Here is a 72,089-nt window from a genome sequence, read left to right on the forward strand (position 1 = left end):
TAAAGAAATTATTTTTATTATAATTGAATTTACTATAATAAATATAACTTAATTATTTTTTTAGCTTTTTTTCTTATTTTAGGTAATTTTTTTCTTGAGATTCTTTATATGTTGAATATATATATATATATATATATATATATATATATAAAGAAAAAGAGAGAGAGAGATATATATATATATATATATATATATATAGAAAGAAAAAGAGAGAGAAAGAGAGAGAGAGAGAGAGAGAGAGAGAGAGAGATTTTAGCACAATTAAAATTATTTTTGATATAGCCAAATTTATCACATAATCAACAATGCACAATCCTTTAAGATTGAATTTTTGCAAAATTACTTGTAGCAATTGCAACCTTCTACTACCTAAATACATGTCAAGGACAAGAACTCGATAAAAAAACAATTCAGCCAAGTGAGCCTTCACTCAAAGAAAGGTAACAAAATATAAATAAACAAGTATGTATATTGAAAGAGAAACTGGAATGGCTATTGCCAAAAGACAAAGAAACTAGAGACCCTTGAAACTAGACTGGAAGCAAGAAAGGAATTGACAAGAGTGAAGAAGCCTTCACTCTTATCTCTATATATACTATCTAACTAGGAGCTACGTGGCGACGTTCTATAGGTCTTCCAATATGTGTTGACTTTGTAGAATACATGCCTTGACTTACAAGGCAAGTTTTTCTATGTATGGGCCATATAGTTAGCTTGATCTTCAAGCTAACAATATGTGTGGCACATGGCCAACTTGTTGACCACGTTTCTAATCCAAAAAGTCAATTAAAGATACCTATGAAGTCAAAGCAGCGTCTATGAAGCTTATAGGAAGCTTCCATATTAAATACTATAGAATTAACTTACTTTTATCTACTTTTACTTACTTCTACCTATTTGTATATGTAATTACTAGCTTACATGATTATATCCGTGACATTACCCTCCCTTCTAGGGACGAGTTCCACGAGGAGCAGTCATCATATGTTGAGGAAATCTATAATGCGACAAATTATATTTGCCACATATTCTGATCTTTGTTCTCTTCGAAGATGATTGATAGGGCCTCTCAACCATCGGTAGTGTCCTATACTAGGGTGGGAAGACCACCCAGTTATTTGATCATTGTTGAGGCCTTCGTAACTTCCTTCAAATAGAATATTTGGAACACCATCAGGAGTTGTTCCTACCTCTAGCACAATCACCAAACATCGAGAGTCCCTTTCTAAATCGTGATACCAAACATGTTGTATCTCGCCATCTATTTGAGGAAGAACATGTCATTCTTGAAGATCTTCATGTCGATTGCATCGTCTTGAAGGTTGTGACAATCGTAATGTCTCATCCGGTAGGTCAGCAAATGAAGGCTCTTGAGTCAAATCCGCTGGTTGTTGGTTCTCCATCTCCTGAGCATCACTACTACAAAGAAGCTACGAACGAGAATTGAAAGTAGAATGTTATCTTGCCTAGATATTGTTTCTTTTATAAAGAAGGTTTTCATCTTGATTTTGATGGATGTCGTCGATGAAAAGCCTCCACCGCCTTTGCTGCATTTGCAAGATTCTTTATTGGCTCCCATGTACTTTGACTAATACCATATCCGCGTCAATGGACAAGATATTCTAATTTATTTCGACGCTGCCTTGAATCTAAAACTTCTTCTACTTCAAACTCTTCATTATTGTCTACTTCTATAGGAGGAGGTGGAGCTTATCGTCTTCTTGATATGTCCACTGTCTTGTATGGTTCAAGAAGAGACACATGGAATACTGGATGGATTTTCATTGACTCTGGTAGATGTAAACGATATGCAATTGGATTGATTTGTGCAGAAATAGAAAATGGTCCTAGTCTTCGATAGTCCAACTTGTCACAAGGACGACTAGTCTTGATATTGCGACGAAGTAGCCATATCTTATCACCCAAGACGAATGATGGTTGTTCCTTTTGATAGACATCCGCATTGACCTCTTGTTGTTCTTGAGCCTCTTTTAACTGCGCCTTCATCGTTGCATGTAGCTCTGATAAATGAATTGCTAAATCTTTCATAGCATGATTATCAACTTTTGAAAAGTCAAAAGTATCAAGTGGTGGATGATAACCATAATTAGCAAAGAAAGGTGTTTATTTTGTAGAAGAATGTACCGTGTTATTGTAAGTAAACTCTGCCAATGGCAAAAGAGTTGTCCAATCATCTTGTTGATAATTAATGGTACATCTTAAATATTGCTCCAAAACTTGATTAACACGCTCCATTTTTCCATCAGTTTGAGGATGGAATGTTGAAGATAGTTTTATATCCACTTTAAGAATCTTGAAAAGAGTCCGCCAAAATCTTGATACAAATTGAGTTCCCCTATCTAATTTAATATCCTTGGATAATCCATGATAGCGATAGATATTGTCAAGAAAGAGTTTAGTTGTTTCTTCACTTGTGATAGATTTTGTACATGGTACAAAATGTGCCATCTTAGTAAAACGATCTATTATCACGAATATAGAGTCATAAGAACCTGAGATTGGAAGATCCGTGATGAAGTCCATAGAAACAGAAGACCATGGTTGTTCTGGAATGGGTAATGGCTGAAGAAGTCCAAAAGGTCGATGACGAGGAGTTTTCGATCTTGAGCAAACATCACATGATTGTACAAAGTCTTTAACTGCCTTCTATATTTGAGGCCACCAAAAATCCCTAGATATCAGCTCCAAAGTCTTATTATATCCAAAATGTCCTATTGCTGGGAAGTCATGACGAGCTTGAAGAACACGTAAACGTGCTTCTTCTTCTGGAACATATAGGCGTCCTTCAAAATAGACTAGGTTGTTCTTGAATTCAAATTTAGAGGGATCATGAGATTTAGGAGAATTATTCTTGATATCATGAACAAGAGGGTCTGAAGACATACTTAACTGGACTTGTTTAAGAAAAGTTAAATCAACAGTCAATGTTGATTTTATTGCTCGAAGATGAAATTGCTCCGGCTTCAAGAGAACCGTTCTTTGTTGCTCAAAAGCTGCATCTCCTTCTTTTGGTATAAGATAAGAACGTCTAGACAAGGCATCATACAAACCTTGTTGTTTTCTTAGCCGATAAGTAATAATGAACTCGAATCTTCATAAAGACATGCTCCAATGAGCTTTGCGACGATTTAATATGCGTGCTGACATAAAATATTCAAGGTTCTTGTGATCTGTATACACGGTGACTGGATTAGAAGCGCCTTCTAGATAATGACGCCATTCTTGAAAAGAATCCACAATTGTAAGAAGTTCTTTGTCGTGGATCTCATAATTGATTTCTGCTATTGAAAATTTTCCTGAATGAAAGGCTACTGGATGAAGTTTGTCATCTGTTACCATTTGTAATAAAACTGCACTTAGAGCAAAGTCCGATGCATCTGTTTCCATAAAGAATGCTTTGGAAAAATCAACACGATACAAGATTGGTGTAGAAACAAACGTTGTCTTCAAAGATTCAAAAGCAACTTCCGCTTCTTGATTCCATTGGAGTTTGTCTTTACAAGTCAAACGTGTAAGTGGAGCTGCAACTCGAGAGAAGTCTTTAATGAAGATCCGATAGTAGTTGACAAATCCCAAAAAACATTGAACATCTCTTACCGTTTTCGGGATCTTCCAGTCTATAATAGTTTGAACTTTCTTAGGATCCATCATAAGTCCATCATTTGAAATGATATAACCTAAGAAATCGACTTGAATAGTGTGGAATATACACTTTTCTATCTTGGCATAGAGTCTTGCATCTCTTAATTTTTGTAACACACGACGAACATGAAGTTCATGTTCTTTTGGATTGTTAGAATAGATCAAGATGTCGTCTAGATAACAGACCACAAAATCGTCCAAAAACTCTCAAAAAATATCATTCATTAGATGTTGAAAAGCTGCTGGTGCATTTATAAGTCCAAAAGGCATGACGTTGTATTCAAAATGTCCATACCTAGTTCGAAATACAGTCTTCCATTCATCTCCTTCTTTGATGCGTACTAAATTGTATGCTCCCCAAAGATCTATTTTTGTATAGATCTTAGCTTGATTCAGCTGATCAAGAAGTCCAGATATTAAAGGTAGTGGATACCTGTTTTTGATGGTAATCTTCTTGAGTCCTCGATAATCAATACACATCCGCAATGATCCATCTTTTTTCTTCACAAATAGAATTGGAGCTCTTGTCGGAGATTTAGAATGGCGTATGAAATTCTTGGCTAGATTTTCTTCAATATACTTCTTGAGTTCAGCCAATTCATTTTGTGATAAACTGTAGATTGGTCCGAATGGCGGTTGTGTTCCTTCTTGAAGGTCAATTGAGCAATCATAGGGATGATGTTTTAGGAGTGTATCCGCATTCTTTTTCTCAAATACATCTTGAAATTCTTGATATTGGCTTAGAATGCCACTTGAAGTCTTTTCACCAGTAGAAATGGGTGTCGCATAAATAATATATGGTGATTCTTTGATAGTAGCATGCAAGAAAGCTTTTGCACCTATAAATACGAATTTAATTGAACTAGACTTATGACTCTCTACTTGATTAACTACATTGTTAGTTATACTTTTAGAGAAAGTAAGAGTTTGAGAAATCCAATCTATTTGAGGGTTGTATTTTTCTTACCACGATAAACCTAAAATGACTGGATTAGAGGGAGACCTAATGTTATTAAATACTACAAAACTATTATGATCATTGATTATTACTTCTATAGGAAGGGTTTCGTGAATAATATCTCCAGAAGACAATGGACGACCATCTATGACTTCTACATGAACAGGTTTAGTTTTCTTTACTAAAGATATGATGTCTTTTAGTAAATTCTTCATCTAAAAAACATGCTGAGGCTCTTGAATCTAACAAGGCAGAGACTTTGTAATATTTAGGTCTTGAAATAATATTTAATGTAAAACAAGGAGAGGGCTCTGAGGAGAGAATAGGACCTTTACTAGATGTTGTGCAAGGTTCCAGCCGCACGATTCCTATTGTAGCTGGATAAACTCGTTTTCTGACATATTGTCTTTTTTTACAGCCATACTCCTCATTTTGTGATTGCGTCATTTCTTTGGACAATGTTGAGCAGTGTGCTTTGGTTCTCCACAATATAAACATAATCCTTCTTCACGACGACGAGTCTTTTCTTGCTCAGTAAGAGGTTTGAAACGTACTGCATCAATTTACATATCCTCTACTTCCGAATGTATGTGTTGAAAAGGTGTTAGTATTGCCATTGAATTATAGTAACGTTGAGGTCCACTTGTATGGTTCCCAGATCGGAATTCCAAAAGGCGATTGTCACACTTCACAGCAAAGTCAATTGCTTGACTCAATGTTTGAGGATCAAGTAAGTTGAGCATTAATTTTTTTACCTCATATTATAATCCATAGAGAAATTGATTAATAAGTGCAGCATCATCCCACTTGATATCAGTTGCAAGTTGTTGAAATTATGAAGCGTATAACGTTACTGATCGATTGCCTTGTCATAAAATATGGATCTTATTGGTTGCAACACGAATTGTATCATGTTTACCATACATGGATCGAAACTCTGCCAAAAAAGTCTCTAGATTATCCAATATTGGATCTCGTCGTTCAAGAAAAGATGAAAACCACGATAGTACTGAACTTGAAAGAAGCGTACCAATGAATCTAACTTGCGATCCTGGAGTTGGATAGCTTTGGGATTGAAGTTCAATCACAAGTTACACTTGATTGATAAATCCTCGAAACTTGGATCTGGTGCCATCAAACTTCTTGGGTAGGACAATTCTTGGTTCTCTAATATTTGAAGGACGTTTCACCATAGGAAAAAGAACATGATTTGATGCAGATGTTGAAGCAGCTCCAACCATTTCTGTATCTTCACTTTCTGTCAATCTTGTTGCTCCTTATCGTGGTAAATTTTTGTTGATGCATCGCAAGCATTAACTTTCTCAATTGCTCTTGCATTTGTGCCATTGCACTCTTCATTTTAACAAGTTTTGCCATGATAACACTTAGAAGAGAGAAGATGTTTAATATCGCTCAAGACAAATAGAAGAGAGGACTTGAGAACAAAGAAAATACTAAGGACAATATCAGTTTAGAAGAGGGTAATCCACAACTTCTAATATGCTTATATCTTATCAAGAAAAAGGGGTAATCCACTCTTAATCAAGATTAGACAAAGCTCTGATATTGTAGGTGTACTCTTGTCAATCTATCAAAGACAAGAACTCGATGAAAAAATAATTCAGACAAGTGAGCCTTCACTCAAAGAAAGGTAACAAAATATAAATAAACAAGTATGTATATTGAAAGAGAAACTGGAATGGCTATTGCCAAAAGACAAAGAAACTAGAAACCCTTGAAAATAGACTGGAAGCAAGAAAGGAGTTGACAAGAGTGAAGAAGCCTTCACTCTTGTCCCTATATATACTATCTAACTAGGGGCTATGTGGCGACGTTCTATAGGACCTCCAATATGTGTTGACTTTGTAGAACACATGCCTTGACTTACAAGGCAAGTTTTTCTACGTATGGGCCACATAATTAGCTTGATCTTCAAGCTAACAACATGTGTGGCACATGGCCAACTTGTTGACCACGTTTCTAATCCAAAAAGTCAATTAAAGACACCTATGAAGTCAAAGCAGCATCTATGTAGCTTCTAAGAAGCTTCCATATTAAATACTATAGAATTAACTTACTTTTACCTACTTTTACTTACTTCTACCTATTTATATATGTAATTACTAGCTTACATGATTATGTCCATGACAATACATCTATCATTTAAATATTATATTAACTATGAGTCTTATTACAATTCTCAAATTTAACACATGCTTGAATGAAATTTTCTTTATTATTACAATTAATAATTCTAAGTGTAGCTAATTTCAACAATTGCTTATCAATATAGATAAAAAAAAATCTTAATAAGTTGACTGTCACCAAATATACCTCTTTATTCTATTGTAAATTGAGCCAAATGAGTATACATAGTATATGGAGTTTCTTTTTTTTCATATTGGTAGACTTGAATGCATTATATTTGATCATGCCTAAAACTTCCATACTAGTTCTTTAAATATTTAATAAATATTTGAAATAGCTCAAATGATGGTGGCTTTTTTATTGCAAATAAATCCATCTTTATAGCTTGAATCATTTGTAATAAGGTAGATGGAGTATTATTTGAGGCTATTACTATTACCTTTTTTTGGTGCCTACTAAAGATGTCTCAAATTTTTCTTTTAGTAGATCTTCTTTTTTCACCATAGAAACTAAATTAGTAATAATATCTTCTTAAATAGTTGAAGTAATCTCTATTTTTGCTTATAAATGATAGTCTACTTTTTGCAATTGAAGTGAGTATTTTTTATTCTATCTCCCATAGATTTAGAGTACGTCATTCTTCAAATATTGTAGTGATAGTTCAAAGGTATACTAATTATTAAAAGTAAGAAATCTTTGGCATTTTTCTTTCATCCATGCTTACAATTTGAGCCTCTAATTTGACAAGGAAATGGCCTTAGCTCATCTAAAGAGCTGATCTTTTATTATATCATTTTCCATCTTATAGAATGTATGCACAACTGAAATCCAAAGCCTCTTAGTAGTATCTAATGCTAAAACAAATTAAAAAGCCTCACAAATATCTATCACTGGTCTAAAGTCTTGGATGTGGTTATTATCTAAGTAGTTTGGTGAAAGAAATTGATAATATTGACTCTTGATATGCACCATAAAACTAACTACTTAGATACCTACATCTATCTCAAGGCTTAAGTACAACATATGCCTACAATCACTACCAGTCTTTATAATTTATAGATAATAATTTTTAAATCACTATGAGGCCAACAAGCCAACAAACAAAAAGATCTTGTAAGCCATCAATCTAACATCATCTCTATCATATGCCTATGAACATAGATTAGTACAACACAAAATAAGGCAATACCAAAAAACCTCTTTCAACTAAAAAAAGATATCAAAGATAAAAATTAAAAATCCACACTAAATTTCATCATAAATAATACAAAAGCAAAAATTACATGTAAACCAAGTAACTAATATCTTCTTGTGGTTGGAGGTTACAAATTATAAGTGAAGCAAAGAAATCAATATCTACTTGCAATTAATGGTCATAAATCACAAAATTTGTGATAATAAAAAAAAAATATAAAAAAAAATTAAAATTTTAATTAAAAATCAAATAGAATTAAATAAATACCACTTCAATACTTTAAGTAATCTCTACTTTTAAAATCAATAGTATCATTTGCTTTTTTAGGCATCTTTTTTTAAAAAATGACTCAAAAAAGAATCAAGTTTGGACTATGTATGCTCTCAAAGTGAACTTCCAAAATTGACACTTAAGAATTTTGGATAGATATTTTTTTATTTTTCTTTTTTTAAAAAAAAAAAATTAAAGTCTTATGACCTCAACTTATCACATATAACCACAAGTCATCCATAACCATATGAATACAATAACTGCATTCTATGTCACTACATGGACACTATAATTATTTTTTTGTGTATAACTATATAACCTTTGTTATTATGTGATGTAGGATACTATCACAACTACTTGTAATTATTGCTAACTTCTTTTCGTTATCTTTATAGATTCTAGTTTGTTTCTTCATATAAATTTTATAATTTATAGACAATCAAATTTTTGCATGTTGCCAAATATTTGTACATAATTAAATTTCTTCTTTTTGATTTGGCTGTTGTTACTAAAGAAATTCTAGTTACTTTTTATACTCTTTTGATTAATAATATGCTTAAATTCAAGATATACTCTTTTTTAATCATAAATCTACTATGAGACATTTACTTTCTTTTCTTGACTTACAACAAAGAAAAAAGATTGACTTTTAGAGCCAAATTTAAAAAGCACAATTCTATCTTAATACCAAATTAAACAATATTGCATCAATCTATTATACAAAATTAACTGTTATGCCAAAATGTAATACAAAAAATTAAAAAAAAAAATGGTAACAAAAAATTAGGTCTTACATAAATGTCTAGTGTAAAAATTCAACATCTTTGTTCTAATTTGCATTACACCTTAATTGAGTCCTTGTATTGCAAAATCCTATTGCTAAAATAATATTTACTAAAGACCTAACTTTATGTGTTGTATCTAAACCTTAAGCCGCAACTTACATTACTGTACACTAATACGTCATGCTCTACACCAAAATCTTGTGGTAACTTTTGTACTCTTGTACCACTCAGTTTTAGTTCATTTGCTCTTTATACTGTATTATCATAAACTTACATATTTATTCCAATAATTACTTAGATAATATGAATAAGTAGAAATAGATAAAATTAAAAAAAAATTATAATATCTAATAGAGAAGCTTTTTAAAAGATTTATAGACAAAACTTTATATTTTTATGTATCTATAAGTGATTGGTAGGTTAAAATCTTGGCCAACAAGTTAGCCATTTATCACACATATTGGTGACTTATGGTATAAGTTGTACATATAGCATACATACAAAAAGCTTATATTGCAAATTAGATGCATATCTTGCAAGTTGAATATGTATTAGAGATCCTACAAAATATTATTACATAGATTTTAGCTAGATAGTATAGAGGCCTCGCTCTTGCCAATTCCTTTCTTCCTTTGAGTCTAGTTTTAAGAGTCTCTAATTTTTTGACTTTTGATAATAGCTATTCTAATTTTTTCTTGAATATATATATATATATATATATATATATATGTATTTTATTATCTTTCTTTGAAAAACATATTACTTATTTATTTATATTCTTAGAATTCTTATCCTTCACATATGCCATTGATTTTCTAATACCATTGTAATAAACCTTTGTGTTGCATAACTTTTAACTTTAATTGCTTCTTAATTTAACCTCAATATATGTAGCAATTTAATATAGTAGTATCTTATATTTAAGAGCATAGTAGAATAATACTACACCTTAGCTTTCAATAAAATATCAAAATAAAATACAACAATATTACAACAAATTCCATAAAAATTAAAGATGATTTTTTTTATTATTTTTTTTTTCAATATTCTATGTTAATTTTTATATCTTAAATTAAAAAAGATGATAATTTTTTTTTGAGTTAAAGATGATTCATCTACATAAAACTACCTCTCAAGCTACTTCTCACACCACAAAGAAAAAAAAATGAAGAGTGTAAGCATGAGTAGAAAAAATCCAAAAACTTTACTAAATAGCTAAATTACTATTATCAAGAAAATCCTTATAACATATGTCTTTTCTCTCAAAAACCACTCACAAGATTTGATTTGACAAGAATATCAAGGTAAAGGAATTTTTCCATCTAAGTCTTCAAACCTTAGTAGATACTAATAAAGTCAACTAACAAAAAAAACTAAGTAAATGAAAACTTCTAAATTAAACTAAATTACATATATTTGATGCAATTTGGTACTTGATACCATATCATGTGATAATTTATATTTATTGTTAAAAATCTTTGACATCTTATCAAGTAATCTCTACACAATCTTTTTGAATTTTACAACAAATTCACAAGGATCCATGATTTAATCATTAGTAGGTATAATTGTTTTTTTTTTTTTTAATTAAAAAAAAATCTTAAAGTTTAAGTAAAATATAATAAAAATAGATATGATATGGATTAATTTCTAACTATTATAAAGTTATTAAGAATTATAGCTCTTTTAAACCATCTATCAATTTAAAGCCTCTATAATATAGAAATTTTATTTTAATGGTGTAGAAGGTAGAATTTTTCAACTCTATTATATACTATGTAAAAACAAGTAGTCTTCTTATTTTCTTATTTACCAATTTTTTTCTAAATATATTTTTATCTATTACAAGTTAACTTCTTTAATTATTTTTTTATTTAATTAATATGCCTTAATAGTTGTTATATGAAAAATAAATTTTATTTAAATTTGAAGTCAATTAATTAAATATATTTCATCTACTTAGAAGGAAATAAATTTTTTAATAATTTTAAATATATTAATGTTATTAAATTTACCAAGATTTCTATGAAAGGCTATATTAAAGCCAAATTAAAATTTTATAAAAATTATCTAAAATATGAAATTTTCTACTATATAGACTTTGTTTTTTGGTTGACATATGTTCTTTTCATTGCTATAAATTATTATATTGATTTAATGTAATTTTTTTATAAAAATAAAATTTAACAAAAACAACTTCATTACATTACTTATAAAAAAATAAACTTTCTTTTATTCCGTAATCATACACTAATTATAAAATGATTATTTCTTTAAATGATTTGTATTTTTTAATGAATCGGTTTTTTAAAATTAAATTTCTATTATAATAATTTGGTTAGTATTTTTAAGGGCTTAAAATATTATATGGAATAAAATTAGTAAATAAATTTATACAAAAAAATTTACTCTTAATATTAGAACTTACATTAATTACAAATATTTGACATTATTTTGGATTGTTGAGTACCGTTTACCAAAAGAATTCTAGTCCAATTCAATTATGAATCTTTTTACAACAATTTTCTTAAAATACTATTCAACATATTCATCCACTGGAGGCTTTTAAATTTTTAAAAACATTACAGACAAAAAAATAAAAAGATATTTACTTTCATAAATGCTTTTAAGATACATTGGAAAATTTCAATACTTAAGATTTGAAGAGATAGTATTATTTTAGTAATTTAATTTATTGAGATAATTTATTTAATTTTTTATGAAAATGATTTCGTATAATTTTTTTTTATATAAAATGACTTATCAACTTAAAATTCATCAACGTTGAGATTCATCAAAATAAATTTTATGTGAATTTTTATTTATTTTTATATTATTCTAAAATTAATCTAAAATTTTTAAAATTTGTTTAATATATTAAATTATCATATTTTTGGTGTATAAAAACATATAATATTTATATTTGAACTATCATCATATATTAAAAAGGAAAACATTGTTTTGTTGATTTATGATACCTAAATCAAATTAAAAGTAAATAAAAAAAGGTCATTTTCATAAAATTTTACAGTCACTTGTGTGAAGAAAAAAACAAAGTATACATAATAAAATATTATTTTAACAGTTACTTATCAATATATCATTTTATTGATTAACATTTGTTGTAGTAGAATAACAGATTGAAGAAAATAATCTTATTCTTATGTGAAAAAAATTGTTACTATAAAAATTAGATAAATTATATCATTCATGTAATGCAACATATATATATATATATATATATATATATATATAAACATAATGTGTTTTTACAATACTTATCTTTTTTATAAACTAATGGGCTACAATTTTCATATATATGTATATATCTACATATACAAACATGAAAGAGCAATATGAAGATGTGCTACAAAGAAAAATCATCGTATAAAAAATGAAATACTTTTAGCCACCTGATATTAGTAAAATAGAAAAAAGCAAACACATTCAATTGTCTCAAATGTAGAATTTCATTTTTTACAGTGCGCCAACAAATGATCACCAAATATTAATTCTTTTCAGCCATTCTTGTGTGCAAATTTCATGAAACTTTTATTAAAAAGAATGAGCATGTTATATACTTAGCCCACTTCGCAAAACAAATTGAATCTTCACAACATAAACATCATAAAGAATAAACACTCAAAACTGCCACAATTCTTTGAACAATACAAACAACAGAAACAAATTCCTTCTTTCTACACATTTACACACAATTAATTAATCAATTCGGCCAAAGGAATTAGGGGTCTTAACAATGATAATAAATGGACAAAACCAGGCAAGGCAGTCCAAAAAGTGTGATGTGCAATTGGGGATGAGCCCCTGGAAGAAAAAAAAAAAAAAAAAAAAAAAAAAAATCTAACACTGCATGTGAAGAGGATTTTTAATAGAAAAGCAATGTCTACAACAAATGAAATAAGATCTGCAGATAATGAAGCCCTAGAAACCCTAACAACCCACAAACCCTAGAATGAATGCATGGCTGGGAGTGGGTGCTCCACATCAACCGCAAATAAAAAGAGATCTTATTGGGAAGTGTAGCGAATGGTTGAAAACCAAACAAGCATGGAATTCCTCCACATGACAATGGCTTGTCAAGCATTCCCCTCCATGTCTTCTCTAAGGCCCCTTTTCCCCTTCAACCCCCACACACACCCACAAAAATTATAATGAAAGAAAAACAAAACTATAATAGTATTAATAAGATAAATAAATGGGGTCACACACTTTATAGCGTGTACAACTCCTCTTCTCCCCCCTTTACAAACTTGTGTGCGAGTGACTGAGTCTAAGTTCACATTTTCTTCTTTTTGTAGAAAATTATTTTGTATGGCGCTTTGATGTTGCCTTTTTTAAGTTTTGGGATTAGGAATTTTCTTGGAATGTGATATAATATCCAAAAGTGACAAAACTCTTTCTTGCATGTTTATTTTTTTATTTTATTTTATATTTTTTTGGTTTTGGATTTGGTGGATAGTGTTTTCTATTCTTTTTTCCATCATGCATGTTCAAAAGATGGGATGGGACACAAGGTCGGTGCCACATAGTGAATGGATGCAATCTAACTTCATAATCTTCAAAAGAGAGAGAGAGAGAGATGTTACAACTTGGCTTTTTATTTGCATGGGAGTGGATAGAGACAAGTCTTTGTTGGTTTCCTTCAACTCATTTAATGCACATTTTCAATGTCTTGTTTGTTTTTTTGTGTAGACTTTGCCTTTCCAACATTTGTGATGGATGCATGTGCTCTCATGGATGATGTATAATTCCCATCATTTTCTACCTTTTTGTTATTATTAATGATAAAGGAGGGAAAAAAAATATATATCCTTTTTTTAATACATTTTTTTTTTATCTATGGTCCTACTAAGATCAATTAAATAAGTAATGCTTAAAAACAACATGTAATCATACGTTAAATGCAATGTTATATTAAAAAAATATAAACCATAAAGAGTAATATATATATATATATATAACCCAAGTTACAGATTGTTGTTTTGTGGGTCTATAAGAATAGATGGAATGCAAATTAATAACAATACTTCTACAATGATATGTTATACAATTGTTACCACCACACCTTGATGTTATATTATAGCATAAACCCACCTTCTATTGAAAAATACTATGGTTTACATTAAATTTAGTTCATTAAATTTAAAATGGGAATTATGCTTTATTAAACTTGTGATCAAAGGATACAGAAGTCACACCACCTTCAAAGGAAACAAAGGAAACAACAATAAACAACTAAAGAAAAATGTTAGTTTTATTTAAATGTGAATATTTTTTTTCTTTTTAAGTTTTAACTAATTTTCTGCTTGATTTATAAAAATATACTATGTTAAATAATAAAATTTATTTGACACAACATAAATTATTTCTAGTTTAAAATATATTTTGCTATATGAATATTATATCGTATTCATTAAAGAGTTTAGTAATCATTGGTTAAATAAATTTTATAATTTTATAATGTGCAATATGTATAATATAGTTGTGTATGTATGTATGTATGTATGTATATATATATATATATATATATATATATATACATAATCTTTAGCATAAAAATTCTCTATAAACAATGTTACATTTTATTAGTCAAATTCAAAATTTGAAAGTTCAATGGTTGATATTTAATTTTAATTTTAATTTTAATTTCTAAGTTCAAAAAAAATTGGTACATACGTAACATATATGGCATTAAAAATTTTAAGAAGATAAAGTGAAATAAAAAAACATAACTATTTAAATAATATTTAATTTATTAGTTTTAAAATGAAATAGTGCAAGATAAAAAAATGTAAAATTAAAAAGAAAAAAGAACCTCTGTTTCAAAATTTCAAAATTTCAAAATTTAAATATAAATAACCTCCGTTTTTTGAGTTTATAATAGATTACTTTATACATATTTTAAATTTATATTGCATTGTTAATTTTTTGATTTATTAAGTTGTATTTAGATGCTACCAAGATAAATTAAAATATTTGTTATCATAGAAATTTTTCACAATCCATGATTTACACTAAAAAGATTAAATTCAAAACACCTTACTTCATTCATATATTTTCTAAAATCTTGTTATTTCCACCCACATTTTTTACTATTATTACCCAACACCTTGTGGTCTCCGCCTAAAAATACAATTTCCTACCAACCTCTATTATAACTTACAAACACTCTATGGTTTTCTTACCACAGCATTGGCATCATTTGTAGGCTTCTTACAACATGCTTTCTTGTAATGCCCAATGTCTCCACAATTACCATGCTTGCCAAGTTACGAATTTAGCTAATCCTTTGTATCTTTGGAATTTAAAAACTATACATTCAAACAACAAAAAACAAAACATAAAATATCATATTAAAATAGATGGTGCATAAAATATAAGTCTGTTTTTTGTACTAGGAATGTATAATTTTTATTGTGATATAAAAATCCAATTCTAAAATTTTGATGGTAAATATTATAACAATATTTTTAATAATTACAAAAGAAATCAAGACATCAAGCATTATAGTTTAAACATATTAATATATTTTATCTTTAATGTTGAATAACTTTAAAATGATTATATGATCTTATTTTTCACTAATTAAATTACTACCTAAAGTGATATTCTAATACCATCTTCTATTGTGTAAAATTTATCACAAACAAGTAGCAATGATCTTGAATTCACGTTCATAGTACATATCATTAAATCAAATTAAAAAACTGAAAGAAATTCAACACAACAAAATAAAGTAATAAATTACATTTACATGTGGTAAAAAAAATTAATAATGTATTTTTATGCATTAAAAAATGATCATAGATAATCATATTGAAAAATCCGCTTTTGCAAACAAAACTATCTTTTTGAAAGATTTGTACTCTTGTCCACAAAAAATATCAATATAATTATTTGATGTTCATTATTTTTGCAAAAAAAGAAAGATATCTTAACCTCACCAATATGTATAAAATCATTTATTATTTCTCTAGAACACAAAAGAAAGGATTTTTTGCAATAATAAAAGAAAAAAGAAAATGAAAAAATAACAGCGAAGTAACCTGGAGCCTCTCCTTTCTGTAAACGTGAATTCCAACGCACGTGTAACTTATGTGCTGGAAATAAAGGATATGCAAGAAAACTACGGGTCTTACTGTCTCTCTTTGTATGGACAGAACTATCCACGCAAAAGACAAGCAATTTAACAAGCAGAATATTAAATCAACCCACCTAAATTTTAAATCAAACCACTTTCAGTAAAATACAATTGTTGTCTCCAGGCATTATTCATTTTCATCATTTGACATTCTTAGAATTCTAGCCATATCTTTCCTATCCATCCTTCTTCATAATTCACCAACTTCTCTGCAATGTCACAAACTTCTCTCTAATCTAATCTAATCTCACCCACTTTTAAAATTATCAATCTTGCGTTATTTCCATTCTCGACCTCTCTTGCAAAGGAGTTCCCAACACATCACTTAGTGCAAAATTGAGAAAGTGCAAAGCCCTATATAATGCATGCAGGAGGAGTAGAATGGAAACAGTTGGGTTGATTTAAGTATAAAGTGGGTGGATTTAATATTTCCTTTTGTTAAAGTGGTTTCCAAACAAATAATTGTGCAGAACTCCAATCCAGTCCCTACACACTAAATCTCTGCAACAAATTTGCCATGGGAATTCATCAGCCTTGACAGGATGGTACCTGGACTGTGCCTGTACTCACCATGCCTGCACAGATGCATAGACACAGACTCAGGAGTTGTTGCAACGACAGCATACTGCTATGCAAGGATTGCAACGAGGGTGCAAGCACTGATTCTCATCAATCAAACATCTGGCATCAAACCCAAGCTCTTGACTTAACTTGTAACTGGAGATGTGTTGCAAGATTGATGAATGCCGAGATTCTTGTATTCGTGAGTTGATATAATCTGACTATGCTTTTTTTATGTCATGAATTTGTGTGGCGCTGAATTGCACGTATAAATTTATGTAATTAACTGGTGAATTGTCACAATGACAGCGTTCACCTACAATCGCATCACAAGGTGCAGATTGTTCAAACAATTTGGTCGAATTAACCCCATTGCCAATCATAGAAACTGTAGTCCGTCTGGATTTCAACAAAACAGAACTCGTGGACATTACGGTATTCTAAAACATCACATACAGATTGGCACAGATGGCAACTTAAGTGGTCGAACGAATAAACAACTGCGCATTTTCCCTTTGACGTTTCAATGAACATCATCCATAGACAACGCTTTGCGCTTGCAGTGCTGTCAAGGCATGTGTGATGACAGAAAAGACTCTCAGCTGAAATAAACCTGATCATACTGTGCAGCCATATAAATTTAGCGACACCCAGTTTGAATGCAACACAAGAGAATTGCGAAACCTGTAACTACGTTGAACTGGCGCCCTAAAACCTCTAGGAATTGCTCACCCTCTGCCTTCTTATAGTACTTCCGAAACACTACTGCTTTCACAGCTAATAGACAGCAAAGATATTCACAAAAGAACCTGAAGACAATCCTTCGTTCCAAGACCCATACCGCTCTCCCATAACCTTACAAACAACTTACAACTACGGTCTATGCATAGTTGAGTCAAGCCAAAAAGCTTAAAAAAGTTCCACAATATATATTAATGACAATAGCATGTTATAGCACAAATTGGAAAGATCAAAGGTAGAAGATATACAATGATAGTGCAATTCATCGAAGTGTATGTTCATCGTGAACCTTTCCAACATACTTGCATTAAATTGAAATTCATAGACTGACTGCATCTGCCTCGTACTGTGAAAAGTAGTGTTACGAAAACGCAAAACAATAATGCTTAGCATGAAGCAAGAGCTATAGTTGCCTTCTTATACTCCCACTACAACAATCTCTCTTGTATTCTGAAATGTATCTGAGTAGCATTGCAGCAGGAAATTGTCCTAGGAGCATGACCAAAGAAGGAAAAATAATTAAAAGAAACACGGATTAGGCAAATGTGGATTCTAAGCTTAGCCTAACAATGTATAGCCACAAGTATGTAAAAAGAAAAAGAAAAAGAACAAGAGATAACACTCAAATCTCGGCATCTAAACAGCGAGAGGTGCAACCGATAACCAGGACACTTCGTCTCGCACTGTACATACTCCGCAAAGGGATCAAGGAAAGTCCGTGGACCGCAGTTTCTTATGCGGATTTTGTCCTGACGATTGTGTAGCAGCGACCCCTGGCACGCTGCGGCCGCTGGAATTCGAGACAGGCCTTGACGTCGTATTGATTGGGTCGGAGTTGACCTCTTGGAGATTTTCGAACACATTCGAGAAATTCGACGACAAATTCGCGTACAGATCCACCACTTTACCGATGTTGCTGTTGAGTTGCCGAATGAGCATCACATTCCGGGTCAGGCCCTCAGGAATCTTGGCTTCGTGGTTCTGGTTTATTTCATTGATGAGCAAGCGGTTGTGATCAAGAAGGAACTGCACTTGTCTCGACACATTGTTGAAGATGGAAGACACTCGCCTGTCCACTGGTGGAGCTTTATCTCCTCTCTCCCTGTCCATGGAATCTTCGTCCCAAAGAAAACCCAACAAACTCTCGTCGCAACAACGTCACTCCCTGTTACCAATACCGGTACACAACTGGAAAATCAACACCACTGGGTAACCGACTCAATCGAACTGTCACTACGAAATTCCTAAACCCGTTCACAATCAAGGCTACCAAATTACAAAGCAAACCCTCGCTACCGATTTCATAGACAAATAGTTCCTAAGCAAAATTTCCAACCCTAACTCCCACCTTCACTTCTCCAGAAACAGCACCGTCCAACAAACCGCCATGAAAGTAAACACTCCAGCGACAGAGCGCCAAAATTCCAGGTCCGCCCCTACCTGACTAACACTTGGGCACACCAGGCCACACCAGCAACGAATCTTTCTGTTCCAGACACGATTAGGGTTGAAGAGAAACAGCGAGGACACGCAACGAAGCACACACACAGAAATCGACGCAGAGAGGTCTTGTGGGTGGCAGAGAGATGAAGGAGTGGAGCTCCTGTGAGTTCCTCTGCTGCTAGTGGGGCTCTGCCTCAATCCACCTCTTTAGCACTTTACAGCGTGTCTGCTTGCGAGGCCGGAAAGTGAGAGACGACAACTTCACTTTTCTGTGCAAATAGTGCAGAAGTGATATTGAGTAAGCTTCCCTGCAGAGGTTAATGGGTGGCAATCAAATTACCAAGTGAGTAGATCCGCGGTAAATTATTTATGGGCTGGTTTTAGAATACAAAACTAAGGAATCATTGGTCCCTTTTTTCTTTCCATTTTTTTTTGGTATTGTTGGGTAATATATTGTAGTGGGTGGATTTTCCCGAACACTTCGTGAAATTATTTTCAGTAATCTGAGAAATCGGAATTTGGTGGAATCCAGGGTTGTTTTAATGCAGATGTTGATTAATTGTGCATCCATCTGTTAAGCTGAAGCTTGTTTTTTACCATGCCACATGATCATGACTGTGCTTATTTATAGAAAACGGAAGAGAACATTGGGAGATGTGTGTTGGGGGGAATTAAAGTTGGAGGGAACATGTCGACGAGAGCTCCATCTTCAAAGGTTTATTTGCAACAGTGTCAGAATCTGACACTGGACGCAGTTGCTCTGGTTTTGGATTCGTGCCCCTCCTTAGGGTTTTGCTACTTTCCGCCGAGGACCGGCCGACTCAGCTTCACAGCAAGATCGTTATCCCGGATCTTTGCATCGTGGCTTATTGCTAGCATCCTATGTAGCTCTCGGCGAGGATGGAGTCGCCAGTGGGATTCGTTCATTGCGCTCACAGGCGGCATTGATGGTTTTCGTTTTCGAGTTATGCTGTTGTAGAACGTTTGGAAGGAAGTTTCCCAGAGAAGGGTATTGTATTTGGTCGTGATAGTTTTCTTTTGTAACGAGGGGCCATGGACGCGAATGAGGGAACTAAGGAGGCCGTTGCGCCGAAGGGGCCACCCCCGTCGTCAATGCTCTGGGTTGAGCAGCTGCGGAAGTATGTTGGCTCGGGCGAAGGGCTTGGATCGGAGGCCGTAACAGGTTGGGGTGTCTTGGAATGAGATCAATGAGGGTTATCGTGATAGGAATGTAACACTGATTATGTGATTCTGGGTTAGTGGACATTGCCTTGATCGTCTAATATTTAGCTTTCTTAAGCTGAGTTTGTTTCGGTATTAATGTATTCAAATAAGTTTGAAAGGAGATGTAGCTGTGCAGAAGGTTTCAGCCTGATTGAAGGGTATCCTTGCAATTTAGTTCAGTCGGAATCGTTGAGGAGGAATCTCATTCCAATGATGATTGTGTTCCTGATTATTATGTATTTTTAATGTAGAGATGGAGACGAAGAGAATTTTGCTCGAGGCTTACAAGGAACGTCAACAGAAAGCAGCTGCTGCAGGCGCTATTCCCAGTTTTTACAGAAAGGCACGTCATGGGTTTTATATATTTGGTCGAATCAACTCAATGCTGTCAGCGAAGGGCTTCTTTTCTTTTGGATTTAGAGGTTGGACTAATGCTCGTGATAGTAAGCATTTGCAGGGGACAGTGGACTTACGTTGATCTCTTTGTTGTTATGGTGGTTCGGATGTTCAACAGAAGCCCTCGGAAAATTCTGCGGGAATGAAGGTCCAGCGCCTTGCAAAGTTTCGCTTTCTAAAGGTACATGACGACCTAGTATCAATACATTGCTCTTCATTTTTTCATTACTATATAAGTATCAGTATTTCGTATGGAAGGAAGATGCAACGAAGATTAATGTCTTTGTTAAGCTGAGGAAATATTGTGTGGATTTTACAATGAACATTTTGGATGAGAGCTTATCTTTTCAGAGTTTGATTGTGAAACAAATCAGGTGATAACTTATCATCGACTATTTTGCACCTTGTGGGTTAACCCAATCGTGTTTGTGGAATTTCAGAAACAAGCAGAGGTCCTCCTGAATGCGGACGATCTGGATACCATGTGGGTTTTGTTGCGTGAGAACTGCAGTGTAGATGAGGCTAGCGGTACCGAGAAGGTTCGTTTTGTGTATCGGTTGGCTTCAGTTGGCCCCCCTGTCTCCAAAATACTGTTAATGTTTGTCTCCTTTTTGTCGTATGTACGGTCTCTGTTGAGCCTGCTGATTGAGTTTAACAATCTGATTGAGTTTGGGGTGCAGATGAATTATGAAGACTTCTGTCATATTGCCACTTTATGCACAGAACAAATTGGACCTAAGTGCAGGAAATTCTTCTCAGCATGTAATTTCTTGAAGTTCGAGAAGGATGATTTTGGACGCATTGCTATACTTCCTTTCTATCTTTACGTCATGCGTACGGTAAGTTTGTAATGAACTTATTTGCCTGGGACTCATTTTTCTTTGGATAACATTGAAGTCTACAAGAACAACGCACGCTGTTGTTCCTCGTTCAGCCTTGCCTTAGTGTATGAACTTGAGATGATGTCGTCCATGCGTAAGGTCATTACTCTGTATATCCTTGATAAATTCTCTCTTAATTTCCAGATGAAGAGTCTGCCTAGCATGAGGATTAATTTCTTAAATGTACATGTAGTTAGTTTATGAATTTTCTTAACCTTATAACGTCGATTTTCAACTTTGTACCCCATCTAAGCTTGTATCTTATTCGTTGGACAGGTTTCGTTGACGCAAGCTCGAATCGACATGAGCGAATTGGACGAGGATGGTGACGGTTTTCTACAGCCTCAGGTACAGCTATTGCTTCTTTTGACGAATGATTTTTGTCAAACTTTCTTTAACTTCCCTGTGAACTTTGCTAAGGCTCCTGAACCTTCGAGCTATGAATGCTCGGCTAGTTTGAACTCCTTCGAATTACAACTTCCGTAGACTAGAAGCGATTGCTGGTATGAAGCTGAGTCCATTTGGCGTGCAGAACAAGCTGTAATCTATCACTGCAGTAACCCTAAATCTGACAGTCAGAACTTCTGTGGATTCTAGGAAATGGAGGCTTACATAAGAGGACTTATTCCAAACCTGGCTCAACTACGCAGCATCCCTCCTCCTTTTCTGTCTATGTACAGTAGGATTGCTGCTCGAAAGTTCTACTTCTTTTGTGATCCATTGCGACGAGGTTTGTTTTTCCTCAGAAAATTACAGTATATGACGGAATTATTTGCACGCCGGGCTAGTGTATGTCATCTTGAATACTTACGTACTAGACGGTTCCAGTTTTTCAGCCCACCACACCTGATTCTTATTTGATTCACTATAGGATAGTTGGGCTAGCACTCCAACGATATCTTGTAGGCTCTGCTTTCTGAGGCAACTGGTTTGTAAGCTTGGCAAATCTTCGGATTAAAACGACAAGGATTGTCGAATGTACTGCCTAAGACAGTACTAGCATACCCATCCAGATTTTGTCAGTATAATTCTAACTTGGTAAATTGCGCAGGTAAGTTATGCATCAAGAAAGTTTTACTCAGCAATTGTCTAGCAGAACTTATGGAACTTCATCAGGTACATTTTCTACGAGAACTCAGCTTGGTCTGAAGCCCGCATTTTTATGATACCCCCATTACGCTAACAAGTTTTTCCTGTCATCTTGCCTAGCTGATGGCAAGTGTGCTGAGTTCGTGATTATTGACGGAATGTTTAGTACGTACAATGTTTTATATGATATGCGATGTTGGTGGTCTTTTACTTGGAGCTCAAATTTAGGAGTCCTTGTCATGATGTTTAATGTATCTGTTTATAGTTCTGGCCCTGGTGTGCAAACTTGGAAGAGTCGGCACATCAGGTGGTGATTTCTGGAATCTTTAACCTGGGGCTAACAAAATGAATGGTCGGCTATATTTCAGGAAACAGAGGAGGAAGGTGGGGAACCTGAGCCTGCTGATAACTGGTTTTCTCTTAGCAGTGCCCAACGCATCTGCGGTATATACTTTATAAACCATTCTCTTGCAGCTGCTTTGCACCTACTTGATCTGTAATAATAGTTTTCGAAAAGATTGCAATTTTTGCAGGATGTTTTTGAATGTGTGATTCTATTATCAAAAGGATGTAGTCACGATTTATGCAAGACTTATAAGTTTAACGGTATTTCCTGTTTTTGAACGATTTGATGCAGATACATTTCTGGGGCTGGATAAGGACATGAATGGAACATTAAGCAAGGAAGAACTTCAAGCATATGCTGATGGCACCTTGACTGACATCTTCATTGAGCGTGGTATGTAATATTTTTACTGCAAACCCGCATAGTTCTCAGGTTTGATTATGGTCATCTACGTTAAATTTACTGCAATAATATTGGATAATACATGAAGATTTTACATCAGTTCGCTGTATCAGACGCTCTTTACGTTGTAATGTCAGATTCCGTCAGTTATTATCAAAACAATTTCTTTTAGGCAAGCATGCCGTAATGCATTCGGATGTTCATTGGAAAAATTATAGGTTTATCCTGACAGTTGGGTTGTTTACAGTGTTTGATGAACATGTGAGAAGGGGCGGTCGAGGAAGTGGGGGCAAAGCTCGAGAGATGGATTTTGAGAGCTTTCTCGACTTTGTTTTGGCCCTGGAGAATAGGGAAACTCCAGAAGGTTTGACATACTTGTTCAAGTGCTTGGATCTTCAGAATCGAGGCTTTTTGACGACAGTTGACGTTCACACTCTCTTCAGGTCTGTTCTCACCATCCCAGAAGACATGTGAATAAGTCAATGAAATTATGACTCATCTTTTGGTGACATTTGTTGTAGTATCAATAAGAACACACTCATGTGGAAGAAAAGAAGAGTGGCAACTTTCGAGCCATGTTGGCTACTCGATACTCTCTTCCTAAAACACTGTAACCACTGGAAATTTCCTGCTTGCATTCCCGGAGTTAGAGTTTGCAAGCCTCATTACTTCCAGACATTGAAAAGATTCAAACTCAAATGTTTGATTCCGGGTCATGTATATAAACTCTCCCTCTTGAAGCGGTTAAATTCAGCTTTTGCTAATCAAAGGAGCTCCTAAAAGTCGCTATTTCAGAAATTTAGTGTTGCACTAAATGGTGCAATGCAAGTACTGTGAAAGTTCTTACTTCCTTTCTTCATGGTCTAGACAAATGCCTTCCAAGTTAAGTAATTTCTCAGTTTCTCACTTGCAGATTGATCTGACAATAATCAATTGTTATCTTCTGTGAATTTTGTGTACCTGTTCTGTAGAGATGTTCACCAGAAATGGATTGAAGGTGGAAATTATGACCTATGCATTGAAGATGTGCGGGACGAAATCTGGGATATGGTGAAGCCTACCGATCCCTTGAGGATAACTCTGGCCGACTTGCTGGCTTGTCGACAAGGAGGCACTATAGCCAGCATGCTTACAGATGTGCGCGGGTTTTGGGCACACGATAACCGGGAAAATCTCCTCCAAGACGAGGAAGAAGCTGCTGAAGCTCCAGAGGAAGAGTAGAGCTTTTTGTAATTGACTTGTCTTAACTTGACTACCTCATTTTGTCCATAAAAAATCTGTTTCTGCAGTCAACAGACATGTGACCTATGGTCTCTCATCACTATCGACGAAGAATACCCATGAACAGGTGTGAGAGCAGTGTGTATCAATCCCATACGCTGGGTTTTTATCTCTTATGGTCCAAAAGGGACTTCAGTACATAAAATTCGGGTGTAGAATTTAGTAGTCTTCTTGCAGTGCAGGTTACATTTCAGCAGTCTTTCCAACCTTGTACTGTGAGAATACACTACCATTGCCGTTGGCATCTAGACATGTTGCTTTTCTGTACAATTATGCTATTTGCCTGGTCATTTTAAACACTTGTCTCTGTGAGAACAAGGTTATTCACTACATTTTTATCTCTTGATGCTGTGTTGTGATTGCTTTTAGGGAGGAAATAATTGATGTTTGGCTTGTCGAGGCCTTGACATCTATATCGCAGTTAGGTGATTTTGAAGTACTATTCATCTGCAGTAGTTCTATGTTATTGTGTGATAAATTTCCTAGAAAAAAATACAATTTAAAACATGTTTTGGCTTAAAGACAGTTAAACACCATTCTAAATTTAGTTTAAATAATTTGCGTAAATTGTGCCGAAAATAAATATAATTATACTGTTGTAGGTTTTTAATTTTTAGTAAATTTTAGGTGTTACTGGATCATCTTTTCGTTTTTTCTTTTATTCAGTTTCAATGGTTTGTAGTGAGTAACTATTAATCAATTTAATCAATACGGGACAAGAATATTTATTTCCAGTTTATAAAGAACTATGAATATACTTGGAGGACTTAAATTATAACCTCAATGAAATACTTACCTCATTTTTTTTTTTATCTTTTCTTTTTCTTTTCTTTCTTTCATCTGATTGTAACGCTATACGTTATACACGTAGTCACAGTTCAAATACCATCTTTACCTTTTTAAACCAAGGTTTTTCGTGGCATTGTTTGTAAATCGTGCAAAAAATCTACTCCAAATTGCTTAATAATTTTTTTTAAACAGTAATAAAAATACATGACTACCAAGAAGTACAGGTCCTCATATTCAATAAAAATCAGAGGCTCTGATTTCTTTTCCAAATCACGACACATTTACTCCACAATTATGAAACACTGGCATTTCAGTAACTCTGGAATAAAGCATATCCACTCAGAGAGTACAAACACAGACATTGTATTGCACACATTCCAATCCACAAAACAAATTAAACCCACATTCACACTCACACAGCAACAGATTGAGTGAACAGAAAAGAAGAATTCCTACACAAAATTGCTAAACCTTTGCCTTCCGATCTGTGACCAGAACCTGGAGGATCACCATAATTGGGAATGCAGATGCTTCATGCGAGATTTGCAATAAGAAAACCCGCACTGGAGGGTGAGTTGTGTTTTTCGATGCACTCTTCCTGTGACTTTCTTGCAGGATTTGCTGAAGGAACTTGCCAGAATTCTGCCAAGCATGCATGCCACTGCAGGGAGCCATTCCAGCTACTAGTTGCTGGCAGAATGGACAAACTGCGTGATGTTACTGAGCATATCCACATGGGTGCTGATTCCATTGCACCTGCTAGTTAGAAGAAAAGAAAAAAAAAAAGGAAAAGAAACAGTGGCGAAATGGTACCCATGTGTGGTCATGCCGTAAGGGAAGGGGGAGGAAGCTATGGCGCACACCTTGTGCAACTAGTGATGGTCTCAGCCTCCAATGGTTTGCAGGGCCACCGTGTTTCAATCGATGCAGAATCAAACGTCAACTGCAACTTGTGTTCAAAGCTTTCTCTCCCCGAGTCTGCTTTATGAAAATTGTTCAACTGGTAAGAGAGACTTCGTTTGTTAGCCTTTCATGCAAACTGTTCAGAGTTGTGGTACAGAAGCGCCGACAGAAACCTTTTGCAAGCCTGCCATGGAGCCCACGCCATGGATTCGGTCGTCTTTCGCCATGGACATGCTCGTTTGATTCGATACGGTACCTGGTAAGCTTCGGCTTAAAGCTCCTAAACTCCTAGCTGAGAGGCGTAGGTGTTGAGGCGGATGATTTTTTGTTGTGTATTTCGCCCTTCTTCAATAGAGCGACCGAACCTCGAAGGCGAGCAGATGTCGTTCGTGGATCTTTCAGGGAAGAAGAATGGCAAACTGAGATTGTTGCCATAGCGTGTAGATTGGTTCACAAAACTTCGAACATTTTCATTTGTGCAAAATTGTTTTCATTTTCAGGGGATGTTTATGATATATCACCAATTGGTATTTTCAGGGTACGCTGTATCGTAGTTGTTGAAGCCTTGACATAGTTGAGCTCTGATCTCCAGACGAAATGATGTACAATGCATAAGCTATTCGTCTTACTTTTCCTAAATCCTAAGGTCCTTAACTGTAGTCTCGTAGAATGTCGAATTAATGCAGCCGCGAGGAGCAACTATAAGTACATACAAACCCCGCAATCCTCTCGGAGACTGATCGGGTGATTACTCATTCTGCCACGCTCTTCACGAGCCCTTCATCCCGTCAAACAAATCGCCGCTCCTCATCCTTCAGCTCGATCAGACACCAGATTCCTTCATGCAACGTCCCACATCCTTGAATGCCTACCGTTTCTTATCATATCGAAAAAACGTGAATCTCGAGGTGTTTCTGATATTTCGATATGATACCGTGGTGGTAATTATCATATCGAAAAAACACCACTTCGCAGCCACATCCCAAAGTTTCCGAATCTTACCACATAATTGGTGAGAACCTGATAAGCAATCGAAAAACAAACCTTTCTAGACATCATATTTTTGCTGTAAGGGAGAAGGCATCGCCATCAAAGGAGGGAGCATTTCTCGCAGAGCAAACTTCAGTTCTTAGAAACTATACTGCATTATAATTTCAGAGCTCCCAGATATAGCCCATTGACTTTACTCCTTACCCAACTGGAGGTCGCATCTTCCGCAGGACCATAGTCACACGCAGATTCATGCTTCACGACGACAGGTGCTCAGTACTCTCCCACTCAATTCACCCACAGCAAACTCAGCTCGCGAGGATTACGAAGACGAGGTCAAGGTCAGCAGCGTCATCTTCAAAGAGCGGTAGTGTTGGGCAGGAGATTCTGAAATGCGAGAAAAGTAGCTCCGATGCAATCGAACCCTGCACAGAGACGCCGCAACAGGTGAGTGCTGGCTGGGTACAGAGTCAGCCCTTCCTTGGCGGCCTTGGACGCAGAGAGATGGAGAAGCAATTCGGCAGCGTCCAAGGAATCCCAGTCAAAGCGATGGAGAAACCTCGAAGGGAGTGCCTCGCCCCGCCCCACAACACTGCACAGCGCTGCAATGCGATATTCGTGACCCCGCAAACACTGTGCTCCGTCAACCGCGTCGTCGCCGCCGCCGCACTCGTCGCGACTTCCAAAACTAGAACCCGCTTTCCCATGTGCGTCGTCTGCTCAGGCAAACCCTAATCCCGTGTTTTTATGTGCTAAAGAAATTCCCAAATCTAATATCTTCCAAATACTCAAAAAAACACTCCAATTCAATATTTTCTGAATGTCCATGCCCTTTTAATGCACGGCCCCAGTAGAGTGGACCATTTCCTTGGCACATGGGCCTAAAAGCAGCTCTCTCCTGCTTGGGCCGGGGCTTAGAATGGCGCCTTGGTAGAGCTAGTATGAAGCAGGTAACTTGCGCCAAGTCTAGCTTCTACTAGCCACAGGGCAGAGTAGTCGGTAGAAGCCGCGTTTCTCTCTTTGTATCCTACAGGGGAGGGAGGGAGGAAGGTGTTGGGAGTGGAGGCCCTGAAAAGCTGGTGTGGAGCAAGCAAGTGGATGCCGAGCATGGCTATTGCTGCCCACCCTCCCTGATGCGTGAAGACCATGCTAGGGTTGTTTCAATAAGTGAACCATACAACCACGGCATCTACTTGCCAGCCATTCCTTTTGGTGCCAATGGGTGCTTATGCTCTTAGAGTTGCACATGATGAGCGGCTTTGCTTTTTAAACTACTAACTATTTGCTGCCATCCTAGACAAAAAGGACAATTAGAAGTGAATTGTCTTATGTTATAAGGACAATTAAGTATAATAGTGTCTTATATTTTGATGAAATATCTTACTTTTGAAGAGGTTTGTGAATGCCCAAGCAAATCTTGGTTTAATATTTTCCAAATACTTAGAGAAGAAAATTAATTTTATTTTTCTTCAATACCTAAAAAATCCTAATTTAATATCTTTCAATTGTCTAAGATAGTCCTAATTTAATGTCTACTGAATATCCAAAAAAATATCAATATAATATCTCCCAAGTACCTAAGAAAACCCCAATTAAATATCTCCTAAATGTCTTAGAAAATCTTAATTGAATATCCTCCAAATGTCAAAGAAAACTAAGATTTAGTACCTTTTTATATATTTAGGTGATATTTGAATAACTAACTAGACTGAAACCATTATTTTTTGATATCTTAAACTTTAATTGAATACTTATAAATATATAGGAAAATTCTGATTCAAATTTTCTTATATAAATTTCATATTTATTTCATTCAAATTAAACATATATAAACATAAATAATAATAATAATAATAAGAATAATAATAATAATAAAACAAACGAAGAAAGGAAATAAATATATGTTTAATTGTTAATGTTGATTAAAATCTAATAATAGAAATTGTTAACTAACCATTTTTTTAAACCAATGAAAACAATTACTAATATTAAATTCATATGATATTTTATATATATATATATATATATATATATATATATGCATGCATGCATACCTCATTAAAGATTTTTTTTTGAGTTTGTAATTATCTAAAGCATATTGAGTAGAAATTTTAAGTTTGCAATTAAAATAATAATAATAAATAGAAAGAAATAATTTTAAATATAGATTGATAAAAAGATTGTTAGATTTTTTTTTTTTTTAAGTTTTATACTTTAAACATTTGGGAATTTTTTTTAAAAAAAATCAGTCTGGTAATTTTGTAAGTATAGAGTTTGATTATTTTGATTTTTTAAACTTTTATGAAAGCACTCAATATTTGATTAATAGCACTTAGATAGTTTTAAGGTTTGCTCCTCAATAGAATTGACTATGAAATAATTCAAATTGGAACTATATTCAGTTGCAATAAATCATCTTAATAATCTATTTTTAATTTAGATAATTTAACTCATGCATCATAAAAAATATTTTAGATAGTATAAAATTAAATAATACATGTGTAAGTTAATTGATTAATTTTTACTAGAATCATACTGTGTGTTTTCCCATTAAATACATATACAATTTATTTATTTATTAAATAAAATTTTCTTAATTATATTAGTAAGAGTGTGTGCATATGTATAATAAAAAAAAAATGGTATTAAATGGTATAAATTTTATTTTCTAAAAATTATAAAACTATTCAATTATATATATATATATATATATATATATATATATATATATAAGTTTAATAGTTTGTACTAAAATCCATCATCACACTTCTTATAGATTTTTTTTCATCATAATATTTTTCTTTGATCCTATATTATCAAACATGGACTTGGTTAAATAATTTTTCTTTTAAAATTATAGGCAAGAATAAAGTATATATATTATATTTAACATTGGTTAATTGATATTAAATTTATTTATTTTAAAACAAAAGTTTACAAATTTTTGATTTAAAAAATATATATTTAATATAAGTCAATATGAGATTTGGTTATTGTTAGGACTTTTTACAAACATTTAACATACTATCGCTTTGAGAACCTTGTAGAGACTTTGATATACTTTTTATAAAAACTAATATAGACTTTGTTGTACTAATATTCATTTGGAACTTTCTATAGTTTTTAAAAAATATTCTTCAATCTTTTGTAGTTTCTAAAAAGTCACTATATAAAATAAACCAAACTTCTATAATGCTTCATACTTAGGATGTTCTTTGAAAGTTTTTGCAAGTCATGTATGCCATAGTATAAACAAAAGACAAAAATAAAAACACTCTAGACTTGTAAAAACAAATCTTTGAGCATTTTAAATATTAAATTGTTTCTATTCTTAGATCCAATCCTGTCACAAATTAAATATATTTATTTTATTCATGTTTTTAGTTCCTTTTACAATACCTTACAGACCCTTAAAATCTTATTAAACCATTTTTAAAATCATTTTTTATTTTACAAATTTTTGGTCCTTATATATTTAACACTATTACTCATATGTCATTAATATATTTTTTATACACACACAATGATGGCTATTGTATTTGTATTATTATAAAAAATTATTCAAAAACGTGTATGAACAACTTGTGAAGCTTAGCACATGGTTTTTCACAAAAGAAATGTACATGAGTACTCCCTATTGCATTGAAAACACACATTTAGTCAGGTTAACGTTTGCATGACGGAAGCATCAATTCCCGCCGCCGCCGCCGCCTCCACCACTATCTCTACCGCGAGGTAGCAGCGGCAGCAGCAGCGTTAAGGACGCGGGTCAGCGGCTGCTAGCGAGGCCTTGCTCGACAGAAACTGTGTCACAGGGACCCTGTTGCGCTGCGGAAACAATTTTTCTGTCTTGATTTTTCAAGTAGAAAGTGCAATCGGAGTGTGTTGAAATTCTCCATAACTGTCAAAAGCTGCGGTCGAACTCTGGCTCCAGCCTTTGTAGAACTGGGGTTGCGGTGAAGCGGGAGGGTGAGGTGCGACGGTGAGCCCTGCGGGATAGGAATCGACGTGGGACTTCTGACTGATTCCTCTGAAAAGTGGGGCCATCGGGCAATCACTCACGCACCAATCAATAATCCCGCTCATTTGGTGGGTTTTATTGCGATAACGTAAACTCGCCACTGTGGGTGGAAACCTTATGGGTTCTGCAAGGTGGAGGCGAAGCGGCCAGGCGTCATGAACAGCTCCACCCGAGGACATGCTTTTTTGTTCTCTTTTGTTGACCGAAGCTTGGACTGATTCTCAACCTTTCTCACAAGCGGGTTGAAACGAGCGACGACTTTCTTCATGAAAGTGAGGATCATTAGTCTACGAGAGTTGAACGGGGGCTGTGCCACTGCGGGTCAAGTGTTTCATCCCCCGCTCATCTGCCTCGCCTATTTAGTCAACCCTTCTGAGTTTAGACACCCTGCATCATCGCCTGGATTTCCCGCATGTGAGTTTGTTACCTCGCAAACCTCGCGGCAAAGCGGTGATAATTCCGCAACATCGCAATCAATGAGTCTGTATTGTTTCTTATTAGTTGGTTGTTCAACCCTTCCTAATCGGAGCGTTGTTGCCTCAATGATAAAACCCTCGTGTTCAAACATTGCATACCCTGACAAGGTATTCCTTCACCCACGTACAATTTGTCTTGCCCTATCAGCAGAGAGACTTCCAAATTCTCACCCAAAAATAAAATAAAATACAGACACGTGGATAAAAAGCAGTTCCATCACTCTTGAGAATCCTGATTCGAAACCCACCAACAAAACAAGCTTTAAAACAAGACCCAAGCGTCGAATGTGTGATTTCGAAATAAAGTTATATGCTTCGCTGTGTTCCTATTAATTCGTACGCAACAAAAATTGTACTACCCACAGCCTTGGACTACTAATTTTTATTTACCAAGGATTTAACTATTACAGCCAGTGTATGATTTGGGCAATATTTTTGGTGGGTAATGATTAAGGCAAGAGAAGGAGCGAGCGAGGCACGCTTTTCAAAGCTTTTCAACGGTGCCGCGGAGACGACGACCAAATTATTGACCAGCGAGCCCGGGCACAGTAGAAGTATCACACAGCCCGGTACTGTATCATCCAAAATGTGGAGGGTTTGTTCAAATGAACTGCATGTTTTCGTCTGCGAAGAAGAACAGCGTGTTTTGTTTTACTTTTTCTTTCATCTACAAGCGGCCAATTGAGGCAGGTACCTACTGGGTTGAAGCCGGAAGCGTGGAATAGTGGGTACAACCTGAATTTTTTAGACATCCGCATGTTCGATGACAATTTCGGAATATTTATCAGTTTGGGTCGGGGATAGGACTATGAACAGCAAGCTCACGCTGATGATCCCGGGACCTGATCGTAGAAACATCAACTGCGAATCAGGGTCCAAAATCGAGAAAAGAGACGCGGCAGTAGACTAAAGTGGTCTGTTCTAAGAGTCTCGTATAAACTATCATCGTCTCCATCTTCTTGTTCATGCAGATGCTGTCGACCCAGAGTAGTGTGGTATTTTCGGTTTTGTAAATTGGGTTGCGATCGAGATTGTGCACATCCGTTCCGGTTTTGCGATTAAGCTGCTAGGGTAGCGGAATTTCGCTACCTGGAGGCTTGGATTTGGCGTTGTGTTCGTAGTCAGATTGCCTCTCTCTGAGATCAGCTGGAGAGGAACAGTTCACTCTCTCACAGGTGGGTGGTCTCTCAAATACTTTTCTGCTCGATGTTCTTGGTAGACGAGTACAGGATTTGGAGTAGTTGTCGATCTTCAAACGCATAGCAATTCGTCGGGTTGTGGGTCAAAAAACAAAAGCAGGGGCATTCGTCCTTGGTTAGATTGAAAAAGTCTTCGTCGGTAAGTTAGCAGATGGAGCTCGCATGGCTTGTTAATTTTCAGCCGGCTTGGGGTGAGGATGGCGTTTGGACTTTTCTTCTACGAGATTGAGTGACTTCGGTCTTAGCCAAGACACCGCAGCGAGAGATTGTCGAGTAATGCTTTGCGATGACACTAGAATCATTCTTCAAAACATTTTACGCACATAAACACGTTTTTCTTGTTCACGCGCTAAGAACTTGACGATCGTTCCTTCTTCACTGTAGCGCATCGACTTCGATTTCGTTGTCTGGTTCGGAGGCTGAAAGAGCGCCTCGATTGATCAGTTATTCACAACCCGCCCATACAAGCTTCTACAATTTGTGTGTGCATGCACTAGAATTGTGGGTTTACGTATTCTTTGAGTCTTTCCACCGCTAGGCAACACTTCAATCTCCCTTCATCCCTAACCATCAAAAGACGTAGACACGCTTGCTGTTGAGCTACGGTCTAGATTTGCAACTCGTTGCTCGAAAGTTTCTCAAAGATACTGTTATACTACTCGCTAACAAGATGACCGCGTCTCTTACGCAGCAAACGAACCGGAAGAAATTATCAACCTTGGAATTTTTTGGGGGTATAGCTTGATGCCTTGGAGCTGAGAGGCAAACAATCACACCATGGCGGCTTCAGCCCCGCTGGATAGTATTCAAGACTTTTGGGGTAGCAGGAGGTCGGGGAGGTCCTTCCGGGGGGGCTCCTCTAGAAACTGGGGCATCGGGCCCGACAATGTATTTGGGCGGAATTCAGCTCTTTCAAGACGCGATGAAGCCGACGATGAAGAAGCTCTCAAATGGGCGGCTCTGGAGAAGCTGCCCACCATGGACCGGCTGCACACCACAATTCTACAGAAGCAGCTTGGAAGCAGGATCGTCCACGAGGAGGTCGATGTCCGGCGCATGGGCTTCGTTGAGCGGCAGCAGATCATCGATAACCTCCTTAAGGTCACGGAGGAGGACAATGAGAGATTTCTTAAGAAGCTGCGCGCCCGCATAGACAAGGTGGGCATCAAGCTGCCCACCATTGAGGTGAGATATGAGAGATTGTCCGTGGATGCATCGTGCTTCGTCGGGGGACGCGCTCTGCCAACACTGAAGAATTCCACGCTCAACTTTCTTCAGGTGTGCTCTTGATCCACCTTCTTTTGTCGAATCTTAATACAATTCTGACCGCCCGCCATGGTGGTAGTTGTGACCATCACATTATCCCTGTTGTACACACACTCATCACTGTCCATTGTTGATGGTTCCAGGGAGTACTTGAAGCAACAAGGCTTGTGAAAAGCAAGAAGACGACGCTCAACATTCTCAACGGCATCAGTGGCGTTATTAAACCAGCTAGAATGACCTTGCTTCTCGGCCCTCCAGGGTCGGGAAAGACAACCTTGCTTTTAGCGCTCGCAGGAAAGCTTGACCCGGATTTGAAAGTGAAGGGGAAAATCACCTATAATGGGCACACACTTGATGAATTTGTGCCGCAGAAAACTGCCGTTTACATCAGCCAAAACGATCTCCATGTGGGTGAAATGACCGTTCGCGAGACGCTCGACTTCTCGGCCCGCTGCCAGGGCGTCGGCACCCGATATGGTAAAACCTTAAACCTCCAAAGCTATGGAAGTGTTTCGTGATCGATATCTCTGGGCTCCAAAAGTGCGTGGTTCCTTCAACGGTCTCAACGTCGTGATGAACTGCAACATTTTTGTGTGCAGATATGCTTGTGGAGTTAGCTAGGCGAGAGAAAGAAGCAGGGATCTTTCCAGAACAAGACGTGGATGTGTACATGAAGGCAATTGCAGTCGAGGGCCAAGAACACAGCCTCGTCACCGACTATATCATGAAGATTTTGGGGTTGGACATCTGTGCCAACACGATGGTCGGCGACAACATGCATCGGGGGATTTCGGGTGGCCAGAAGAAGCGTGTGACTACAGGCGAGATGATTGTAGGACCAACTGACGCGCTGTTCATGGACGAAATCTCCACCGGTCTTGACAGCTCCACGACCTACCAAATCGTGAAATGTCTGCGTCAATTGTGTCATGTGATGCAGTCTACGATTTTCTTGTCACTGCTGCAGCCTGCTCCAGAGACCTTCGAGCTCTTCGACGACGTGGTACTATTGTCCGAGGGGCAAGTTGTCTACCACGGGCCTCGCGATCATGTCCTGGAGTTCTTCGAGGGTTGTGGGTTCCAGTGTCCGGAGCGGAAGGGTATCGCGGATTTCTTACAAGAGGTGACGTCGATCAAGGATCAGGAGCAATACTGGTATGACAAGCGCCGCCCCTACAGATTCGTTTCCGTGAAGCAATTCGCGGACCTTTTCAAGACGTTCCATGTCGGGCAGAAGTTGGCGCACGAGCTTGCCGTCCCTTACGACAAACGTAACAGCCACAAAGCAGCTCTCGCATTCGAGAAATACCCCGTCGGCCGCTACGAGCTCTTCAAGGCGAACTTTGCCAAAGAATGGCTGCTCATGAAGCGCAACTCATTTGTGTACGTCTTTAAGACAATTCAGGTCGGAATCGTGGGGTTGATTTCGATGTCGGTGTTCTTCAGGACGACATTGAATCAAAACACGGAGGAAGACGCGCTCCAGTACATGGGCGCTATCTTCTTCGGCATTGTGATCATCATGTTCAATGGCTACGCCGAGCTCTCTCTAACATTGGATCGTCTTCCGGTATTTTACAAACAACGGGACCTCCTCTTTTTCCCCGCATGGGCGTATGCCTTGCCGAGCTTGACGTTGAGTTTGCCGTCTTCGGTTGCAGAGGCTGGAATCTACTCCATCCTCACGTACTACGAAATTGGCTACGCTCCCGGAGGTGACAGGTTTTTCAAGTACTATCTGATTCTATTTCTCGTGCACCAAATGGCAGGCGCCATGTTTCGCATGATTGCCGGGATTTTTCGCACCATGGTGCTGGCTGCCACGGGCGGCACTTTCCTCCTGCTCATCGTCTTCATGTTGGGAGGGTTCATTCTACCTCGTCCTGAAATTCACCCCTGGTGGATATGGGGTTACTGGATCTCTCCTCTCAATTACGCTCAGAGCGCGCTGTGTATCAACGAATTTCTGGCGCCACGTTGGAGCAGAATCGTGAACGGCACAACGCAGACATTTGGAGAGTCGATTCTCGCGGACAGGGGGATGATTGCGCACAACTACTACTACTGGGTTTCAGTGGCTGCCTTGGTGGCCACCATCCTCATCTTCAACATTCTGTACACCGTCACTCTTTCGTACTTGAGCCGTAAGTTCACTGTCTATTACGCATTCCTCCTCATACCTGCGTTACATTCTTGGCTCAGGAGCCTTTAGAATCAGTTTTGTTGAGTATATTTGATTACTTGGATAATGATTCTAGTGTTGATTTCCGATCGCAGCACTTGGGAAGTCACAAGCCACGATTTCAGAGGACGCGTTGGTAGAGAAGCAAGCAAACCTCATGGGCACGGAACCGTTACTCTCAGATCGGTACAGGAGCAAGTCCCGACGCCGTAGCAAGCATCGCAGAGCTAAAGGGAAACGTAAGTCAAAGCCCTAACACCCTGATCCTTGCACTGAGAATCCTGCATTCTGATGACCATCACACGTTCCTGGTGAAGTAATTCAGTATTGGTCCTAACATGTTATTGGACTGGCATAAACAAACAGAGAATCCGTTTGCTTCTGACGGCAAAAGCATGTCGAGAACCGAAATGCAAACTGTCGATCTTGATACCTTCTCGATAGAGGGCGATGCATTGAACGCAAGCCCGCAGGGAGTGAAGAAGGGCATGATATTACCGTTTCGACCACTGTCAATTTCCTTTGAAGACGTCAAGTATTTCGTCAACATGCCTGCGGAGATGAAGGGCCAGACAGACGATAACAGGCTGCAACTCTTGCATGGAATCACTGGGGCTTTCAGACCAGGAGTTTTGACAGCGCTCGTGGGTGTAAGTGGTGCGGGAAAGACTACTCTCATGGATGTGCTTGCTGGAAGGAAAACAGGCGGCTACATCGAAGGTGATGTCAGAATCTCCGGATATAAGAAGAACCAAGAAACATTCGCTCGAATTGCAGGGTATTGTGAGCAAAACGATATTCATTCTCCACAAATGACGGTGCGAGAGTCGCTCGTGTACTCAGCGTGGTTGCGGTTGCCCGGCGACATCAGCATGGAGACTCGAGAGCAATTTGTAGATGAAGTCATGGATCTCGTGGAGCTGTCGCCCTTGGAAGGCGCTCTGGTGGGGCTGCCGGGCGTTTCTGGTCTATCTACGGAACAACGAAAGCGACTCACGATTGCAGTCGAATTGGTCGCAAACCCCTCGATAATCTTCATGGACGAGCCCACTAGTGGCCTTGACGCACGTGCTGCCGCCATTGTGATGCGTACTGTGCGCAACACTGTCGACACCGGGCGTACTGTGGTCTGCACCATCCATCAACCCAGCATCGACATCTTCGAAGCTTTCGATGAGATGTTGCTGTTGAAGCGTGGTGGACAAACAATCTACATGGGGCCTTTGGGACGTCAGTCCCGCATACTTGTGGACTACTTCCAGGCGATTCCTGGTGTTCAAAAGATCAAGGATGGCGTCAACCCCGCGACTTGGATGCTTGAAGCCAGCAGCGTTGCTGTCGAGACTCAACTCGGCATCGACTTCGCTGATGTTTACAGAAAATCTTCTCTGTGCCAGAGAAACGTGGCTCTGGTGAAGCAACTTGCCACTCCGGAACCCGAGACCGAGGACCTATACTACCCAACACAATACTCCCAGCCCTTTTTCGAGCAAGTGCGAGCTTGCTTCTGGAAGCAATGGGTGACTTACTGGCGCAGCCCGGCCTACAACATGGCTCGGTTTCTTTTCGCCATAATCTCGGCAATCCTCTTCGGTTCCATCTTCTGGAACATGGGCAGGAAAACGAGCAGTGCCGTGAACCTATTGAGTGTCATGGGGTCGATTTATGGTGCCACGTTGTTCATTGGAGTGAACAATGCCTCTGGAGTGCAACCTGTTGTAGCAATCGAGCGGACCATTTTCTACCGTGAGCGAGCCGCAGGAATGTACTCCGCGTTTCCATACGCCATCGCCCAGGTAATCTATCTACACGCGCACCTTGCCGACGCTCAAACTCGGCCCAGACATATCCGTGAGCAGCATTGTCACATGTTTCGAGTTGAAGCACCCTGCGCTAACCCTATTTCACAATTGCCGTGCTGCAGGTGCTGATCGAGATACCTTACTGCTTCATTCAAACCCTGCTCTACGCCGTGATCACCTTCTCCATGATCAACTTCGAATGGGGAGTGCTAAAGTTCTTCTGGTACACCTACGTCATGTTCTTCACCCTCCTCTACTTCACATACTACGGTATGATGGCCGTCTCCCTCACCCCCAACCACCAAGTCGCCGCCATCATGGCCTCCGGGTTCTACTCCGTCTTCAACCTCTTCTCCGGATTCGTGATCTTCAAGCCGGTAAGCCACCTTTCGCTTTACACACCCATCTCCTTACGTCTCACATTCACAGTTGCTACTATGACCTCGTCCGAGAACGGTTCCATGCAAAACGATCTGAGAAAATCCATATCTGACACACCCTCTGACGAATGTGCAGGATATTCCCAAGTGGTGGTCGTGGTACTACTGGATCTGTCCCACGGCGTGGACACTATACGGTGAGATTCTCACGCAGTTCGGCGACTCCAACTCAACGGTTCTGCCAGTCGGCGCGGCAGATCTTCCGGAGAACTACGTGCCCATGAGGGATTTCCTCAAAACGAAACTGGGCTTCGATCGCGACTTGCTGGGCCTAGTGGTGGCCATGCCCGTGGTATTCACCGTTTTGTTCGCGGTAGTGTTCGCCTTCGCCATCAAGCACTTGAACTTCCAGCAGCGATAGCCGGAGATCTAGGTTTTAGATTAAGCTAGTAGAATCAAACGATTTCCCCTCCCTCCCCCCCGCCTGGGGTTTGTGTACCATACAACAGGCAGCTAATTGCCGATGCCGCGCCGCGGAATGCCTCAATTGCCGGCTCCACCGACGCGTATCCCTCTCCCTTTCACTGCCCCCCATCCCCCCTTGTAACAAATTTTACCGAATCCGCATTCGTGAACGTGCGTGTCGGTAGCCTAGCCATGAGGAACAGATCGATCACGTGTGTGCTGGTAGCGTCGGAGTTGGAACCCAATTGATCACGTGAATACCGACAGTTCTAGTGCCGGTCCCGATCATGTGTGGGGGCCCCATTTTGGAGGGGATTTGGAAAGCCTCTTCCAGCCTATTTAATTTATGAGATATTTGCCACATATTACTGTTTCTTCGGAGTGTCAATTGATTCATTTAAGGGTTTTGGAAACAGAAAAGAAAACATGAAAGGGAATTGGGAATTGGATCTGTTTTTGTGCTACTATGTTTTGGTAGTGGAATTGCCGTGCAAGCGTGTATGTAGGTTTTGTAAATGTTGCTCAGTTGATGTTTAGTTGTTTAGGTTGCTTAGTTGTTATACAATAATATGTTTAAAAAGAGTTGTGTTTGTCTGAATGTTGGTTTGTTGTTTACCTATTTTATTGTATTAAGCTAGAAGAGAATTGTGTTTGTGTGAATATCTGGTGTTTTTAAAAGAATTTTTTCTGTGTTGTTGCTCTTAGTTGCCATCTTTGTCATTTCTATAAGCTTAAAACATTATTATTAATATTGTTATTGTTTTGGTGTGTGTATTTGGTGATGCATACACTTTTTTTTATGTAAGGAGTTTCTTTACTTCCTTTTTTTTCTATTTTTTAATAGATTTTTTAATTAGTATCTAATCATGGAAAGAGTAAAATTAAGCATTTTATTGTTTAACTAAGAAATATATTAAGATATTGATTTTTTTAAAGGATTTTGAATTCTAAATGACGTAAGTTTTTAATATATAAAAATGTAATGTCACATTTGATAGCTTGTAAAATTTACTTATTTCATTTTAAAATGTAAATATGTGCAATAATTTAACATAAAATTGATGCTAGTTTGAGAAGAATGTATGTCAAATTTGACTTTAAAATACAATATAGAAATGTATATACATATAGAAATAATAAACATTCTGGTATTATCTATTTATTGGCCAATTATATAAATAAATCACATTGTGTTTTTAGAATTGAACTCCTGTTAAATCATTTTTATTTTGAGTTTTCAACTTTCAATTTTTGGTTATAAGATAATTCGCTGTAATTTTTTTTCATATACTTTAGATAAAGTTGGAACAAGAGTTAACATAAAAAAATTTCGCACAACTAAAAATTCTGTAATAAAATCAATTCTTTATTTCAAAGTTACATATATACATTTACATTTATAATCTTGTTAATTTATTTATTATTTTTGGTTTGTTTTGTAAAAATTATATTAATAAAATAATATTTTTTGTAAATCAAACTAACTTTTTTTGACTCTTAAATATAAAAAATTAAAAAATATATTTATTATTATTATCTTAAGCACTTAATAAATTCAATTTAAAATTATATTCTTTCCATATAAATTATAATGCATCACATATTTAATTTTACTTTATCATAATTTTAAATCAATATTTCTATAAAATTTTAATATATATATATATATATATATATATATATAATCTTTTTAGAACTAGTTCCAAAAATGTTATTATTTTACCTCAAAAACAGATTAATCAAATAGTAAGTTTATATATTTTTTTACGAAAAGTATATGCTCCAAAATTTAAATTCTTTTTTAAGAATTTTTTCATCAATTTAGAAGATGTATATTTATACTATTTTAAAATTTTCTTAATAAAACCCTAACATCTTTCTTGTCCTTTTTTCTATTTACACATGTAGATTGCAAAATAATTTTAATTTTAATTATTTTTCCAATAATTAAATTTAAATTTTTTATGTGCACAAGATTATTATATTAAATCTTACTAGAAGCTTCACTACTTATGGCATATCAAAAAAATGTGCCATGGATAGAATAAATGGTCTCAAGTGGGTCTTTTATTCTAATTATTATAAGTTCTACAGTATCAAATCTCATGTACCCCAAGCGTGTATTTAGTAGGCCATGTGCACACATTCTGTAGACAAACACTTGTAGCTATCCACAAAGCATTTTTTTTTTTCGTATGCTACATCATACTCTAGATTTTGGTAGCTTGCCATATCTTAGTGGAGACATTTTTAGTATTTGAAATAAATAGTAATAATAATGACAATGTCAAGATGTTATGATGTATTAATATTCTATAATCACACTTATATTGTATAAAAAATCTATAAAATTTACAAAGCTTGTAAATATTTTGATCTTAAGAAACTTCATATGATCTTGCATATTCAAATAATATACAATAGAAAAAATTAATCCTATTGTTATATTAGGATCATAATAATTATTTTCAAAGTCATGAAAATCATGTTTGATTGGCAAATAGTTTATCTTACTTTTATTTGTTGCAAGTGCATACTGTATTTAATGTAAGAGGACAAATTACCTGCTCAGAGTACAGAATGGATCCTACTAAGTTTAATGAGAACAGCTACACATGTTAATAATTATGTTAACATTCAGCAATCAATGTCCACCGGCCGCCAGTCATTTCCTGGCAAGCGTAGGAAATGATACTCATTGAGCTAATCGTCAATCAGTTATTGCAGAGACAAAACACTCCAACAATGGAGCAATGAAGAACCTGGGTTCGTCAGAGTAATATAGTTGAGAACATATCCCTCACTTTTCGAAAAGTGACTCGGTAATGAGATATTACCACGGTGATGGCTCAAAGCGTTGAAGCTCTCCAACGGTATGTTGAAAGACAGCAACTGATTTCAGTGATCAGCTGGTGAGGCTTCAGACGCGTCTAAGATAAGGAGGCTTTGGTTATCAACATGGTGTGTGGAAGCCCATGTAGGCCCCATCTTTGTACTGCCTGTACACATTCAGGCTCCCAAAGCCTGCCATCATGACAGCACTAATGCCCAGGGCGATGGCCACTGAGAAAACGATGATGGAAGCTCGCCCGTACTTGGAAATGGCATGATGCACCACGGTCAGTCCAATCAGGGATGCCACGAAGCAGATCGACGAGAAGACGATTGCAAAGTCTACGGGGATGCGTCCCAGGAGCCAAAACTCTACAACGGATAGCGATGACGAAAAGAATACCATGAATGCAGTCGTTGCGGCTGTAACCTGGCGAATTCCACATGCAGCCCCCAATGGTTTAGCAACTTCGAACTGGGGTTGAATCAGAAAAAAGGCTGCTCAAAGCTCTGAACACAAAAGACAGGAAGAAAAGAGTATTGCGTGTGTTCGAAGTGGCTACCTGTACATGCACTCCTGCTTCGATGAGAAGTGGATTCATGAACATGCCACCACCAATGCCCAACATGCCCCCCCACAAGCCCGCCACCAACGCCATGCCTGGGAATACCGTCAAAGCGCGGTGTCTGGTTATTTCTCCTTGGTCCTGTCCCGGCACACATCCCATTTCATGTTCTGAGTATTATTTACAGCATCAGACGGTTTGCAATGAAACTTGGAAGTTCCCCGTTTTGGTTAGACAAGAGGATTCAAAAACCATGAGGTGGACTTTTGACTTCACACAGCCGGTAACTAAGGAAATACTGTGACAGAACCATTGATGATTGAGGAGGGTGTTTGGTTGATTCCAAGCACAAAGATTCATTGATCGATGCTCACCTGTTTATCGGAGGAGCACTGAGTGTGCCGGAAAGCTGTCCACAGCGTGACGAAACACGCCAATGGTATCTGCGTCAATGTCAGCAGCCAGTATCCGACGCCACAGCTCTTCAGAGGCAAAATACCCTGAGAAGGATGCAAATCTTCAGTCAAGCGCATGACAAACAACTACATATGATTTTCGAACAGTTAAAACCAGACAAAGATCGCAGAGAATATGGTTGGCAAAGAAAAACCTCTTATACCTCAGTTGTTTTGCCGCCTCGAAGCAATTGAATTACAAAAAACGCCACCCACACAAGTCCAAGACACATGACTTTGCTCCCCAAACAAGACGGCTCCAAGGGAGTCTTCACCGGAGCCAGTAACGGTGCATGCAAATTGTCTGATTCCAGTGGCCCCTCAGATTCTGCATTGGCTTCCTCAGCTGCATACGCATGTGGGTACGGCACTGAAACAGTTAATACACATTTTCGAACAAATTTTATAATAATGCTGTCGTAAATAATGGTAAACTTGAGGCACAAAGGAGAGAGATGGAGCTGAGTACCTGAAAGTGCCCTGATGAGGTTCTGCTTCTCAGCGCCTTCCTCTCCTCTTTCCATCGTATCCTCGCCGTTCTCACTCTTCAGAGCAGCCAATTGGGACTCGATCCTCCACCGCTTTATTCCGTTCTTCCAGCTCCGCGTGGTGATGAAGCCCAGAATCAGCGCAAGCTGGACGATAATCAACCACCCCGGAAACATTACGTTGCAAATCACGCCGATGCTAATACCCAGCAGCATGTTCGGCTGCAGAATCAGAGCCACATCGTAATCGATTGCCGACTTGTGGGGAAGTGATGGGTGTCGCTGCGGCAGGTTCCATATCAAGTTGGCCACGGAGCCCCCTAATATGACGAAGTTGGACAATGCAGCAGAGGTTTTAGGGTCAAATAACAGCAGCAAGTTGAAGACGGGAATGAACAATCCACCGCCACCGATCCCACCAGCGCTGCATATCGCAGCTCCAATGAACAAGAGAATTACAGCAGAATTCACTCGCCATCCTGGCTTAAGCTCGGGCCATTCCGATGGCTTAACATCGTCTCCCAACCCACCGAAAACGTATGGCCTCACCCTTTCCCAGGCTTCTAAAGACTTGTGTACGTAAGACCCTAAACTTGCGACGAGGTATTCGTGGCTAGTCGCCGAGGTCTCTTCAGGTTGGACATGATCCAGGCAGTGCACAGAAATCGCGCTTCCCAAAAGCAGAAGGGCAGTCAAAAGCCACGCATCACGCAGCCGAAGCATTTTCAACAAAAAATCACTATGCTGTCAATGTAGCTTCTCACGGAGAGCTTGCAACAAGATATCTGCAAAAAGTGTTCAGATAGCTTTAAGGTGGGACTAAGCTTCTTCCAATTGTGGTGTGCCTTGCAAAGTCTCGGTCAGGCTGCACGCATCCTTCACGCACCCAACAAGAGAATCCACAAAACTATAACATAGAAGGATCACATGCACTGTGGAGGATCGAAATTCGAAATTCGTCGCTATCTTTGCTAGACCTTGAAGCACCAAAAAATAAGGGGGGGGGGGGGGGTTGTTGAAGGAAAAAGTAAACTACAAAACACACGAGAGCTTCACAAGGTCCAAACCCAGAGAAACCCAAACCTCCCAAATGCACAAGCTCGTCCTCATCACCTCCCACAAAAGCACCGCAAAAGAAATCAACGCAACTTACTTCAACAGGACTGCGGACGTTGTTCTTGCTCGTTCCGACGATGACAACAGACATACGACACTGCACGTCAAGGGGGAAAAGAATGATCGACTCAGGCAAGGCGAGAACACGTTTTCGGGCTCATGAAACAATAACTTCTCGACAATTCCAGAAATTCTTAGTTCTTTAAGCGCATGGGAGCAAAGCTGTAAAGGATAGGTTAGTTTCCGCTTATCCTCAAACTTAGGATGCTGTAGTCTTCAGCTGCCGCGTTCACAAAAAACCTCGAAATGAAAAAGAGAAAATGAAAATTGGAAATTACACAAACTACAAAAAGAAAGGGGTGCAAATAAAAACGACCTTAAGACCAAATTGGTGACTGCAACACCCCACCAAGCGCAAGTTCGAATCCTACTTTTGAATTGACACACGGACAGAACTGCATCCCAGATTCCCCACCACCTTCTGGGTCTGGTCCACGTGCAAGGCTGAGGGTGTTGCGACAATCAAACTCTTCTAACTCGTCTTTCCGGTACATGCTTGAGGAGAAGGGCTAAGGACGATTCAGTGTGATCCTTCGATCACACGCGCTCCACGCACCAAGGTCAGGAACAAAATTAAAAAAACCCAATTGCCAGAGTTGCTATAGCGACAAAAAAAAAAAAAAAAAAAAAAAAAAATCCCTGAGGAAAAAGTGCCCCTCGAGGCGCGGTTCACCACTCGCGCGGCCGCGATTAGAAGCCCTGCAACTGGCAATTAACCTGAGCGGACCTCGACGTTGATATCCGACAGCGATGAGCTGGAAATACCACACATCCGTAAAACATTTCATATCGACATATGCCTCGACTGACAGATGCCACGGACCTTACAAACCCAACCCCTCAGGTCCTCAACGTCACGCATCTTATCTCTTCCGAATTTGCACGGATCAGCGAGAATTTAATTTGCTGCAGGCTAACGAATATAAACCTAAATAAAAATTCTCCCTGGTAGGCATCCGAAAGCAAAAGCCCTTGGTAGAAATCTTATGACATTTCGCCGAGTGGGGAGCACCTCGATAACAAAATGAATAAAAAAAATATATACAAAAAGAAAATCTATGTGCAACAGTAAAATTAGATCTACAGCGCAGAAGTAAAATTCTACTCGACGAGCTGTGGGTGAGCTGGGTGATATTCTCCATCCTCACGTGACTAAACCCTGGTTTTGATTTTGCTAATCTCAACCAAAATTCTTTATTTACAAATTTGTTAGCGATTTCGTCACGGTCATGCGAGATTAGTTGCCCATCCAACACCCGATGAAAAAATCCAAACTGCCTGTGTTCATCGTAATCAGGCACTGCGCGTGAATATCGAAGATGGTTGTCAGCCTGTCCACCTTCGAGGAACAATTTCTGGAGGTTAATGCAGACCCAATAAAATTGGGACGTCCAGCGATTGGATCATACACCACAACTGGCCGAATCTGACATCACTCACATTCTCCACCCCCCTGTAAAAAAATATATTTATATCCAAGCATTTTTTCACATCTCATGACTCTCACCGGAAAAAGCTCACCCAGAAGTTACTTTTTTGTCAAATGTCGACGTAACTGTTTCAAACCCACCTCGTTTTTCTGCTTCTGCTCTTTTGTCCTCGATATCTTCGAAGTATCAACCTCGATACTTTAAAAGTACCCAATACCCGACCCCCTTATCCCGCTATGACTGTATCCTGACGACAAACCTAATCTGGCAGCGCTTAAAGATAGTAAATACGTCATGAGTACGAATGAAGCGGGTTCGGATGGAATCTAGTACTGCCTTGTGAAGCAATTCATCAAATCCGCATGTGCCAAATCACTACAGTTGCAGCAGCCGCAGCAGCGCACACACTACTCACTCCCAAATCCAGATTTCATGCCACATCGTTATGGCCATCAGCACAGAAAGTGCAGTGACACAGCGTCGATTAAACCTGCAATTGAATAATGGTATCCAGTCTCCAGAGGAATTCGTGTTGTGTGTCTCTGCGATCACCAAACGCAGGGAGCACGACGCAACCCGAAGCGCAGCGTAATGTGCTCTTCTGTTCACTCCGCAGTGACGCTGAAACGGCGGCAGCGGCGATGTGCGCGGCAGCGTTCAGCATCAGCGGCTGCTCGTCGTCTTCCCCGCGGTATATTACCGAAGCCACTCGCTGCTTCACCGCTGATGCGTTGCCTGAACCCCCATCTCGAGGCGTGTCCAGGTCTCGGACACGCCGTAGGAAACTTCGATTGGATTGCCCTCTTGCTGTACTCCATCGGGGAGACAATTTCAGCCGGAATTTGTCGTGCGATATTGATGCGATTCTGGCCAGGTACGTCGTGCGGGCTCCTAGCGATTCCAGGCGGATCTGTCGTAGTGGCGGCCATTGTTTGGCAGTGGGGCACATGGGTGTGTTGTGAACATGAGTCATTTGTTGTTGCTGCCTTTTATTACATGCCTGAGTAACAGTGAGAATTTCTCGGGTCTTTTTTGTTATCATTGAATGATTGTGAGGCATATCTAATAGAGGCTGGAGTAAAATATGGGTATACTTGATATGATGCGAAGTAACCGAATTATTCTCTTAACGATGCAATTTTTTACAATTCTTTCTCAGACAGGGACAAAATCTGGGATTCCTTTGACCACCGTTGGGATCAGGCTCTGACCATGATGTACAGTTAATGGGAGGATAGGCATGTTACATTTGTAAATGGTCGCCTATGCTAAGCAGGCACTGGAACTTACACTACACTATGGGTGAATGATTTTGCAGGGGGTGGTGCTCATTTGGGACCACTGAAGTGTGGAAAACCCATTGAAGCCATTGGTCAAACAAGCTGGTGCTGCTTTGAAGGCCTCTTGCATGTAAAAATTAAAAACCTTTGCATGAAAAAGTGGGTATATGTATATTCATGTACAACATTATTATAATTTATCAAAATATTTATTACAATCACTTGATACATTACATCAATGAGCTTTCGTAGATAACACAACAAGTTTATTGTCTAATATATATGTATATATATATATATATATATATATATACACACACACATCCATATATATATATATATATATATATTAGTGATAATCCATGTTGTTGGCCACAAAAAGCTGCAAAAGTTTAATTTGTGGTTGCTAAGTCAAAAATTGATGACTCCTAAAGAAATATTGACCAAGATTTATTTAATTTTTTTGAAAAGAAAAAGAAGAAATGCATAACAATAGAACCATTTATGTTTCTTTTGTGTAATTGGCAAACATAATTTTTATATACTAAAACAACTTAAATAGCTACGTTAAAAAAAAAAAAAAAAAAAAAAAAAAAACTTTGGAATAAACTACATTATTGTGATGTTTTTGTCTTCATTATTTTCAGTAGCAATCCATGTTAGTAGCAATACATGTTAGTAGCAATCCATGTAGGGGTTTCTAATTGGCTTTAAAGTATGCATGCAAGGCAATCATTTGGCACTTAGAGGACTTGAAAGAATAGACTTTGTAGGCACCGACTCTAAAACTAATTTGATCACCAATTTACAAATCAAAATCAATATAGAGCTACAAAAATAATAAAATAAGTCTTGACAAAGGTGAACCTTATGAGCAGCAATGGCACTCACATACATGAATAAAGCAAATAAATAAATAAATAAATAGAATTAAAATAGTAAATAAAATATAATGATTAGAGATTTACAACCTCCACTCTACATTCATTGAACTACCAATATATCATAACCACCAAACTTTTGATTATTAATACATGTCATTTAACTTGTACTAATTGCCTCAAATCCTATATATATACATGTTTTTCTAATCCATATAGATCTATCATGTCTGCAAATGCAATCTTCTAATTTAATGCAAAAATGGCTTCAAAACTTGCAAGAAAGGGAGGATGATGGATTTTAACTTAAAACAAAGTACAATGGTGGATGCAAAGAGAAGCAAGCGTAACACTTTACATCTTAGCATTGATTAGTTTGATAGATAAAAAAGCCATTATTAGGTCTCAACAACTTAGTTCTTGAAGATACTTAAGGTATCAATTATTATGCATTTTCCAATTTCTTAAAGTTTCCTTCTAAACAACCAATCAAAATGCTTCTTTGTTTCTTTAATTCATATCCAAGATGTCTTTTATAATAGATATATATATATATATATATATATATATATATATATGAAATAAATTTATCATGATAGATTTTTTTTAAAAAATATTTTTAAAAAATAAAAAATAAAAAATAAAATGAATTAATGAAAATAATTAAAGAAAATTATATAAATATATATATATATATACATATATATATTCAAAAAATACCAATTACAATAATTTACCAATATTTTTATATTTATATTTTTTACATATATTTTAACACATGTAATATTTAAAATTTTAATTATTTATAAAATATTATTTTTAGAATTTGTAGTAATTTTTTATAATATATTTAATATTAATATTTTTTATCAATTAATTTAGTACAATATAATATTTTATAAATATATTATTATAATATATAAATATATCTATTTAATACAATAATAAATAATAAAGATGAATATATCCTTGTATTACTCAAAAGACTAAAGAACTACTAAAAGATAATATAATATTAAACTAAAATTTCTATTATCAAAGACAAAAAGAATATAGATTTTTGAAACTAGACTAAGAATAAGAAAAGTGTTGACAATAGTGAAGAAGGTTTCAAGCTTGCTTCTATATATATTATGTAACTAAGAGCTATATGGCGAGGTTTTCTAAGATTCCTAATATGTGTTGACTTTGTAAGACACATGTCTTAACTTGTAAGACAATTTTTCTATATGTATGTCATATAGTTAGCTTATTCCATAAGCTACCAACATGTATGACACATGGCTAATTTATTAATTTTTAATCTATCAATTAACTACAAATACAAGTAAAGTCAAAGTCACATCTATCAAGTTTTTAAGAAGCTTTTCTATAAAAAATTATATAATTATATAATAATTTACTTTTACCTACTTCTACTTAATTATATAAATAATTATTGGAATATATATATATATATATATATATAATTTTAATATTATTCCTTCTTCTACAAATGTGTTCCATGAGAAGCAAGCATCATATATTGAGGAAATCCAAGATGTGGCAAATTGTATTTCTCACATATTCTAATCTTTGTTTTCTTTGAAGATGGTTGATAGATCATCTCAGGCATTAATATTATTCCATACTAGAATAGGATACTACCATATTATTTGATTGTTGTTGAGGCTTTCATAACTCCATTTAAATAAAAAAATTGAAATACTATGAGGAGTGATTTGTACTTCTAATAAAATCACCAAACATTAGAAGCCTCTTCCAAGGTTGTAATATCAAACACGTTATATCTTACCATCTATTTAATATATATATATATATATATATATATATATATTCTTTAAGATCTTCATCTTGATTACATCGTCTTGAAGGTTGTGATAATTGCAATGTCTTATCTAATAAGTCAACAAACAATAGCTTTTGAGTTGAATTTTTTGGTTGATGGTTCTCTATTTCTTTAATGCCATAAATATACAAAAACTACAAATAATAATAAAAAGTAAAATGCTATCTTCTCTAAATCTTGTTTTTTTTTATAACAAAGTTTTATTATATTTTAACTTGATTTTGATGGATGTTTTTAATGAAAAGCCTCAACCTTCTTTATTGTATTTGCAAGATTCTTTCCTAGCTCCCATGAGCATTCATTAATATCATATTTATACCAATGAATAACATATTTGAATTTGTTTTGGTGTTGCCTTGAATCTAAGGCTCTTTTTACTTCAAACTTTTAATTATTATCTACTTCTATAGAAAGAGGTGGCATTTGACTTTTTTTAAAGATATTTACTATCTTATATAGCTCAAGAAGAGATACATGGAATATGAGATGAATCTTCATAGTCTCCAATAGATATAATCAATAAATAATAAAATTACCTTCTTTACAAATAAAAAATGGTGGAAGCTTATAATAATCCAATTTTTTATAAAGGTAGATAGTCTTGATATTGTAACAAAGTAATCATATTTTATTGCTAATATAAAATTGAGGTTTTTCCTTACTATAGGCATCCACATTGGTCTTTTGACATTCTTGAGTTTTTTTAAACTATACCTTCATTATTCTATATAGCTTAAATAAATAATTTTTCAAATCTTCTATTGCAAGATTATCAACTTTTGAAAAGTCAACAGCATCAAGTTGTGAATGATAACCATATAAAATAAAAAAAGATATTTGTTGCATAGAAGAATGTATCATATTACTATGAGCAAACTCTACTAATAGCAAAAGAGTTGTTTAATCATTTTATTGGTAGTTGATGGTATTCTTTAAATATTACTCTAAAACTTAGCTTATGCACTTTATCTATCTATTAGTTTGAAGATAAAAAGCCAAAGATAGCTTTATATTGATCTTTAGAATTGTAAAAATAATTCTTCAAAATCTTAATATAAATTAAATCTTCATATCTAATATAATATCTTTGAATAATTCATGATAATGATAGATGTTGTCAAAAAATAATTTAGCTATTTCTTTGCTTGTGATAGATTTTGTATATAGTACAAAATATATCATCTTAGTAAAATGATCTAATATCACAAATATTTAATCATAAAAACATGAAACTAATAGATTTGTGATAAAATCCATATAAACAAAAAATTAGAGCTGTTTTGAAATAGATAATGGTTGAAGAAGTCCATAAGGTCAATAACAAGGAGTTTTGAAACTTGAACAAGTATCACTTGATTATATAAAGTCTTTAACCACCTTCTACATTTGAGGCCACCAAAAATCTCTTGATATTAGCTCAAAAATCTTATTGTATTCAAAATATCCAGTTTTTGAAAAATTATGATAAGCTTAAAAAACACATAATTGTACTTCACCTTTTCAAATATATAATCGTCTCTCAAAATAGAATAGATTATTTTTGAACTTAGACTTAAAAGAATCATGAGATTTAGAAGAATTATTTTTAATATCATGAATAAGAAAATATACTTGATTGAACTTGATTGACAAAGATTGAATTAATAGTCAATGTCATTTCATTACCTAAAGATAAAAATACTTTCACTTCAAAATAATTATTTTTAATGTTTAAAAATTATATTTCTTTCTTTTGGTATAAGATAAGTATTTTAGAGATGGCATTTCACAAACCTTATTGTTTTTTGAATTGATAAGTAATCTTGAAATCAAATTTTAATAAAAAAATGCTCTAATAGGCTTGGCAATGATTTAAAATACGTGCTGACATAAAATATTCGAGATTCTTATAATTTTTATATATAATAATTAGACTTAAGGCATATTTAGATAATGAAACTATTTTTAAAATAAATTCATAATTGCAAAAAGATCTTTATTGTGGATCTTGTAACTAATCTTGACTATTGATAATTTCTTGGAATAGAAATCTATTAGGTAGAACTTTTCATCTATTTTTATTTGTTACAAAATTGTGTCCATAATAAAGTTTGTTGCATTTGTTTTAAAAAAAATGCCTTAAAAATTGACACAATACAAGATTAGTATAAAAAAAAATTGTTGACTTGAAGACTTCAAAAGATATTTCAACTTCTTTACTCCACTCAAGTTTGCATTTAAATATGAGATATGTAAAAAGAGCCACAACTTGAAAAAAGTTTTTGATGAAAATTTGATAATAATTCACAAATCCTAAAAAATATTATGCATCTTTAATTATTTTTTATATCTTTCAATCTATGATATTCTAGACCTTCTTAGAATCTATCATAAGACCATTGCTTAAAATGATGTATCTTAGGAAGTCAACTTGAGTAGTATGAAATACACACTTTTCTATCTTAGTATATAATCTAGCATTTCTTAGTTTTTATAACTCATGAAAAATATAAAATTTATATTTTTTTATATTCTTCAAATAAATTAAGATTTCATCTAAATAATAGATAAAAAAATCATCAAGAAACTCAAAAAAATATCATTTATTAGATGTTGAAAAGCATCTGCTGCATTTGTGAGTCTAAAAGATATGACATAATATTCAAAATATCCATACGTGATTCAAAATATAATTTTTGATTTACCTCTTTTTTTAATGTATATGAAGTTATATACTTATTATAGATCTATTTTTATATATATCTTTTCTTGATTTAATTAATCAAAAAGTCTTGAAATCAAAGATAGAAGACATCTATTCTTGATGGTTATTTCATTGAGTCTTTAATAGTTCACAAATATCTAGAGAGATCCATCTTTTTTCTTCTTAAATAATTTAAGAGCCCTAACTAGAGATTTACTATATCATATGAAGTTCTTAGCCAAATTTTCATCAATATACTCCTTGAGTGTAGCTAATTTATCTTGTGATGAGCTATAAATTGGTTTGAATGGTAATTGAACTCTTTTTTGAAGATCAATAGAACAATCATAGGAACAATACGCTTGAAGAATATCTACATTTTTTTAAAATATCTTAATAATCTGAATATTGATTTGAAATACTACTTAAAATCATTTTTTTATAAAAAATAAATGAGATATATATAATAAAATTGAACCTTTCTTTTGCAATATGTATAAAAGCTTTTGTACTTATCAATAATGGTTTGGATGTGTTGGTCTTATAGATTTTTATTTGCTTAGTAAAATCTTAAAATAAACTGTAAAAAAAATCAAAGTTATGAAAAATTGAGTTTATTTAAAGATTATACTTTTTTAGCAACGATAATCTTAAAATAATTAGATGAAATGGAAATTTAATCACATTAAATATTACTAAACTATTATGACCACTAGTTGTTATATCTAAAGGAACAATTTCATATATAACATCTCCAAAAGATAATAAAAAAACCATCTATTTCTTATACATGCACAAGTTTGGTTTTTAAATTAAAAATATATCTTATTTTTTGATAAAGTCTTCATTTATAAAATAAATTGAGGTTCTTGAATCTAATAAGGCTAAGACTTTGTAATTTTTTGGTCTTAAAAAAACTTCAATTATAAAACAAGTTGAAGAATGTGAGGAGAGAATATAACCTTTATTAAATATTACATAAGATTTCAATCATATGGATCCTATTGTTATTAGAAAAACTCGTTTTTCAATACCTTGTCCTCTTTAGCAACCATACTCTTTATTTTTTAATTATATTATTTTTTTAAATAATATAGAATAATATTCTTATATTCTCTATAATATAAGCACAAACCTTCTTGATGACAACAAGTATTTTCTTGCTTAGTAAGAAGTTTAAAATATACCATGTCAATTTGCATAGGCTCTAGCCTAAACAAATAAGCTTTCAAAAACTTAGAAGGTATTGCTATAACATAATTTGTACTTATTCAATTAAATCTTTGTTTTTGGCATCTTTCAAAAAGTCAATTGTTGCATACAATAGCATGAGCAATAAATTTCTCTAATGAATGTATTCTTGGTATTATCAACAATAAATCTTTGACATTATCTTACATCTCATATTAAAACTAATTAATAACATCTTTGTTATTTCAATCCATATCGCAAGCAAGATTTTAGAATTTAATAGCATATATTGTGGCTAAAGATGATCCTTCTTATAGTAATACAAGCTTGATCTTTACTATCCTTTGTTGATCACCTTCTTCAAATATAGCCATAAATACTTTCTAGAATGAATTCAAATGATAGAGTAGTCATGAATCTTTTTTCATAATAGGTGCAAATTAAGAGAGAGCATTTTTAGATAGAAAGGCGCCTATAAATCCAACTTGAGTAAATTCATTAAGGTATTTGAAATTGTAACTTTAAATAGAACTTAACTTATTATAGATACTATTGAAATTTTGATTTTTTTCCATTAAACTTCTTTGGCATACTACTCCTTGCATCCCTTATGCTTGTAGAATTGAGACTTCTTAAATTTGATTGTGAGACTAATCTACTTGTTTTCTTTAATTACACAATTTCTTAGCATAGACTCTAGACTTCTTTTATAGGTATAGAAATAGTGCTTTTGTGGTTGGTATTGATGATATGTGAAATTTCTAGCCTAAAAGTATTAAGAAGCTCGTGAAGATCCGTGATAGTTGCAAACTTATTCTCATTTCTATGAAGTATAACATCCATGATTTTTTGTTTGATTTCAAACAACTTAGTAAATCCACAAATCAAATTGAAAGAAGGTAATCTACTATCTTATATCTTAAATAAAAATTTCTATAAAAAGAATAATTGCTTTCTTTAAAGAAATAATTAATATTAAAAAATTAAACTATTTGTTTAAAGATGGGTAGTTTGTAACTTTCAAAATACAACAATAGAAGTAAGTTAATTTATTCACTTCTGAAACAAGACAAAAACAATGAGATTGAACTATGATAACATTGTTGTATTGCTTTAAATAAATGTAGAATCATTTTAAATCTTAATAATTATATAGAATATTTTAAATAAGACATTCAATAACATGTATGTAGCAAATTCTAGTTATTACAACATAATATTTAAAAGAATTTTAAACTACTAGGAAAGTGCTTACAACATTTGATATCTTTAAATTTTGTAAATATATCAATTTTATAAAATAATGATAATTTTTATAAAAAATCAATGATGAAAATTGAAAATCAATTATATAAGTGTGTTTATTTCAAAGTATTGAACTATGATATCATAAATTAAATTAAAAATGCTATTTGGTTTAAGTTAGTGATTTACCTTAATAAATTGGTAATTTAGTTTTTGTTGCATTCAGTTAACAATAGAATATTATTAAGTTTTAATTCCTAATAAAATGATTGAAGATTTTACATGTTGCACAAGACATAATTTATTTGAATTTCTAATAGAGTCATCATAATTTTTTGATTTCTTGCAAAAAATCAAAACATTAATAAACACTATTCCTAAAAATAAATAGATAATTTTGTGATTATTTATGTAAAAGTCATCTTGTTGTACTCCAAAACCTTTGAAAATTGTATAAAATATTTTAGATATTGTGCTTTAAAAACCAAAGTATAAAGAATTATTTTAAAAAAAAATACATTAATTTAAAACAACAAATATCTGATTTCTTGAATAAAGATATTAATGACAACCACATCAATTTATATACAAAGAAAACAGAAAGCAATCAAATAATAGAAGTCCTTTTTCTACTTAAAGGAGACTTATTATTTCAGAGTAAGAAATTATTAGTTCTGGTCGATTTGATCTTTTTATGAGATCAAAATATTAATTCTTGATTTTTCAACAAATAATATACTCTAGAATTACCCTCCTTCCAATAAGAAATTATTTGTTGTTGGACATTTGTCAAGAACATGACAATGCCACTTAGGCATGTGTAAAACATGACAACACCACTTGAGCATGCTTAAATATCCAATTGGACAGAAAAAATCACACTCAACATTTTTTTTTTTTAAATATTTTAAAATCTAATATGTAATAAACTCAAAATAAATCTATCAATGTAACGCCATAGTAATTTAACAAGGTGAAATTATCTATAAACCAAGAAGAGACAACATAATTTTGGACATACTAAGTTGGCAAGTGGATTACTAAACAAAGAAATATCACTTTCTTCTCGAAATTACTAAATTAAGTCAATATAGTCAACAAAAAGGAGGTAAAATAAGGTCATTTGAACAATTTGGAGCCAGGTTCAATGTATAATAGAAAATTTGAACTAGGTTCAATACATGATGGTATTTTGGAATTAGGTTTAATGTATAAAAGTGATTTTGAAAAAGTGCGTAAAACTTTTTACTTTCTAAGCTTCTGGAATTTATATTAATAAAACCCACTTTCCATGCTCTTGGAACAATCAATTAAATCGCTACACCAAGCATGACACCGTTCCAGTGACTTGGCAATCCTTTTTTGCTTTATTAGGGCAGACGTCAGCACGCAAGGGCAGTGACGTAACGCCGATGGGGAACGTAGAAACTCGGGAACAAGTTCACCCTGGTATTCCCCGAGTGTTCCCGTCCTCTCCAGATGGACCACAAGGGAGGCTTAGATTTCGACGCTCTCGAGATTTCGAAGTCGTTCAGCTGCGTGGCGCATTTCCTTCGATGAAAACCCTAATTGAGGCTCGCAGTGGTGATGGATTGCATCGCAGGTAGGCAGTAGCTGTGAATTCTGCTCAAAAGGAACCAATTGGCGCCTGAAACTGTCGCAATTCGGCGGCGAGAGGCGATTCTCAATCTGAGGTGAAGGGTTCATGACTGAGGAATTTGGACGCAGTGGCTGGCTGGCTGGCTTGCTGCATGATTGCATCATCGCAGTTTTTAGTTTCGAATTCCTGTGGGTTTTTTCACATTCATATAATTTAGGGCTTTTCGTACATATAAATTAGGGTTTTTGTTACTTGGGTTTGACTGTTACATGCCAGAGGTTTGTTCTTTGGGACATCGACCGTTTTTCGTTCCGAGGGACTTGAAATCTTGAAACAAGGCGTATTGGGTTTGTGATTAGTTTAGGATTTTTACGAACTGTATGAATTGAATGTTCATATTGAGGTTTAGGGTTTTATGAACTCATTCGGAATTTACACTTGCAGAGCTTCAAAATGCCGGGGCGGAATGCGATCGTGGCATCCGGACTCGTGGCGTTTGCAACTGCGGGTCTCTTGTTCCCGCTTGTTTTAAGGTAATTATGCCAATATTGATTTTGTTTGGAATTGGTGATTTGCTCATATAAAACGAGTGCCTCGATGACACGTAATCAGCAGTTTCGCACAAGAAGGAGAGTGTGGTCTCAAAATATCTTGAAAAATATGAATATTTATATATATCACTAATATAGTTTTTGTATAATAAATTGATCCGAGCTCTTTTTACTATTTTTAACAATATCTATGGTAGAAAGCTCATTTTTCCTGATCGTAGAAAGAAAAACTTCACTACATCATGCAGTGTGTGCAGCCAATAAATTCTTATGTACTTGTCCTGAATACTGTTAAGTGCCGAGATATGCAGCTGCCTTTAGTTGTGAGAATGTTGTAATTACATGTTCTTAGAACTAAATTGTGAGAGAAACTTTTCTCCCCTTCTGCCACATTGCAGACTTCCGTTCCCACGTATGAGAATCTGGTTACCAATCTATTATGCATATCAGTAAAAACTGGCATTTTATTTGCAGCAAGATGCATTCAAAGCCCATTATCGACTCCAGTAAACCTCTGTCACCAGGAGCAATTATGAGGGGCCCTTATACTAACACCGGCTCTCGTGATGTTGGTCCTGACCCTACTCCTCGGAAGCTTAGTTAACTTTTTGTCTTTGTCAAAAAAACAGTTTAGTCGTTTGTTTACGTTGGGCTTGTACAAGATTACAACAGTTAGGATGCCAGCAACATCTTACACATGGTACGTAAGCTCGATTGGGCTCTGAGACAATAGTTATTGTTTCTATGATTTCATTTCAATTTATGATTTCTTAAAAAGCTGCTCTTTTGCGTCAGTTTATATCTGACGTCATGTGCACTCTGTATTGGATCATATATTTCATGTTTATGTCCAAATATTCAAGTCAAGCTCAAAATAGTGATATATTATGAATCAGAATATGATGCTTAACACAATTTACAAAATTAGTAGTCGAGATTGTAGAATCGCGTGGAGGATTGTTGGTGTTTGCTATACCTAACAGCGATGCCTTTTTTTGGGGTTTTAACTTTACAATAATTTAAATTACCATTGTGTCTATTGGATTGATGTTTTGGTCCACTTTCACTTTTCACCCCTATTGTATATCTCAGTGGAGTGTAGAGGGAGGTACTTGCATTATTACTGATGTTAACCTTGGCTGCTCGACACGCATCGTTTAGACTGGCCTACGTATTGATTATAAGAAGTTGTAAAAGCAACCTGCATCATTTATCATCGGTGAAGGGTTTTTATTTTAGATTTGTTTTTGGCTTGTTTGCTGAGCACTTGAGTGCTATGTCTTGATCAGTGTTCATGTCAAAACTTGTCAATTCATGTTTTAGTGACATGCTGGTCTACGCAAACTCTATTTTCATTATTGAAACAAACCTGAAGTATATTGTGTGTTGTATGATGGATTATATGTAGGTAGTGTAATGCCAATTGCACATCTGGAATTTGTGTTTTCTCAGAACTCGATTTAAGCAAAGACTGTTTATCACAATGTCAATGGTCAATTTTGTGAATGATAACATTTCGTTTAATGTATCTCTTCCTGTTAAGCTTGCATCAATGTGCAATTGAATCTAGTAGTAGAAAACGCAAATGTGTAATAACGTAAAATTGTTCAAATTCGATTTGACTTAACGATGTTTATTTTCAGTTTTGATATTATTTTTTGAAATTGTATATACGCATGCCATTCAAATGGTTGCTATGGAAAGTTTTTACACATGGCTTTCTGCCAATTTCCTTGGGTTATGTTCACATGTGAGAGATCTAATCTTGGACTGCCGAATTCGTAACCTGGCATCAAATTACAAAATCAAAAAGATATATATATATATATATACATATACATACATATTCATACATACATACTAACAATAAAAATTATAAAGTAAATTTAAAATCCCAATTTTTCTTTTCACAAAAATCACAAGTATGTCTCTGTAATCCTTGAGTATAACTCAAAAACAAAATAATATATTAATTTTACATGTTAATGTATATTTTTTTGTTTATACTTAAACTAAATCCAAATGTGTGCAGGGACAGAGGATGGATGACAAGCAAGCTGTGGGTTGCAACCGCAGCTGCCCGAGCCTGCAGAACAAACAAGAAATTCAAGATGCATCATAAAAGCACTAGATTTGTGTTGCATATAAAACAAAAAAAAGTAATGGAATCTAGAAGCTTTTGTCAAATTAGAGATAGCTTGTCATAATCAAGGATATTTTTGTTATTATCAAAATTTTGAGGGGTACATTTGCTATTATCAGGAATGTAGGGATATTCTTTATATTTCAACATATTTGAGGGGTGTAAATGATAATTTTTCAAAAAAATAATGACAAATGATTTTTTCTTTTATTGGCTTTACTTATAGAACTTTTCTAATAATTTTCTAAAAACCAACTATTTGATTCTTATTTTTTAATAGATAATAAAATTTTAAATTTAATTTAGTTTTTCTTTTCTTTTCTTTTCTTTTCAAAGCAAAGATTGAACAACTTAAAAATTTTAATTTTTGTAGATCAAGGTAAGAAACAAAAAATTGTCTTCTTTAAAGTTTCTAAAAACTAAAAAAAGAATATACAAGAAATTTTAGATAGAATTAATGCCTAATAGAGTTTGATATTTGGATCTTGGTTCTTTTATAGTATCTATATAAGTATATATTAAGATGTAATATATACTTATTTAGAATTTGTACACATCCTAAAACTTAACTTTTAAAATTTATTCTATAGATGTAAGAATAATTATTGCATTCAAGTGATACTATTGACACTTTTATTTGCAAAATGCCCTTGACTATGATGAATGCAAGAAGCTCAACTTGTATAAGATTGACTAGCTAAAAACAATGTTTTTGCCATTTGTGGCTTGAGATGAAATCTCTTTGGTTGTAATCAAGAATTACTTTTTTCACATCTAGTTCTCTGAGCATACAAGCAAAGTTACAAAAATCAATTTCATTGAAGAAATAGTTAAGAACTAAAGGATCACAAAAAATATCAAGCTTATATACTAATGCAAAGCCAATCAAGGTGAGGATACCATCAATTTGCTAGAAAGAGAGCCAACACCAACATCTTTTGTATGTCCAAAGAAACTTCAAGGACTTTTGTTTGTATCTATGCTAAATATTGCTAACCTAGGTGACTACATTATGCACAAGAGACTTTGCAATATTCAACATTAGTTACATACAAAAAATCTACAAAATAATACTCTTAATTCATGATTGAAATACTTACACATCATACTTTTTGCTTTTTTTTCTTTTACTTTTCCTTGCATCTTTCTTCCTCTCCATTAAATTATATTGTCTTGTCACAATTATAACTTATAATATAATAAAAATATAACTTAGGCACCATAGAACCATATTTGTTCTATTGTTTTTCCAAAACTTTGTAAAGCTTATTATTTAGTATGGATTAATTTAGTAGAAGTAATATTGTGTAATAAAAAATAATAAATATGAAGAATTGTAAGAATATTGAATTTTTGGCCTTTAGTATCATACTGTATAAAATATATTTTTTATTTATTTTATTTTATTTTTATATATAATTTTGAAGTTTGTAATATATATATATATATATATATATATATATATTTTAAAATTTTTATAATCTCAATAATTTTAAAATATGAAATAATATTTTGAAACCTATATAATTTAATAGCATCATATAAAAGTTTCTAATGTATTACAATATTGTAAATCATATTAAATTTGGATATCTATTTACATAATAAAAAAATCCTATTGATAATCATTGGGTTGATTATATATATATATATATATATATACACACACATATATACACATATATAAAAATAATATTAGAAATATAATTATTTATGTCAAGATATGGTGTAAGATATAGTGCCACCATAAGTGTCACACTTGGATTCTAAGGCTAATAAGAGGACTTGAAGGGGGTCTTAAAGGTCTTTGACTTCCCTTTCAAGTCTTATGGTATTCAAAACTTCAAAACCCTGAGAAAACTTATATTTTTAAAATCAAACCTTCAGAGGAGGAGTTAATGTACTTTAGCTTCTCTTATTATAAAAAAATATACTTTTATAGTATAAATTCATAAATTGATTTTGTGTGCTTGCTGTGAAGTTTTTGTACTCTTTTTGAATTATTTTCTACAAATTATTATTTAAAAAAGATCTTATCCTATGTATGAATATAAGTGAGATAGAATTGTTTATAGTAGAATTTTATAATTTTTAAATATATTTAGACAAGGGTTTTTTGAGTCACTATAAGGATTAGTATGGCAATTTTAAAATCCTTTCACAATAGGCACTAGTGGCTGCGACATGGCTTAAGTCACATGTTAGGTGACCTAAGATCTATATCCATTGCTTTACTGGCATGGATTTGTCATTGGATTTCATTTTTGTGAGGTTAGACACACCACATGGCTGTATTGCCAATAGAAAGATGAGGTAAATTTATAATAATTCTTTTAATTTTCTTCATCTTTGACAAATCAGGCCTCATTCTTTCTTAATTTTCTTCCAATTGTTAGTACTTCTTACAATCAATCAATATCATTTAGAAGTATTCTCTATTGTTTGTAGATTCTATAGAAATTATCTATAATGCATTATGAAAAAAATTGCTTTTAATTTTATTCATCAAATATGCGTACATGTTTACGTTAAGATTTATGATTATAATATTGAATCTTTCACTATTTGGAAGTTGGTGTGATGGTTATGTCTTTGAAAGCAATATGTAAAAGGTGTTTTGGGATTACATAAAATTAACATCTAAAATTTAATATTTTAGATTTTATACTTTGTGATTTTATTTATTTATTTATTTTTATTTTTTCATAACCATTAACTCATTTATTTATAAAAATCAGTCTCCACATTTCTATTGCAACTAAAAAATATGAAAAAATTAAAGAAAATCATAAAATTCATTATTTACTTCAAGATGTAAATAATTTCAATAAGAATGTTATCAACTAATCATGTTACTATTGTAAATTAAATTTACATAAATTATTGATATTATATTTAAAGAATAAATATTTTTTAAATTAAAATTTTTAATTGTAAATATTCTGAATGTGTCCACAACATGATAATGTTGTTGTAGGAAAAAAATTGAATGGTGAAAACTAAATCTTTCAATACCAAAGCAGTCATTAACTACCAATTGTAAATTTGATTATGCACATGATTAATGTACTAAATACATGTGTTTTCTTTTCTTTTCTTTTAATTCTTTATAGTTTCAATGTTGAAACATATGAGACAAGTTTCATAGATATCAACTTACTTACATTTAGTATGTTTTTTTTAATAAGTCAAAAATCTCAGAAGTATGACTATTACATATAACTTAGCCTAAATTGATACTATTGAAACTTAAAATTTTTAGTACAATTTTGAGATTTATCATAGGTGAAAAAAAAATTATTAATTATTTGATCTTCTGATCTTAATGGAACATGTCCTAGTCATTACCTTGTGTTCTTCACCAATCACATTATTTATGTTTTTTATTTTTATTTTCTACACTAGTTTACTTACTTGACCTGAAAAATATATGTTTTTGTATTACTCTTCCAAACTAAAGTTATTTTGATTAGTATGTTTAATATTACTAAAGTGTTATATTTTCAGTCCAACAATTAACTCCATAGCATGATTTAATGCAAACACATCAACATCAAGGAGCTTAATTGTCTAGCACTAGTTTTTGTCAAGAAAAGAACTCCTTGGTGCCAAAATTACCATATAAAGTTGATATTTATGCACTTTTGACCAAAATATTTGTTGATTGTTTGTTTCTAGTATAAAAACCAAATTGTCAATTTTTTTCTCTATACCAATCATATTGTTGGAATATTTTATTTGTTCTACAATCGGTTGTAGTGATAATTGGTCTTAAGAATTTAATACAAATTTAAGAAGTTTAAACTAAAAATTGTTAATTTTTTTATATTTAGATTATCATTATCTAATTTTTATAAAAATATTATTTACTCAATTTATAAATACAAGTTGGATCAAACATCATACTTTTTTACAATAGATGATTTTTACATGGTTTATATTGTGTCAAAAAAATATTTCTACATTATCATTAGATTTTCAATAATTTATGGCCATTTGTTGCTATTTTTTGGTTATTCAAAGTAATTTTTATGCTATATAATTCAAAATATAGATTTTTAATGAAAATATGGAATTAATACTTAAAGATTATTGATAGCTCTAAATGTAGAAATTTGTGAAAAAGTTCATAAAACCATCTAATACTTGTATAAGAACAAAAGTATCAAGGTATCAACAATATAGGATTTTCCACTTACTTCTTATACCTAAAAGCACAAGGTTTTTTATATTTATGGATTTTATTATATATATTTTAAATTCAAATTTAAAAGATTCTATTCTTATGGTAGTTGATTGATTAAGTAAGATAAAATATTTTATTTTATGCAATAAAAATATAAGTAGAGAAGTGATTGCTAAACTCATTTTTGATAATATTTATTGACTTCATAAACTTCTCAATGATATTGTATCAGATGGAGGCATAGAATATATCTCTAGCTTTTAGAAGAATTTATTTCAAATATTTAAAGTTAAGATCAACTTTTTTTTTTAGCATATCATCCACAAATTGATGGTCAAATAGAAAAAGTAAATTAAATTTTGGAGCAATATCTTTATTGTAGCATACATCATTAATAATACAATTAAACATTGTTGTTACTTCTTATAGAGTTTGTTTATAAAAATACAATGCATTTAGCAACCAAAAAAATACCATTCTTTGTAAACTTCAAAAGACATCTTCAAGTTGATATATTTTAAGCAAAGATTATTAAAAGCTTTGTAATTGAAGAATTAGCTATGTACCTTATAAAAATTTGTAAGGAATTAATATTTCAACTATAAAAAGCTCAAGATTAATGCAAAGACTATGCAGATTATTATTGAAGAGCTCAATCCACTTTTAAATCAAAGATTAAGTATGGCTTTTGAAAAAAATTATTCAAATAAAACAATCATCAAAGAAATCAGTCTATCAAAGGTTGAAAACATTTAAGACTATGCAACAAATTAGCCCACTTAGTTATTATGTCAAACTTATAGCAATAAAGAAAATCCATTTAGTCTTTTATGTTTCTTTATTGAAAACCTACAACCTTTCAAAAATTCCAAGAAGAAAAATTCTACCTCCACCTCTAGCTGAAATTGATCATGAAGATGAATATGAAGTTGAAAAAATTCTTTACTTACAAGTAAAAAATATTCAATTTGAATACCTTATAAAGTATAAGGGTTACAACATCTATAAAAAATCATAAAAATCTTCATCCAATGTTATCAATCCAATAGTGAAGATATTATTTTTTTATTATTATTATCTTTGTGAATCAAATATAAGCTATCAAAGACCATAATGTCATATGTATGACATCACCAAAAGCAACTTCAAGAAGAAGTTCTACTATCAAATTTGATGTAAGGAAAAGAGACTCAACCAAAAAGACTGTTAGTATCCTCTAGTCTATCTTTCGATCATTTAGTTTTAAGCTTTATTTTGTGATTGTTTTATTGCAAGTTCAAAATATTAAATTAGAAATTTTTTATAGAGCTTAAAGACCATGACCTTGAAATTTTATTGAGAAATCAATCACATCAATTATTTTAGTAATTACCTTTTAATAGGTATTTAAAAGATAAATTTGAACCATCTAAATGGTAGATATGTTTTCATTACAAGAAAATTTGGCATGAAAATCTTCAAAAAGACGTTATTATATTACATAAATACTTACTTGAAAATGCATTAGACACGTAGTTATAGAAGATAAATTAGAAATTATAATAAGAAGATCTTAACAAATCTAATATAATTCTAAATAAATTTTAATTAAATCTTAATAATCCTAATAAAACCTTAATCATATCCAAATGAAATTTTTTAAAAATAATAAAAGAAACATGAAGAAATATTAAAGAATTTTTAAAGAAATTATTAAAAAAATATATAAAAATAGAAATTCTAAGAAGATACTAAAAATAAAAATCCTAACCAAATTCTAATATAATAAAATTCTAAATAAATCCTAATAATATCCTAATAAAATCCTAAATCCTAAACTAATTCTTAATCAAATCCTAACTAAATTTGAAATCCTAGTCAAACTTTTAATCAATCCTACAAAAAATTGAAATCTTATTAATTAATAATTCATTTATATTTTTTAACTCAAATTTTATATTTTTTTCAATTATTTAGTTGAGAAGAAGCACAAAAAATTAAAAAAGATCAAACTTACCAAATAGAAGATAAATTCTATTATGCACTTAGATATTGGCCAACATTCTTTTTTAATCTGGATGCAAATCTCCTAGTACTAATATCTCTTGATTTTAACATTCAATGGATTTTAAATATTATATATTTATTAAAAATCAAGTCTACTACAAGTTTGTAATATTTTTATTTCAATCCAATTAGCAAATTGCTACAAATTTTAGAAGAACTTATTAGCCCTCTAAACTCCAATATCCAAGAGTTCAATACTTTGAAATTCAACAACCTTCAAATAAATCGTTTGATCAAGCTTAAAATTATAATAAATATTAAGTATAATAATGGTCACTTAATAAACAAGATGTATGCATAGAATACTTATAAATCTTACATAATTTTTTTAAATATAAATTCTTTATATTTCTCAAAATCCAAAGTTATTACAAAGCAATTATGACTTTTCAAAGCCTTTACAAAGTCATTGCAAACTTAAATCACTCAAAACTAATGCCCAAAAAATCTCTCTCTAGTTTGCCTTCAAACTTTGTTCTTTAATTATATTCTTTGGCTCTAAAAAATATTAGCAATGGATATTGGTTAGAAGGACCTACTTAGCTATTGAATAGAAATTGAAAAAAAAATATTTATAATAAGAGTTCTTCATCAAATAATGGAATTTTTGCAAATGTGAAGTAAAATAATATCAATGTTTCTTGTGAAACTTATTACAAAGAGATGAGCAGATGTCATGGACATACAAAGAAGATTATAAAACCTTTAAAGAATACTCTATATTATAATAGATTTTTTTAAAATATTCTAAGAACTTAGAAGAAGTATTTGATAAGTAGCTTAGAAACTAAGTTATGTTAGGTTGCATCCTACAAAACTTCTAGTAGAGCTTAGAAATTAAACTACGTGATTTAATTTGGATTGTAACTCTTTTTAAGAAGCTTTTTAAAGGGCTTTTTAAGACTTGGGCAACAAATCATCTATTAGCTTACATGACAAGATATGAGAGGCTTAGACTTGAAGCCTTAGATCTTGTAAGTAGTATAAGTGGAAACAAGACTAAGGCTTTCATTAGTCTTGTTAATCCATTTCTTAAGTATGTTCTTTTTATGGCCTTTAGGCCTTCTTATTCTTAACACTAATCATTGGTTATTGTCTTCTTAGTTGTTCTTTTTTATATATATATCTTAATTTTTAGTACTTAAAACTATTATTTTTTTATATATAGTTTTAAATGTGTTCTAGACAAGCAAGAAATTCTTTGATAGATTTCAGATTTAATTGGATAAATATTTATTAATTATAGACTTATATCTTAAATCCATCTTAATAAAAATGGATTAATAAAATTTATGATGCTTAGTATCAAGAAGGCTTTCAAAAAATACGGTTTACAAAAAAGACATTATTGCATTTAGAATTTGCAATTATATTGGTTGGCTATGGAATATTGCTTCATCAAATAAGCTTCTTTGATAGTATTCTCTCTTTATTCTCTTTTGTATAGATAACAATTAGTATTTTTAATTTCTATTAAGAGCATATATGAATAGTAGTCAAAATAAATGATCTTGAATTATAAATAGAGATATGTAATTTACTCACAAAATTATTTCAATGTATTATGCCAATGACATTTTATAATTTTAATACTCCTCAACATCACAATATCTTAAGAGATGCTGTTGTTTGATAAGAAGAATATTAACCACAATTATAAAGATGTATATTAGGTGATTATATATACTTATAGAAAATTACACCAACTATATTAGATATAATACCATAAAAAATAATTCTAAGGATGAAGAAGGTACTTTCAAGTAGTGTGTTGAAATTGGATATCCTTAATAAAAAAAATTAAAAGAACTACTCCAAAAAATTATATTTTTTATTATTTGGCATATATAGATGGTACTATAGATTCTAATTTGAATGTTATTACAATTAATTTAAAGTGCATGTTGAATAGAAGAGCAAAAAGAGTTGCAATAATGATTTTATATAATATTTATTCAACAAGTCGGCATATGAGATATTTGATACTACCTTTAGATTAAATTTGTATGTCCATAGTATAAGATTAAATCTAAAAGAAGTTGACAAGTTAATAGAAGCAATTTTAAATAATGCTACTAACTTTCTACATTGAGGTACTATTGATTTGGTGCATCACAAAAAGGGCTTCAAGAATGGTATAAGAAAGGAATAAAAGAAGTATAATTATTCTTAGCTTTGTTGAATATAACTATATTTTTAGAATTACTTATAATATTATTTTTTGGTGGTATATGTATATGTATAATTATTGTATCTAATTTCTAATTGTAATAGATATTGAGCTACAGCTTGATCAAAGTTCTGATTTATGTGTTTTAGTATATTTTTTAATACTCTCACTTGTACCTTGGATATGCATATTCATTATCACAAGTATGTTAGTATAGGCATAATTTATGTAGATTCTAAACCTTATAATGTAATATGCATATAATTTATTGGTACATAATAATAATAAAAAATTGATATAACAAGATTTTAATTTAATTTATTTTTTAATATTTAAATTTATATTAGAATCCATCTTAATTATTTAATTATAAATTTTTAATTATTATTTTTAATAATATCATTAACAATCAAAGGCACGAATTTCAATAAAAAAAATCCTTAATACATACTTGTGTCACTCAAAAGAACTAGAAAGTCATTCAAAGATAATATGATATTAAATTAGAATGGTTATTGCCAAAAACAAAAAGACTAGAAAGTCTTGAAACAAGACTAAAGACTAGAAAGGTATTGACAAGAATGAACAAGGCTTCACTCTTGCCTTTATATATACTCTTAACAACAAACTACATAGTAATATCCTATAGGACCTCCAAAACGTGTTGACTTTGCAAGACATGTATCTTAACTTTTAGGACAAGTTTTTAATATATATGCTACATAGTTAACTTATTTTTTAAGCTATCAATACGTGGATAATTTATTGACCACATTTCTAACCTACTAATCAAGTACAAATACATATAAAGTCAAAGTAGCATCTTTGAAGCTTTTAGGAAGCTTCTTTAAAAAATATTATAAAATAAATCTACTTTTATCTACTTCTATTTAATTATACAGGTAAATATTAGAGTAAATATGTATGTCCATGACATTACCTTCCTTTTAGGGACGAATTCCATGAGAAGTAATCTTTATATATTGAAAAAATCCAAGACGCAATAAATTATATTTGCTACATATTTTAATCTTTGTTTTCTTCAAAGGTGGTTGATAGATCCTCTTAGCCATTGATAATATCATATACTAGGGTAGAAAGACTAAGTTGTTATTTTGTCTTTGTTGAGGCCTTTGTAACTTCTTTCAAATAAAATATTTAGAATATTTTCAAGAGTTGTTCTCACCAAACATCAAGAATCTCTTCTAAGGTCATGATACCAAATACATTGTATTTTGCCATCTATTCAAGGAAAGACATGTTGTTCTTGATAATCTTCATCTTGATTATATCATCTTAAAGGTAATGACAATCGCAATGTCTTGCTTAATAAGTCAGAAAATAAAAGCTCTTGAATTAAATGTGTAGGTTGTTGGTTTTCTATCTCCTTAATGTCATAAATATACAGAAGCTACAAATAAGGATAGAAGGTAGAATGTTATCTTCTTTGGATCTCATTTCTTTCATAGTGAAGATTTGCTATTCTTTATCTTGATTTTGATTAATGTTGTTGATGAAAAGCTTCAACTCTCTTCGTTGCATTTACAAGCTTCTTTGCTAGCTTCCATGTACATTCACTAATATCATATTGACGCGAATAAATAAGATATTTCAACCTATTTCAGCACCCCCTTAAATCTAAGACTTCTTCTATTTCAAACTCTTGATTATTATTTATTTTTACAAGAGGAGGTGGTATTTGTCTTCTTCTTGAGATATTCACTATTTTATATGGCTCAAAAAGAGACTTATAAAATACAAGGTGGATCTTCATAGACTCTGGTATATATAATTGATAAGCAATAAAATTGACTTGTTTACAAATAGGAAAAGGTCCAAGCCTACAATAGTCGAACTTATCACAAAGATGAGTAGTCTTGATATTACAATAGAGTAACCATACCTTTTCACTTATGTTGAATTATAGTTGTTTCTTGAAATAGGCATCCGCATTGATCTTTTGTCATTCTTGAGTTCTTTTTAATTGTGTCTTCATTGTTGCCTATAACTTTGAAAAATAATTTGTCAAATCTTTTGCCACATGATTATCAACTTTTATAAAGTCAAAAGTATGAAATTATGGATAATAGCCATAATTGGTAAAGAAAGTTATTTATTGAATAGAAGAATGTACTAAATTATTGTACACAAATTTTATCAATGACAAAAGAGTTATTCAATGATCTTAATGATAATTGATGATATACCTCAAATACTGCTCTAAAATTTTATTCATCCATTTTGTTTGTCTATTACTTTGAGGATTAAAAGCCAAAGAGATTTTTATGTCTACCTTTAAAATCTTAAAAAGAATTCTCCAAAATCTTAATATAAATTAAATTTTTGTATTTGATATAATATCTTTAGGTAATCCATGATAACAATAGATATTATCAAGAAAAAGCTTAATCATTTCTTCACCTATAATAGATTTTACACATGATACAAAATATACCATCTTGATAAAACGACCTACTATTAAAAATATAAAATCATACAAACCTGAGATTGAAAGATCCATAATAAAATCTATAGAAATAAAAGACCATGGTTGTTCAAGAATAGATAATGGCTAAAGAAGTTCATAACGTTAATGGCAAGGAGTTTTGGATCTTGAACAAATATCACATGATTGTACAAAATCTTTGAGTACCTTCCACATTTGAAGCCACCAAAAATATCTTGATTTTAGCTCTAAAGTCTTATTGTATCTAAAATATTGGGTTGTTAAAAAGTCATGACAAGCTTGAAAAACATAGAATTTTGTCCTACCTTTTGGAATATATAATTGTCTTTTAAAGAAGGGTAGGTTATTTTTGAACTCAAAATTGGAAGTATCATGAGATTTAGAAGAATTATTCTTGATATCATGGATTAGAGGATTAGAGGACATACTTGATTGAATTTTCTTGACAAAGATTGAATCAATAGTCAACATTGATTTTATTGCTTAAAGGTGAAAATAATCCAACTTCAAAAAAATCATTTTTTATTAATCAAAAGATACATCTCTTTCTTTTGGTACAAGATAAAAACATCTAAAAAGGATGTGAAACAAAACTTCTTATTTTTTGAGTTAATAAGCAATCTTAAAATCAAATTTTAATAAAGATATATTCCAACAAACTTAGCAATGATTCAAAACATAAACCAACATGAAGTCCTCAAGCTTCTTGTAATTTGTATATATGGTGACTGTACTCGATGTGCCTTTTAGATATTGACGCCATTCTTGAAATGAATCCACAACTATAATGAGTTTTTTGTTGTAAATCTCATAATTAATCTTAGTTGCTGAAAACTTTTTGGAATGGAAAGCTAGTAGATGGAGTTTTTCATATTCTCTCATTTATGACAATACTACATTCAAGGCAAAGTCTAATGCATCTATTTCTATGAAAAATGCCTTGAAGAAGTCAACATGATATAAGTTTGGTGTAAAAGTAAATTCTTTTTTTAAAGCATCAAACAATGCTTTGGCTTCTTTACTCCACTCAAGTTTGTCTTTACAAGTCAAATGTATAAGTGGATGTACAACTTGAGAAAAATTCTTGATGAAGATTTGATAGTAATTGGCAAAGCCCAAAAAGGATTTCACATCTTTTACTATTCTTGGAATCTTTCAATTTATGATATTTTGAAATTTCTTCAAATCCATCATTAGTCCTTCATTGGAAATGATGTATCTAAGGAAGCCAACTTGAATAGTATAGAATACATACTTTTCTAACTTGGCATATAATCTTACATTTCTAAGTTTTTATAACATATAACAAATATGAACTTCATATTCTTCTATATTCTTAGAATAGATTAAGATGTCATCCAAGTAATAGATAAAAAAATCAACAAGAAACTCACAAAAAGACTTTGTGATTTTTTGATCCTAAATAAACTTCTATTGTAAAATAAGGTGAGAGGTCTGAAGAGAAAATATGACCTTTAATAGATCTTAATAGAAGTATGTCTATGAATCCGACTTGAGTAAATCCATCGAGGTATTAGAAAGGATGCAACCTTAGATAATACTTGACTTATTACATTAATCTTCAAAATTTTGATCTTATTCCATCAAACTTCTCAGGCATACTAATATTTGTCTCCATCATATTTTTATAAGCAAAACTTCTTAGATTTGGTTGTCAAGTTGATCTACTTGCTTCCTTTAAACGCACAATCTTTTGACGCAGACTCTAAACTTCTTCTATAAGCATAGGAATAGTACCTCCATGAATTATGTTGAAAATATATGAGATTTCTACTCTTAGAGTGTTGACAAGCTTATGAAGATCTATAATA

The 72,089-nt window shown here is 33.6% G+C and overlaps 5 protein-coding genes and 1 long non-coding RNA gene across 17 annotated transcripts; 3 read left to right on the top strand and 3 right to left on the bottom strand.

The window, feature by feature from the left end:
• Positions 1–17,760: 17,760 nt before the first annotated feature.
• LOC112283449 (protein ELF4-LIKE 3) lies at positions 17,761–19,068 on the bottom strand. Of its 2 annotated transcripts, none has more exons than XM_024522096.3 (2): positions 18,924–19,068; positions 17,761–18,648 (listed from the first exon to the last, which is right to left on the bottom strand). In XM_024522096.3, the coding sequence occupies exon 2, from the start codon at positions 18,591–18,593 to the stop codon at positions 18,189–18,191; it is 405 nt and encodes a 134-aa protein (XP_024377864.1). In that variant the 5' UTR covers positions 18,594–18,648; positions 18,924–19,068; the 3' UTR covers positions 17,761–18,188. The 2 variants fall into 2 exon arrangements, with proteins under 2 accessions (XP_024377864.1, XP_024377862.1); XM_024522094.3 differs by having other exon boundaries at positions 18,832–19,068.
• Positions 19,069–19,610: 542 nt separating this feature from the next.
• LOC112283448 (putative serine/threonine-protein phosphatase 2A regulatory subunit B'' subunit TON2) lies at positions 19,611–24,877 on the top strand. Of its 2 annotated transcripts, none has more exons than XM_024522092.3 (12): positions 19,611–20,109; positions 20,402–20,493; positions 20,665–20,727; positions 20,987–21,085; positions 21,227–21,385; positions 21,704–21,775; positions 22,025–22,157; positions 22,479–22,543; positions 22,885–22,960; positions 23,154–23,255; positions 23,512–23,707; positions 24,236–24,877. In XM_024522092.3, the coding sequence occupies exons 1-12, from the start codon at positions 19,980–19,982 to the stop codon at positions 24,483–24,485; spliced, it is 1,437 nt and encodes a 478-aa protein (XP_024377860.1). In that variant the 5' UTR covers positions 19,611–19,979; the 3' UTR covers positions 24,486–24,877. The 2 variants fall into 2 exon arrangements, with proteins under 2 accessions (XP_024377860.1, XP_024377861.1); XM_024522093.3 differs by having other exon boundaries at positions 19,735–20,181.
• A 1,809-nt stretch (positions 24,878–26,686) lies between these two features.
• On the bottom strand, positions 26,687–28,102 carry LOC149989112 (uncharacterized). 2 transcript variants are annotated; one of them, XR_016503237.1, is made up of 3 exons: positions 27,787–28,102; positions 27,432–27,652; positions 26,687–27,257 (listed from the first exon to the last, which is right to left on the bottom strand). It is a non-coding gene; the product is annotated as an uncharacterized LOC149989112 (long non-coding RNA). The 2 variants fall into 2 exon arrangements; XR_016503236.1 differs by having other exon boundaries at positions 26,687–27,652; positions 27,787–28,071.
• Positions 28,103–32,509: 4,407 nt separating this feature from the next.
• On the top strand, positions 32,510–39,381 carry LOC112283431 (pleiotropic drug resistance protein TUR2). Its single transcript, XM_024522070.3, has 8 exons — positions 32,510–32,899; positions 33,615–34,201; positions 34,333–34,666; positions 34,789–36,333; positions 36,467–36,610; positions 36,738–38,167; positions 38,296–38,550; positions 38,690–39,381. The coding sequence occupies exons 2-8, from the start codon at positions 33,701–33,703 to the stop codon at positions 38,972–38,974; spliced, it is 4,494 nt and encodes a 1,497-aa protein (XP_024377838.1). The 5' UTR covers positions 32,510–32,899; positions 33,615–33,700; the 3' UTR covers positions 38,975–39,381.
• Positions 39,382–41,506: 2,125 nt separating this feature from the next.
• Positions 41,507–45,066, bottom strand: LOC112283756 (sulfite exporter TauE/SafE family protein 5). 6 transcript variants are annotated; one of them, XM_024522856.3, is made up of 7 exons: positions 44,852–45,066; positions 44,513–44,572; positions 43,341–44,144; positions 43,036–43,217; positions 42,791–42,916; positions 42,414–42,557; positions 41,507–42,280 (listed from the first exon to the last, which is right to left on the bottom strand). In XM_024522856.3, the coding sequence occupies exons 3-7, from the start codon at positions 44,080–44,082 to the stop codon at positions 41,972–41,974; spliced, it is 1,503 nt and encodes a 500-aa protein (XP_024378624.1). In that variant the 5' UTR covers positions 44,083–44,144; positions 44,513–44,572; positions 44,852–45,066; the 3' UTR covers positions 41,507–41,971. The 6 variants fall into 6 exon arrangements, with proteins under 6 accessions (XP_024378624.1, XP_090107156.1, XP_090107154.1 ...); XM_090251030.1 differs by having other exon boundaries at positions 43,341–44,235; positions 44,852–44,992; XM_090251028.1 differs by having other exon boundaries at positions 43,341–44,572; positions 44,852–44,992.
• Positions 45,067–56,491: 11,425 nt separating this feature from the next.
• On the top strand, positions 56,492–58,022 carry LOC112283298 (uncharacterized). Of its 4 annotated transcripts, none has more exons than XM_073534520.2 (3): positions 56,492–56,697; positions 57,139–57,227; positions 57,720–58,022. In XM_073534520.2, the coding sequence occupies exons 1-2, from the start codon at positions 56,507–56,509 to the stop codon at positions 57,224–57,226; spliced, it is 279 nt and encodes a 92-aa protein (XP_073390621.2). In that variant the 5' UTR covers positions 56,492–56,506; the 3' UTR covers position 57,227; positions 57,720–58,022. The 4 variants fall into 4 exon arrangements, with proteins under 4 accessions (XP_073390621.2, XP_073390622.1, XP_024377603.1 ...); XM_073534521.2 differs by having other exon boundaries at positions 56,584–56,882; XM_024521835.3 differs by having other exon boundaries at positions 56,584–56,788.
• The last annotated feature ends 14,067 nt before the right edge of the window (positions 58,023–72,089 follow it).

The sequence above is a fragment of the Physcomitrium patens genome, chromosome 6, assembly GCF_059467195.1.
Source record: "Physcomitrium patens ecotype Gransden chromosome 6, ASM5946719v1, whole genome shotgun sequence".
NCBI classification, from domain to species: domain Eukaryota; kingdom Viridiplantae; phylum Streptophyta; class Bryopsida; order Funariales; family Funariaceae; genus Physcomitrium; species Physcomitrium patens.

Bases quoted from the DNA above. Each gene is read 5' to 3' on its own strand.
- LOC112283431 (XM_024522070.3), top strand. From the start codon at position 33,701: ATGGCGGCTTCAGCCCCGCTGGATAGTATTCAAGACTTTTGGGGTAGC. The intron at 34,202-34,332 runs GTGTGCTCTTGA...TGATGGTTCCAG, and splicing joins CCACGCTCAACTTTCTTCAG to GGAGTACTTGAAGCAACAAG. The intron at 38,551-38,689 runs GTAAGCCACCTT...ACGAATGTGCAG, and splicing joins GATTCGTGATCTTCAAGCCG to GATATTCCCAAGTGGTGGTC.
- LOC112283448 (XM_024522092.3), top strand. From the start codon at position 19,980: ATGGACGCGAATGAGGGAACTAAGGAGGCCGTTGCGCCGAAGGGGCCA. The intron at 20,110-20,401 runs GTTGGGGTGTCT...TTTTTAATGTAG, and splicing joins TGGATCGGAGGCCGTAACAG to AGATGGAGACGAAGAGAATT. The intron at 23,256-23,511 runs GTATGTAATATT...GGTTGTTTACAG, and splicing joins TGACATCTTCATTGAGCGTG to TGTTTGATGAACATGTGAGA.
- LOC112283449 (XM_024522096.3), bottom strand. From the start codon at position 18,593: ATGGACAGGGAGAGAGGAGATAAAGCTCCACCAGTGGACAGGCGAGTG.
- LOC112283756 (XM_024522856.3), bottom strand. From the start codon at position 44,082: ATGCTTCGGCTGCGTGATGCGTGGCTTTTGACTGCCCTTCTGCTTTTG. The intron at 43,218-43,340 runs GTACTCAGCTCC...ATGCGTATGCAG, and splicing joins CCTCATCAGGGCACTTTCAG to CTGAGGAAGCCAATGCAGAA. The intron at 42,281-42,413 runs GTAGCCACTTCG...GGAATTCGCCAG, and splicing joins AAGCAGGAGTGCATGTACAG to GTTACAGCCGCAACGACTGC.
- LOC112283298 (XM_073534520.2), top strand. From the start codon at position 56,507: ATGGGGAACGTAGAAACTCGGGAACAAGTTCACCCTGGTATTCCCCGA. The intron at 56,698-57,138 runs GTAGGCAGTAGC...TTACACTTGCAG, and splicing joins GGTGATGGATTGCATCGCAG to AGCTTCAAAATGCCGGGGCG.